A 70,973-nucleotide genomic window follows, 5' to 3' on the forward strand; every position below is an offset into this window, starting at 1 on the left:
AAGATGCAGGCATTATCTAAGTCTATTCAATGTTACCAGCATCAGGCAGGTCGAGCACGCTGTAGCTTGACGAAGTCTTTCCGGATCATGGATGGGTCCGCTGACCGGACGTGGGTGTGATGGACTCAGGTCACGACGCCGTCTATCTTGAGAGCGGTGGGGGTCGTCAGCACCACGGAGTTGGGTGTAGGGACCTTTCCATTGAGGCTCCAGGAGGTGCCTTTTGCCTGGGTGGCGCCAAGGCGCAGCCAAATGTCCTCGTGCGCCCTCTGGAGCCCTCTCAAGAAAAGAGACAATTATCTTTTTAGTGAACAAGTATCTTTACAGTCTTGGGCTCTTGAGCAGATAACAGGAACATCATCCAAGTCCCCTGATGGGGGCCTGACAGGAACAGATGTGGGGGCCTTTGGCTGGGGGGGTATAAAGTCTCCATTCTTCCTCCCTCGGCACTGCTAAGGGCAGGATCATTGAAGAGGTCTCTTCACCTGGGCAAGGCTGTGCTGAACCATCTGGGGCAAAAGTGGTTTCTGCTTTCATTTTGGCTAAAAGGTCTCTGCCCATTAGAGGGACCAGGCAATTTGGCAAATACAGGAATTCATGAACCACCTGATGGCCGCCTAACTGACATCGGCGGGGGCGGCAGAACAGTCTGCAGCTGTGGTCCCGGTAGCTCCAATAATGGTGACTTCCTGTCCTGAGAGGGGAGCTACCTTCTGAGTAGCTACCGAGTGCTCTGCCGCTGTACCAACCATAAAGTTCACAGTCTGGCCCCCGATTTTCATTTCGACCATCGGTTCATGGGGGCCCAGTTGGAAAGAGCCCAGCCTGTCCTAGTCAGAGTCAGCTGTTGCCAGTCCGAGGAGGTCTGCCTCAGGCGGCTCTGGCCAATAGCGGCTGGGTGGTTTGGATGGCCTCGCCAGCTTCTTTTGGCCTGCTCCTGCTCTGCCTGCCTCTCCACTCCTGCTACTAAACCTTACTCTGTCCCTTTTTATACATGCAGAACTGGACCCAAGGCAGCGAGTTTTGAGCAATTTTAAAATTTCTTAACATACATTTTATCATTCATGTTGCAGGGAGGGACCGGGTTAGCTCCTCCTGAATGAAAGAACTAATCAAAATAAGGCTTATTTCCTAACTTCATTTGTCCCTGGGCATGGACAACAAATGACACTAATCAGATTGACATAAACGATTTAACCTTTGTTTAGGGAGGCAAATGCAAAGCATTTACTCCAAATGTCTTTGGTTTAGGGAAAACAGGATTTTTGTTTAGTTTCCCTATTCTACTTGTCCCAGCTTACTGGTCTATCATGCATTCATCTTTCTTTTAACATTTATCTTTTTCTTTTTATTACATACACAATCTTTACAAATTTCATTCTTTTAGGTTAGCCTTCAAACCTTCTTTCTATGTCCTTCAAAAATGCATAACCATGCCTCAGACCTTCCATTAAGTATTTCTTTACCTTCCTCCATCACATCAAAGCTGTACATTCCAGTTAGTTAGAACTCTGAGCCTTAATTAATTTTTAAGGTGACATGTAAGTAATTAACATTCCTCAGATTAGCAATACATTCATCATTTTTTTTTTTTTTTTTTTTGGAGATACAAACAAAAATTTCACTAGTTAAACAATTTTAAACAACAAAGACATATACTTAAACAATAAAGACAGATAACATTCCCCATTAAAACTTTGAATCACCACAGCTAGCAATTATCAGTTTGTGAGTATACAGGCCTTGTTGACGTCATCTTGGGATAGCTGTCTGTCTCTCTGTGGTCAGCGACTTCTTGTAAACTTCAAAAATATAAGGCACAATTAACCAATAGATTCAATTCTACCCTCTAGATTTTGTATGAGGCACATTCAGATTAATAATACCTAGATGAACATTTTTTTTTTTTTTTTTTATTGTTTGACTCAGTAAATTTTAAGGTCTCAAGTTTCCAGCAGCTATGGAAAACCACACCTGAGGCTGGCAAACAGGCCTGGCCCAGCCCTTGACTTTAAAACCACCATTTTTCTCTCGGGAAAGTCAAGAGGCAAATTTGTAGCTACATAATTTCTTGAGATTCAAATCCAATTATTATTATTAAGGCATGTACTTTGGCAAATTTTGTAACAGAGGCAATCTTACTGAATTTTCTTTTGGAGGCTTGTTGCTAGAACAAGCCTGCATTGCTTCCCTGGGTAAAATTAGCTATTTTCCTTAGGAAATAATCAGTCTTGGGTTTTATTCTGTACATGTGTGAAGAGACTCTAGTTCAAAACTCTATCTAAATGTCCAAAAACAGGACAATTGCGCGCATTAGTTTTAAACCAGCTTTTCTCTTTACATGTGAACAGAAATACCAGACACATTTTAAAACTTTTCAATTACAAGAAGGACTTTTTGTCATCTAGCTGGCGCGATCTCCATGGGAAGAGCCCTGCTCCCGTCCAGAGTAGCCGCGCCGCCCCCAGCTGTCCGGCCCGTGGGCTCCGCGCGGGACCCTTCCCAGACCTTCCCCCGGACCCGACGCCGCCGGGGGCCTCGCTGCTCCGGCCTCTTGCAAGCGACTCGCCGGCCCCGCCCCCCCCGCGCTCCACACAAGCCCGGGGCCAACGCCGGCCACCGCCGGCCGCAGCCGCCGCCGCCAGGCTCCGCGAACGAGTCCGCGCCCGGCCCGAGCCCCCCAGCGCCGCCCCCCGAAGGCGCGCCGCCGCCTATGGCGCTGAGCGAGCGCAGGCCCAAGCTGCGGGGCTCGGGCTGCCTGGGCTGCCGCCGCCTCTCCCGGCCTCCGGCCTCTTCCAGGCTGCGCAGCTCGGGCTCCAGCTCCGGCCCAGCACCCGCCGCCGACCGGGCCGGAGGCCGAGCCCCCAGGTGTCAGCCGCTGCAGCCGAGCTGCCTGGGCCCGTGGCGCGGCCAGGCTCCGGGGCGAGGGCTGCGGTCACCGCGCACCGCGCTCCAGCACACTTGCCCCCTCCCCCCTCCCTCCCCGTCTTTACACTCACATACTTTCACCCGACATTCATTCAGAGTTTAAACAATCCATTCAATTCTTAACAACTTCCCAATTTCTGAGGGAGCTCTAAAGCCTCCCGCAATCTCCTTGAACTGATCAATCACAATACCCAAAGGAGCAGTCTGAGTCCATTCCACAGCGTCCATCCAGGAGGAGCAGAGGGTGGAGGGAGGGAGCAGAGGGTGGAGGAGAGAACACACACACACACCAACACACCAACACACCAACGACAAGAAACAAAGAACAAAAGACAAAGACAGACACAACGCGTTGAGACAAAAATCGAAGGATCCAAAAAGAAGGTTTTACAGAACCAATTGACCTAGCTGGCAACAGAACTACAGAACCAGAATCAGAATCCGTACCTAACTGACGGAACAGACAGGAGTCCACCAGGCGTCCCTGGTCCTCTCCAGACTCCACCAGGGCGTCCCCCGGGGTTGTGGCCTGCGACCTCCCGACACGTCTGTCTGTCGCAGTCGGGGGAGGCTCACGCCCCTCCCCGACAGCCACCCGACCAAACAGATTTGCCAGCTCTAACTAAATTTGTGTTTCCAATATCTAAGCGATCGCTATTCAGAAAGGCGCCGTCACTTACCCCAAGAAGCGTCTGTTGGAACTCAGAGGCGGCTGCAACAAATACCTCGCTGCGTGCCCGGCGACAAGTGGGGGAGAGCCTCCTGCCTTAAATAGGGGGTCCCTCTCCTCCCCGCTGGGGGAGAGCCTCCAGCCCTAAATAAGGGGTCCCTCTCACCCCCGCCGGTATCTCGGTGGAACCTCCAAATGTAAAATCCGGGGTGCAAGCCGCTGTCACAAAGAACCAAGAGACGCTTTCTATGCAAACGCAAGGGGTTTATTTAGCTTCCAACATGTTGGGGCCCACAACAACTCACTCTGAACGCGGCAGAGCAGCGGCCGTGAGCCCCGACCAAGAGTTTAAACACAGGTTATATACCTTTCAGCAAACAGGGCAAGTAACCTGGGGTCATTCCATTGGAGATCTAGTGCCGTGTCAACATACCTATCTGCTTTTGGCGGGGAGGGAATGTAGTTTGGAATTTTTCACTAATGATCTGGCTTTCTAAGTGAGTTAATGCCTGTCTGGTTTCTTATCAGGCGTTTGCTTTTTAGTTCCCTCCCGGGCTGCAGCCATCTCCCGTAACCTCCCTGGCTGCAGCTATCCCCCATAAAAGTTGTTTGTTTCATCTGCCCCTTCTGACCTTTCCTAATTACCCTGGTGCCGTTTGCTCCGTCTGTCCCTTCTGACCCTCCTGATTATATTGGCGCCTCTCATCATAAATATATGAAATTTAGAGCAATGAAAGAAGACGGCAAGAAAAAGTAAACGAAGTGAGAATGAACGTAGGCCTCTAAAAACCTTCCAACATCTAAATTAAAGGTTTTTTCGTTTCAATGCTCACAAAGCCCACTGAGACTCTGCAGGCAGCCACGTCTTCACCTCTGTCAAAGCCACACCTGCACGTTTGCACGCAGTTTAGAGGAGAGGCACAGGCCTCGTGATGCCCATCGGTGTAAGGCCTCCTGGTTTAAGAGAGGAGGGCAGAGCAGGACACCCTGAAAGCAATGGCCACGGAGATGAGAGAACCGCCAAATAGCGCTGCTGCGGAGGAGGGCGTAAGAGGACGTTGCAGCCAGCTGAGCCCAGACCAGGCAGGGCCATGTGCCTCCGGCTGAGAACTTTGCTTGGTCCTAAGGGCCATGAACAGGGAGTGAGGTTTTAGACGACATTGTCTATAACACTTCATTTGATCTGATGAAAAGGAACCCCAGGACCAACTACATCAATGATGCTAAAATGAATCACTGTCTTTCTCCCTCATGAGAAAAGGTGATGTATCCGTGCTCTTTGTATTTCCTCTGAGAGTAGGAAAACCGTGATCCATTCATAAAAAGGTTCCCTGACATTCCAGTGAATCCCTAGGCCCAGCGTTTTCTGAGGGGGGTTCCTTAAGGCCGGAGCGGGCGGGAGAGCTGGCCAAGTGGCTTGTTTCCCAGAGAAAAGCGGGAAATGGCAAAGGACAGCGTACACTGCCCCCGGGAAGCGCAGGAGCACATCACACAGGCCAGATACACAAGGTGTACGTTTACGTGGTTGCAAAAAACCCAAAGCTTCCATCTTCATAGAAAGGCAGGTTTATTTCGATAGAGACATGCTAAATATAAAGGGCTGAAATAAATGAATCATCGTTAACATAAAATAATAGAACATTTTAATAAAAATTAATATTTTATCTTGAACATTAACTTACTAGACACTGAATAACTGCACAGATTAATAAGTGTAACGCAAATAAACCCATTTTTCTGGTTCTCCGAAAGCGAAATGTTTCCTGTTGCGCACACCAAACAAGTCAGTACAAGACTAATGAGCCTTAACCGGTTTGGCTCGATGGATAGAGCATTGGCCTGCGGACTCAAGGGTCCCAGGTTCGATTCCAGTCAAGGGCATGTACCTTAGTTGCGGGCACATCCCCAGCAGGGAGTGTGCAGGAGGCAGCTGATCGATGTTTCTCTCTCATCGATGTTTCTAACTCTCTATCCCTCTCCCTTCCTCTCTGTAAAAAATCAATAAAATATATATTTTTAAAAACAGACTAATGACATCGCAATCAGCTGCTAAAATATTTGCTGCAAATATTAGTGGAGAGAAATGGTGCTCCTGCGTGTAAGGCGCATACGGGAAATGAATGCAGCATGATTATAGTAACCAGTCATTAGTGAACGCTGTAGTTCATTATTAATAATCTATACTAATAAAAGGGTAATATGCTAAGTAGACCAGATATCTTCTGCACATCCTTCTGGACAAAGCCACAGTGGCAGGGGCCAAGGCAGAAGCAGTTAGGGGCTATCAGGCCGTCAGGGGGGCAGTTAGGGAGCGATCAGGCAGGCAGGCAGGCGAGCGGTTAGGAGCCAGCGGTCCCAGATTGTGAGAGGGATGTCCAACTGCCAGTTTAGGACAGATCCCCCAGGGCCTAAACTGGCACTCAGACATCCCCTGAGGGGTCCCGGGTTGGAGAGGGTGCAGGCCCAGCTGAGGGACTCCACCTCATGCCTGAATTTCATGCACCGGGCCTCTAGTCCTATATAATAAAAGGCTAATATGCAAATAGACTAAATGGCAGAACAACGGAACAGCTGGTTGCTATGATGTGTACTGACCACCAGGGGGCATGCGCCAAACATGGCAGGCACTGGCTGCATCAGGATGGTGGAGCTGGTGAGTGGGGGGGTCAGACCAAGACAGGCCGCTGGTCGCAGTCATCTGGGCGAGCCTCTGGTGGTTACTGAAAATTCTTTGCTCCTGTGCGCCACAGTCCCTCCCAGCATGCGTGTGCACCTGCTGCTGGTCTCCAGCGCCAGCCCCGATTGCTCGGTGCCGTCATGGGGTGCGAGCAGGCAGCGACTGCCGGCCCGATTGCCCCTGAGGGCTTCTTCACCTCCCCCACTGAAAGGCGATCAGGCCTGGCAGCCGCTGGTCGCACCCGCAGTGCTGGCTGCGGGTGCGAGCAGGGCCAGCACCATCAGTGGGTGTGAGAGGTGGCTGCCGGAGCAGACTGCAGCAGATAGGGGACCTGGGCTGCAGCAGGAGGGGCTGGGCGGGGTTAAGGAGGATGGGCTGAGACCCGTCCCTGTGCCCACCGCAGCCTCATGGCCCACAGTTCCTTTCAAGGTGCACGGATTCTTTATGTATAACAGGATATTGTAAAAATTAAGTTACTAAGTTTTTATTAAAACCTTTCTACATACCATTATATTGGCTGGGCTACAAAAATATTCATTGTGGGCCACATGCGGTCCACAGGTTGCGAGTTTGACATGCTTGGCTTAAATGAATCAGACAGCATGGAGCAATCAGGAGAGAAATCGTCTTCTATGATCTCTCTGACCATTTTTAATTATTGAAGCTAAAAATATGAATGAATACTCTATTGCAGCGGTTCTCAACCTGTGGGTAGAGACCCCTTTGGGGGTTGAATTACCCTTTCACAGGGGTTGCCTAAGACCATCGGAAAACACATATTGAATATATAATTACATATTGTTTTTGTGATTAATCACAATGCTTTAATTATGTTCAATTTGTAACAATGAAAATATATCCTGCATATCAGATATTTACATTACGATTCATAACAGTAGCAAAATTACAGTTATGAAGTAGAAACAAAAATAATTTTATGGTTGGGGGTCACCACAACATGAGGAACTGTATGAAAGGTTTGCGGCATTAGGAAGATTGAGAACCACTGCTCTATTGCATAAGCATGAACCAAAGTTAACCAACCCTACCACTCCTTTATATTATACTAGTGACCCAGTGCACAAATTCCTACACATTGAAAAAAAATCTACTTATACAAAAACCATAAGTGGTGTTCATCACATACAGACGAACAGCGACCGAGCAGAAGGAAGTCAGTCCTACAGGAGTTGTCTTGGCAACGGCTTTACCCTCCCCCAGGCTGTTTCCTGGAGCTGTTTTCTGTAAAGGCAGAGTTTGAGGCAGGGACCTGCCCTGGGAGTGTGGAGGCAGATCTTTCTAAAGTGTGCCGCGCCAGCACGGGGTGAACCTGAGTGGGGCGGCTGAAAGGCTTAGAAAAGACAGACAAGAGAATGAAAGCGGGGTCTTGGTGGGACGTTGCTTCTCTGAGAGACAGCGACCACGCCCACAGCCATGCCTTTATTTTATAGCAGATGCTACCAGGCAAAGTAAGGGCGTGACCAAGATGTTTACAAACATTCTCCTGGGTTTTAATCCTACTCAACTACATGTACCTGAACTCTATCAAGCCCACATCACTCACACATGTGGGGCCACTTGTTCAGACCATAGGTTCAAGCTTACAACTACAGCTGTTGGCTATAATTGTGCTGGGAGGGCCATGCCCTCCAAGCTGGGACTTGCACATGGCAATGAGAGGACTGTGCCCTCTCATCAGTCCAAGGCTTGAACCTGTCCAAAACACTGTAGTGGCTCTCCACAATAAAGTTTTAATTCTGTTTCTTTGTTACTAATGTTGGGGCCCCACCCCATAACAACGAAACAAAGGAAAATTTCCCCATCGAATTTCTGAATAGTATTACTCCTTCAGGAATGCCATGTCATAAATTAAAATTGAAAGTGGGTGCAATCATTATGCTATTGAGAAATCTTAATAGTAAATGGGGTCTTTGTAATGGTACCAGATTTATTATCAAAAGATTACAACCTAACATTATCGAAGCTGAAGTATTAACAGGATCTGCAGAGGGAGAGGCTGTTCTGATTCCAAGAATTGATTTGTCCCCATCTGACACTGGCCTCCCATTTAAATTGATTAGATGACAGTTTCCCGTGATGCCAGCATTTGCGATGACTATTAATAAATCACAAGGACAAACTCTAGACAGAGTATGCATGTTCCTACCTGAACCCGTTTTTGCACATGGTCAGTTATATGTTGCTTTCTCTCGAGTTTGTGATGTTACAGTTAAAGTTCTAAGTACTTCATCACAAGGGAAATTAGTCAAGCACTCTGAAAGTGTTTTCACTCTTCATGTGGTGTACAGGGAGATATTAGAATAAGTTTAATCACTTTATCAGTCATTGTTTGCATCACTGTTGTTTTTATGTCATGTTTTTGTTGTTTTCATATCATGTTTTTGTCATTTTTATGTCATGCCTCTGTTGTTGTTATATCCTTTTGTTACTGTTTATTTATTAATAAATTTATATATTATTTTCATATACATTTTACTAATTTCCTTTCATCTCTCACACTTCTATTATAGAGAAAGGGCAAATAGCAATGTTAAAATATATCTGCTAATTAATTCCTTTTTAAAAAATATATTTTATTGATTTTTACAGAGAGGAAGGGAGAGGGATAGAGAGTTAAAAACATTGATGAGAGACAAACATCGATCAGCTGCCTCCTGCACACCCCCCACTGAGGATGTGCCCACAACCAAGGTACATGCCCTTGACCAGAATCGAACCTGAGACCCTTGAGTCCGAAGGCCAATGCTCTATCCACTGAGCCAAACCAGTTAGGGCAATTAATTCCCTTTTAATGTGCACAAATTTCGTGCACTGGGCTACTAGTTAATTAGAAGAGTTATTTTAATATTGCTATTCGCCCATTCTCTATAATAGAAGTATCAACCAAATTCACAATTGACAATGACAGATGGAAACATACGCATGCAACTGGCACCAGCGAGAGCTTTGTATGTACCATGCATGCGCGAGTCAACTTACCTTTTATAGATATAGAATAAACTTGCTTAATTAGACCTTACTTTCCGATGTAGCTAAACTTTTTTCCAGTCAGTGAAGCACCCCAACTTCTCTTTCAGGTAATTGTCAGCAACACAGCAATAAATATCAACACAAAGCAGGTTATATTTTGGATCACGCAGGGAGAACAAAGGGTGAAATATTTAACTGCAGCAGTGTCTGACTATATTCTGTGCAGTGAGAAAACCTGAAGTCATTTTCAAGGTCCACCATTTCTTCTCTTCAGTTGGGTCAAGTTTCTAAGCTTTCTAAATCTCCATTTTCCGGCTAATGAAAAGAAAATAGGATTCCACCAAGTCTCCTATCTACCTACTCCAGGACTTCTGTGCAGATGAAATGAGATGAGGCATGAGAAAATGCTCCACAGACATTTGGTTAAAGTGTGAAATGTTTCTACTTGGCTATGAAGCAAGTTGTCATAGTGACTGGACCAGTGGTCACTTAGCATATTAGCCTTTTATATATATAGACTAGAGGCCTGGTGCATGAAATTCATGCAGGGCAGGGGGGTCCCTCAGCCAGGCCTGCACTCTCTCCAATCCAGGAACCCTCTCACAATCCGGAACCACTGGCTCCTAACCGCTCACCTGCCTTCATGCCTGATGCCCCTAACTGCTCCCCTGCCGGCCTGATTGCCCTAATTGCTCTCCCCTCCTGGCCTGATCCCCCTGACTGCCTAACTGCTGCCTTCTCCCTTCTGCCTTCTCCTGTGGTATCTTCCCTCAAGGCCTCTGCAAAAGGGACCTCGGCGCTGGACCGGCCCTCACAGCCGCAGTGGTTTTGTCTAGAAGAATGTCCCAAAGGACGTCCGGAAGATGTCCAATCTAATTAGCATATTACCCTTTTATTAGTATAGATTGCTTGAATTTATTCATATGTTAACAGCAATGATAATTCAGACTGGAAAGGAGAATTCTCACTTGTATTTAACTATGAATTCTGACTGACTAAAGCTACAAATAGGAGGAGCAGACAACACTCTGAGGAGGCAGCCACTCACATCAGTGCTCAGTGACCTGGAAAGAGAAGATAAGAAAACGAGCTCCAGTGAACTTACATAGACTGTGAGGTGTCCTGAGGGGCCACAACGGACTGGTGGGTGAGAAAGTTCAGGGTGCAAAGCCAAGAGTCAGAGAACCAGGACCTGGATTCCAGGCCCTCCCCAGTGCTCAGAATACAGCTCCCTGCTTACAAGGGCCTCACTGTGCCCTGGGGAGTATGACCTGTAACTTCACTTATCATTCAATGGCAGCAGGACGATGAGCTGATGTCTATGAAAGGAATGTAAGTATTGAGAGGAAAGGGATTACCCAAACAAAAAATGGTCAAAGTTCATAAAAATATTACTTACACTGCTCTTCTCAGGAGTCCTGGGAGGTTGGAAAAGTCAGTTCACTGAAGCTCAGAACAAGCAATGTAAGGAGCACTTTGAGAAGAACATGGCCAGCACCTCGCTGTTGTTCTGCATGGAGCTCTAGAAACCAGAGCTTGGGAACGTGACCTGCTCTCACTGGGCTCTGTGAGGTAGAGAAGCTTGCTGCTTCCACAGGCCACTGGCGGCTTCCTCGACCTCCTGGAGGTCTGTGAACAATGCCCTGGACATTCTTACTCTTGAATGTATGATTTGCTCATTTGGATGAGCCCAATGTGACTGCATTTACCCAGCACAAATATCCAACATGTCCCTTCTCTCTCTGCAGGTTGTGAGTGTTCAGATTAACTTCAGTACACAGCATGTAACATACAATATACATTTAATAATTTGTTCCATCTACATATCCTCTTCCCATCTTCTGTTATAATTAGAATTGGAAAGTTTCTTTCAAAAGTTCTGTACAATACAATCCTACCTAGAAAAAAGGCCAACTCCATTCACTTGATGACAGACACGTACTGAGTGCCTTACTCATGCTGAGAAATGGAAAGCATCAAAAGGTGACAAACAAGGCTCCATCCCCCAGGAAGGGTGCAGCTAGGAGTGAACCAGACAGGAAGGTCCTGCTGCCCCAAGTGAGTCAATGTGAAGAGACAGGTTGAATCTTTGTGGTGGTTTACTCACATGGCCCGTGATCCGAGAGGAGCAGGCATAATACCCTGAAAGAAAACGCTCTGACATTTCATTTCAAACCAGCCCTTACCATAGGGTTAGAGGGTGGGAAAAGTCTAACACTAGTGATTCCCAGGGTCTGTTTTCTACCATCCTCCTTGCAAAGATGGGCCTGGGAACCTGCAAAGATGAGCCCAGAATGTGGTCTCCCTTGAGATAGGCCCTGCCTTTGACCTGCATTTAAAATGTATCTTTTTCTCTGAGTAATGGCCCCACCTGGGCTCATGGCCGCTTTATCTTTTCAGCCCTGCTTGTCTTTTTGCAGCACGTTCTCCAGTGCCCCAGGGTCTGCAAGAACAATCCCTTTCTACAGCTAATATAGTGAACTAGTGGCCCGGTGCACAGATTCCTGAACATTGAAAGGAAATTAGTTAGAAGGTGGCTGGCAGGGCGGGACTGGGTGAGATGGGATGGACACACCCTGGAGCCAACCTCCTGCGGTCCCTCCCTGGCTGGCACACCTGGGGTGGCACCGCAGCTCAAAGGGTGTCTACGATCACCGCAGCTCAGTGGTAAAACAGATTCGGGGCTGACAGTGCCCCAGCAACAACATAACCCATGGCCAAAGGTGGAATTGCATGGCCCTGTGAGGAATCGGGCTCCCTCCTCTCTGGTTCCGGGTACGTCACCTGAGAACCACGGCTGTCAAGTCACTGCAATTCAGCAACTCCTGCATTGAGTGTCTTCCCCCAGGTGGTCAGTGCGCATCATGGCTACTGCTGGTCAGATGGTTGCTTAGCCTTTTATATACATAAATAGCTTATTAAACAACTGAGATTCTATTCTTATAGCTGCCCTTCCCCTAACGGCTAGAACTGTAGCATGGGCCCAAGCGAACTGTATTTCAAACAAACTGGTGATACCGGAACTGAGAGCAAGAATTGTTCCTGGGGTCTCATCTCCCAGGAGGGAGATTCACATGGGTTGCCCCCAAGCCTTCTGCTCTCCCCTTATGTCAGCTAACGCTGCTCCCTGTGGTGCCTCTCACCGATTGGTTCCTGGCCTTTTAGAAACATTTTATCACTTGTGAGAAAATGTTTGTCACTTGTAAGAAAAACATCCTTGTTTCAAAACACCCTGTGTTTCTGCTACCCATCATGTTTTCCTGCCTTCCTGTTGCCTGCAAAACACATTTTCGATTTGTTTCAGCCCATTCATCCTCTCCCACCTCCCCTCTCCACCCAATTCTGCTCTAACTCCTTTCACTCTGGTGCTCACTTCATGGGCTAAGAGCTGCACTGGGTCATAGAGACGCGGGAGTTTTGGACTGGAACATGCAGTGTCCCTCTGGGCAGGATGGTTCCTGGGTTCTTTGTCCTTTGGAGTCCATCAATGAATCCACGAAAGGAAGGTGGTATAGCAAAGGTGGAAATGTATTGAAGAACAAATGCAGACTCCCATGAGGGAGGGGGAAGACTCTCACAGTACAGACTCCTGGGTGGGGAGGGGAAGACTCTCACAGCACAGACTCCCCTGTGGGGAGGGGAAGACTCTCACAGCACAGACTCCCCTGTGGGGAGGGGAAGACTCTCACAGCACAGATTCCCCTGTGGGGAGGGGAGACTCTCACAGCACAGACTCCCACGTGGGGAGGGGAAGACTCGCACAGCACAGACTCCCACGTGGGGAGGGGAAGACTCTCACAGCACAGACTCCCACGTGGGGAGGGGAAGACTCTCACCGCACAGACTCCCCTGTGGGGAGGGGAAGACTCTCACAGCACAGACTCCCCTGTGGGGAAGGATAGACTCTCACAGCACAGATTCCCCTGTGGGGAGGGGAGACTCTCACAGCACAGACTCCCACGTGGGGAGGGGAAGACTCGCACAGCACAGACTCCCACGTGGGGAGGGGAAGACTCGCACAGCACAGACTCCCACGTGGGGAGGAGAAGACTCTCACAGCACAGACTCCCATGAGGGAGGGGGAAGACTCTCACAACACAGATTCCCACGTGGGGAGGGGATAGACTCTCACAGCACAGACTCCCGCGTGGGGAGGGGAAGACTTGCACAGCACAGACTCCCACGTGGGGAGGGGAAGACTCGCACAGCACAGACTCCCACGTGGGGAGGGGAAGACTCGCACAGCACAGACTCCCACGTGGGGAGGAGAAGACTCTCACAGCACAGACTCCCATGAGGGAGGGGGAGACTCTCACAGCACAGACTCCCCTGTGGGGAGGAGAAGACTCTCACAGCACAGACTCCCGCATGGGGAGGGGATAGACTCTCACAGCACAGACTCCCACGTGGGGAGGGGAAAAACTCTCACAGCACAGACTCCCGCGTGGGGAGCGGAAGACTGCACAGCACAGCCTCCCACGTGGGGAGGGGATAGACTCTCACAGCACAGACTCCCACGTGGGGAGGGGAAGACTCTCATAGCACAGACTCCCCTGTGGGGAAGGATAGACTCTCACAGCACAGACTCTCCTGTGGGGAGGGGAAGACTCTCACAGCACAGACTCCCACGTGGGGAGGGGAAGACTCTCACAGCACAGACTCCCCTGTGGGGAGGGGAAGACTCTCACAGCACAGACTCCCGCATGGGGAGGGGAAGACTCGCATAGCACAGACTCCTGCGTGTGGAGGGGAAGAATCTCACAGACTCCCGCGTGGGAAGGGGAAGACTCGCACAGCACAGACTCCCACGTGGGGAGGGGAAGACTTTCACAGCACAGACTCCCGCGTGGGGAGGGGAAGACTCTCACAGCACAGACTCCCACGTGGGGGGGGTGGGGGGGAAGACTCTCACAGCACAGACTCCCGAGTGGGGAGGGGAAGAGTTCCACTGACCTCCTTTTCCCTGCGGCCTATAAAGGCTGCAGATCCTGGTGCTTTGATGCCCCCTCCCCCCCATTGGTCACTATAGTAACTTCTGAGCTCAAAGGTCGAACCTCACAGGGGACACCTGAGGTCCTGCCCCCTCCTTCCTTATTGTTTTCCTATTCCCTCTGGACTTCCTTCTCCTCCTTCTGGATGGGAGGCTTCCTACTCTGTAGTTTGTAAATATAGACCTTCCCGTTCCCAGCTCCTCATTCTATGGAAATGCCCCTGATGCAGCTTTTCAGCTCCCCATTCTATGGAAATTTACCTGCTGCTACTTTGCAGCTGTGTATTTTTGTTACTGTCCCCTTAACTTCTAAAAGTTCTGAAAGTTCCTAAACCTGTCTGTTTTAAGCCTAAAAATCCTCGTTTCAATATTTTCAATAGAGAAGAAAAAGCCCCATGGGATGGAGCCACAGAAACAGGAGGAAACGGGGGACGTGACCCGGGCATCTCCCTGCAGCCCGGCCCTGGCCACTAGTGCTGCACCCGGTCCACCTGGCAGGTCCTCTCCCCATCACCGCAGTGCAGGCGGCCTCCCTAACCAGTTACAGGCCACCTTGAAACAAACCCGCTTGAACTGAGCAAGTCCATGTATACCCAGCTTTTTATACAATATCGTCTCTTCCTTATGATTCTCTTAACCCTTCGTACGCCATAAGCATCTACAGACGCAGTGGGGATGGTTTCTGTTTTGGATGCGTGGCAGTTACCTGGTTAATAACATGTTCTCTCTAACTCATTTTTTAAAAAATATATTTTATTAATTTTTTTTTGTTTTTTACAGAGAGGAAGGGAGAGAGATAGAGAGTTAGAAACATCAATGAGAGAGAAACATCGATCAGCTGCCTCCTGCACACCCCCTACTGGGGATGTGCCCGCAACCAAGGTACATGCCCTTGACCCGAATCCACCTGGGACCTTTCAGTCCGAAGGCCGACGCTCTATCCACTGAGCCAAACCGGTTACGACTCTAACTCACTTTATTGGAAGAGCACAGTCTGTAACATGTAACACACAAATGCGTGCCACTTGACTGTTTGTTATTGGTAAGGCTCCGGTCACCAGCAGGCGACTGGAAGTTGGTTTGGGGGGGATCAGAAGTCAACGCAGGTGTTTGACTGCGAGGGGGTTGGCGCCCCTGACCTTGCGTTGTTTAAGGGTCAACTGTGTTTCTAAAACCTCACAAGGTCACTTCCTTCAGAGGTTCGAGAAGGCCCAGCGACCCTTCAAGACCCAGGGGAGTAATTCTTCAACAGCAAAGCCCAAGGGGGGGGGGGGAGGCATAGGGACATTCAGGAGAGAGGGGAGCAGGTCTCTCTCTTATCCCCCTCCCCCCACCTCTAGGGCCAAGTGCTAGGTCTCTTTCTATAACAGTCACTAGTTAATTCTAAACGAATAAAACATGTCACTCATGCTCTTATAAAGTTAAGAAGCTGTGGCTAATAGCTTGAATTAGAGAAAAAGTCCAAAATAAGAGGAAAAATGTATTTTACTTTGAAGCATCCATTTTTCCCTCCAAGCGGTAGGCTGCTCCAGGTTCTCAGGCAGATTCCCTAGAAGCAGAAACTGAGGTAAGGACTCCTGGCACCTCGATGACAGAGGCAGGAGGAAGCATGACCAAGGGCGGGAGGATCACACGGGAGTGTTGTTCAGGGAAACAGCTGGGTGCGGAGGTGGGGTGGGGGCGGGGGCCGCAGAGGCTGTTCTGCCTGGAGCCTGCGGCCCAGTGTGGGGAGCGATGGGGCCTGTTTCACTCCCGGGCGGGCACCCTCAGCAGAGGGGCAGGAGGCTGGGGGCTGAGCCTGAGCTGCGGCACCTGCAGCCGCTGGGCTGGGCCTGCATCCACCAGGAAGCACCCGCAGGGCTTGGGCCGCATCGCACCTGCCAAGACTAGGCGTTTCCAGAGAAACAAAAGGTAAGAAAAACCCGCCAACAGAGAAGGAAAAGTTCATGAGTAAACAGGAAAAGAAACCGGAGGGACGCTCCAAGCTGCCCGGGTCTTAATTCCACCCACAGCAAAGCTTGTGCAGGAGGTGGGCGCTCTGAGACAGGGGTCGGGTTGGGGGGTCAGGTTGGGGGGCAGACCAGCTTGGCGGCTCACGTGGTGTCGCCCGAGATCACAAAGGTGGACGCCCTCACCTTTCCACCATGCGCTGCCTGAACCCTGAGCTGACCGTGATCACCGCGGATTGCAGGAGGCCCTCTCACCTGCAGGAAACCGACCATTGTCCTCCTCCTCCGGTCTCCCACTCAGCCCTCCCTCCGCTCGGGAGAGTCACTCCCGTCTCCTGTGGACACAGCCCCCAGCGCGGTACCTGCACTCACTTCCCAGGACGCACAGCTCCACAGGGAGTTCACGGTCCACATGCGAGGAGCTCGTACCATATTATTGTGATTCAGTAAAAGTTCCAAAGGCACCATGTATAGCAACGGATCCCTACACCCAAAGGACGGCTAATGAGAAGTCCCCAGGGTTGGTCAGAACCCAGGCTGGGCCCAGGAGTCAAGGCAAAAAGAGAAATCGTTTTCACTAACTTTTGAACAAAGGAATTCCAGTCCATTGAGAGAAGTAAAGCTTTTAGGTTCATTTTTGTCTTGCTTTTTCCCCTAATTCTTTTATATTTTGGGAAATCCTCACCCAAGGATATTTTCTGCCCTTGATTTTTAGAGGGTGGAAGGCAGGTGAGAGACAGAGGGAAACACTGACGTGAGAGACACTTCGATTGGTTGCCTCCTGCACTTGCCCTGACCGGGCCGAGGATCGAGCCTGCAATGGAGGAAAGTGCCCTTGGCTGGAGCTGAACCCGAGACCCCTCGGCCTGAGGCCGATGCTCTAACCCCGAGTGAAACGGGCGGGGCCATGTCTGCCTGGTTTGTGTTGCTGTTATCTCGGATGGAACTCTCAGAGGCCACACACAGGCACTAAGAGAACCTTCCTGCCTGTTTTCCGCCTTCTCACTAGTAGCTTTAGGGGCCATTCTCACAACAGACTGACAACTTCTTTCTGTATTTTTGCTTCAAAGCCCAGGAGAGAACCTGACCAGCCTCACCCAGCTGCTCTCTCTCCAGCCGTCTAGTGGGAGAGGTGCATAGTTCCAGGGCTGGGGAGAGGGGCAGAGAGGGTCCAGGCCCTTTCCCATGGCATCTGGGCCTGTCACCCCCCCAGAACATCACGTGTTCACCACCCACTGAAGCTTCAGTGGCCAGAGCTTTCTTGGGGCCTTAGCCAGTCTCCCCTCCCTGCAGGTTGGGGATGGGCCTGAAAAAGTTCCCACCCTCTAGCCATGCGCTTCTTCCGGGTGTGGCCAGCCCGCTCCGCTGGGAGACTATCCCAGGGCCCCCTGGCCCCCTCATTAGCATCTGCCCAGGTGTGGTGGGGAGGGACTCCTCATGAATAAGCAAGGGCGCTCCAACCACAGGCACTTCCAAAGGTTAGGAGCTCTGTGCCAGGAAGAGAAACAGGAGCAGAGCGATATCACAGGACGACAGGGAAGTTGGCTGGTGACCAATCGCACTTAGCATTTGAAGGGACAATGGAGAGGAACCGGCCTATGGAGAGCTGGTCAGCCAGGAGGAGGGGGCCCCGAGGGAGGAGGAAAGCGGCTCCCCCAGGAGCCAGGCTGCTCCGGAAACGAGCCCACAGCTGCCTCTGGCGTGAGCCCCAAGGAGGAAGCAGGTGGGGCGAGTCCTAAGGCAACCCCCCCCCCCCCCCCCCCCGCCTCCCCGCCCCGTCACTCCCTTTGCTTTTGAGACAACCTGTTTAAGAGCCATGAAGAGACGCCTGTTGGTAGGAACACTACACGCTCCAGCAGGAAGGAACCTCCTCTCATGAGCCAGTTTGTTTTATTCTTTAAACCCAGAGCGGAGCCTGTCGGTTTCTGGGCCGGGAGGGTCCCATCCGGGACCTCGTGGGTCACAGCCACAGGCCTGCCCTCCGGCCGCCAGGAAGTGGCTCGCTGCTGCCATCTGTCACCCCTGCACTCGGCGTAGACCTCCCAGGAGAGACAGCTAAAGGGTCTGCGCCTTATCCCATGAGCACAGGTGACACGTGAGAGCTGGCCCTGACCCTTGTTGCACTGATGCCGAGGGCAGGGCCAGCAGCACCCAGCGCTCGGATTGGCGGGGCCCGGGGTGCCGCAGTCGGGGGAGGGCCCCAGCGCTCGGATTGGCGGGGCCCGGGGTGCCGCAGTCGGGGGAGGGCCCCAGCGCTCGGATTGGCGGGGCCCGGGGTGCCGCAGTCGGGGGAGGGCCCCAGCGCTCGGATTGGCGGGGCCCGGGGTGCCGCAGTCGGGGGAGGGCCCCAGCGCTCGGATTGGCGGGGCCCGGGGTGCCGCAGTCGGGGGAGGGCCCCAGCGCTCGGATTGGCGGGGCCCGGGGTGCCGCAGTCGGGGGAGGACCCCAGCGCTCGGATTGGCGGGGCCCGGGGTGCCGCAGTCGGGGGAGGACCCCAGCGCTCGGATTGGCGGGGCCCGGGGTGCCGCAGTCGGGGGAGGGCCCCAGCGCTCGGATTGGCGGGGCCCGGGGTGCCGCAGTCGGGGGAGGGCCGAGGCCAGGAAGCGCCTGAGTGCGAAGTCCCAAACCACAGGCCGGCTCGGGGCGGGGCCACCAGGTAGCGGCTTTTCCCTGCCCCGCGCAGGCTCCCAGGAGGCTGCGGTCAGAGGCTGCCTGTAGGGTGTCCGACCACAGCTCTGCGCTGACTGAGAGCCCGCAGTCTGTGGGAATAGCACTCGACTCCCGACACCAGTGGCCTTGAGCAGAATGGAGCTGAAATGGGATGGGACAGAGCGCATGACTGTGGACTATGTGAAGGGAATCCTGCAACCCACGCCCACCTGCGACAGCTGGGACTTCCAGGCCAGGCCCGAGGACCTGCTCATCGGCACCTACCCTGAAGCAGGTGGGGCGGGCAGGGAGCAGGGGAGGGGGCGGGAAATGCCTTAATAGTGAAATAAAGAGATGACCGGGTTTCAGAGGAGGCTGCTGGCTGGGCAGAGTGAGGCCACAGCAAATCGCCGTGGAAACTGAAACTAAAATGACCTACAAGTTTTAAGCGTTTAATTCTTCCAGCGACGCACATTTCGTTTTACTTCCTCAGAAGAGCGTGAATAAAACAGCAAAGAACAAAAGGGCTCTAGACTTGGTGACTGATTCGTTCCCCAGGCAGGCCTTCCTGTGGGCCTGGTACAAAGCCGCTCTGTGTGGGTGAGCAGGAAAGGGACCCAGGCTGATTTGGGGACGAGTAGGGGAGCTGTGGTTCTGCACTGCTGACCCGCTCAGCAGCCCTCAAATCTGCAGGTCAGGAGCGGAGAGCTGTTCTTCCTAAGTGTCCCAGTTATGCCCCAATTAATTAATGATCTGTCTAGATTTAGTGGGACATACGCAGGTGACCAGGGGTCAGCAATAACGGCCTATCCCCTGGTACTTCAAACCTAGACAGTTGAGCCGAGCCGGAACACATGAACACACAGACAGAATTAGTATGCAATCACAGCTATTCCTAGTGGGTCCTAGGCTCCAGCAAATGCACCGGGCGATGTGCACCAAAAGACGGACGATGAAGACAGAGACAGACGGGCGGCCGCAGTTGGGTCAGGCTCACACAGCACAGCAGTCAATCAGGGGCTCGTCTCACGGAGTGACGTGGAGTCCGCCTCTCATCAGGCAGGAGATGTCCACTGAAGAAAATCTGGTCTTATACAGCCAGTAGTAAACAACTTGTGTCTTATCCGTGTGGGCCAGACGGTGTGCCTTATGCTAGGAGCAGGGTGTTTACACTTTAAGGGCTTAGGGCATTCACATCAAGATAGTGGGGCGTTCACCACATTTTGGAAGTTACAGAGTATTGGGGTCTTCACACAGCAAACATTTCACACAGTAATTATTTCCACACATTAGAGGGGTTTCCTTATGACCATAACATTATTATAACATTCCACCTGGTGGTCCCCGAGGGACATATGGGGAGGGGGACCACAGGGAGCCAAAAATTAATTTTATTTTTTCTGCAGCGTAGGAATCTAATGAAGAGGGAGAGGAGGTAGATAATGGCTAAGACAAATAAAATGGTTTTAGCTGTTTGCCAAGCAGAGGTGACAGAGTTCCATCCTTTTTGGATGTAATAGAGGGGGTTAAAGAGATTCCAGTGTGGGGTGCAAGGTACAGTCCTCCAGAGAGAAGCGATGGTGGTCCTGAAGTCGCAGTGTTTGTCAAGGTCGGCCAGGTCTGCAGCTGTGTTGAGGGTCATGCTGTTGGGTGTCAGGAGTAGGTGGTCGATGGCTTTCAATGTTGCTCCAAGTTTCTTGATGGTGTCATCAGAGTGTTTCTGGAGTTCTTTTAACTTAGAAATGGTGTTATTAATGGAAACGGGTTGGTGTAATGCTTCAGGGAGATAGAGAATTGGATAGGTACAGAGGGATGAAAATATAGGGAAGTTCTTTCAATAAAGGAGGGTGTCATTAAGATATGTAATATTCATAGGGTGAGAAAGAAGGGTGCAGTTATTAGAAGAATCAAGAGGAAGGTCAGAATTAGAGGTATAATCATAATATGTAATATTCACAAAGCAGGTAAGGAAATAAAAATGGCCGAAGTTATATATAAGGGGTTCTGGGGTATGGGGGTTCATGGGGACTGAGAAGAGGGACAGTTGAAGTGGGTTGGCAGCAATGTAGATATTAGGTGTGAATTCAACAAGGGAGTTTCGGGGGGAGAAGTAAGGTTCAGCATAAAGTAGGTCAGAATCGGGTTTAGCCCAGGTACCGTCAAGTAAGAGTGCAGGGAGATTTAGGGCAGAATATCCGACCAGGTGTTCGCCACCTATTGTAGGAAGAATAGTTAGTTGGCAAGAGAATAAATCGCAGCCAACAGGTTTAGAGAAATCAACCATAGCGGTTGAATCACTCCAGGTTGGGTTGAAGCCATGTCCCAGAAGCATAGGGTATGAATGTCTTTAAGAGCACAGTGAGGAAGTTTTGGGTTTGTTGGCAGGAATAAAGTAGTTGGAAGTCTGAGAACCTGGTATTGAGATCCTGAAGGTCTACGTGAAGCTGGCGGATGTTGTCATCCATGGTTTTTGCTCCGGCTGAGAGTAGTTTCAGTTGCTGTTGGGTTTGGATTGCTAATTCATAGGCTGAGTGGAAATTTCTAGATATAAGGTGTAAGCGTTCATTATATCTAGAGTTTTGAAGTTTGGTGTATTTTTGTAGGTCTAAAGATATTTCGGCAATTTTGACAGTGTTAGCTAAAGAGACCGTGAGAGAAAGAGCTGCAACAGCGAGTCCAAGTTGAAGCAAGTGTCTGCGGTTGGTTTGTCCAATAGATGGCAGTGATGGAAGGTTAACTTGGAGTTTATTTCTGAGGGGTGCGCATTGGGGAATGGTAGTAGTTACTAGAAAATCTTGTTTTGTAAAAATAATAGTTGTAGAGTGGATTATAGGTCTGTAGATAATTCTCATTGGGTTGTTTGTTTGGGTTATAATTGGTGGTGGTGGAGATGTAGAAGGTTGAGGGTAGGTGATGCCATAAGAGAATAGTGGTTGGTAGTGGTATGTTCTAAGGCATACTGTGCTGTTATAACATCCTCTATGAATAACGCAAGGTTGAAGAGGGTTTTTTGTAAAGCAATCCGCAAAAGAGAGTTGTGTGTAATACAGTGTGGTTTGTAATGGGTGAGTAAGAGTGTAGGTATAATTTGTTCCATGCACCATCCATATAGTGGAGCATGTATTGTTGGTATCTTTGTGATAGGGTTCCTGAAAGTCTGTGTGTGTTTGTTGGATTAATGTTTGCTCCAAAATTGTAGAACCATACAATAGGTTTCAGACCATATGAGATGTTATATATAAGGTTTACAAGGTCGTCCTGAATATTTAAACATGAATGGTGTCTTAGGTCAGGATTAGAGATGATATTAGGTCTGATTACAGTTTTAGGGTATTGATAAATGTATGTGGTGGAGTCGCTGGGTGAATTGGCGGTGTCTACGCTATTGCCAGTAGTGAATTTGAAAGGAATAGAAAAGTTAGTCCAGGAGGTAATAGGGAATGGGCCATAAGAATATGGATTTGTGTGAAGAGAATTGAAGGAAGAAGCATAGGTTTGATGTGTCTGGAGTAGGTAGGGTAGTTTGAATCCCACGAATTGGAGGTGAGAGACACAGCCACCTGTAAGGCTATACATGGGCGTAGTCCTTTTAAGTAGGAAGACTGGGAATTTGTAGTTTCCTTTCGACCATGAAACATTTGCCCATGTGTAAGGGTCTCCATCAAGGGTGTAGTAGAGAGTGTTTCTGAGGGTATTGTAGATATTTCTGTGTGTTATATTAGGAAGTTTCACAATGGGGAGTTTAGGGTATGTTGCATGAAAGTTGGGAGATAGGGGTATGTTAGTGAGATTTGCAAGAATGCATGCTCTGTGTCTGGTTGCTGTAGTGTTACAGAGGTGAGATCCATTAAAGGAGTAAACAGGTTTGTCTTCAAGTGATGTGTGTGTGTTGGATATGACTCCTGGGAAATGTGGTGTTGTGAAGTTTGTTTTCCAAAATCCCCAAAATTCGGGTTGGGATACTTTCCATTTAACGGATTCGTGTTGTCTGACAGTGTGTGCCTGGAGAAGCCATAAGACTTGAGGAGAGACTTTCTCCATGGCATTGAAGCAATTGAGAACCGTAAGAAGTTCAATGTATGCTCCAAGAACTAAATCAGAGTCATCATTTTTTTCTGTTTAAAGAAATTTTCTATGTTGGACTGGGTGTCATTCGGGATAAATGCAATGAAGCATATGCGAGCTATTTTACCAAGTTTAGGATTGTTATTAATTTGGAGTAAAGGATTGTTGAAATTTTTAAATACAAGTGGTGAGATCTGTAAGAACTTGTGGAATATGTATGGCCAGAAATTTTAGTCTGAGGTTAAAAAATCCTGAGGGGTTATGACGTCCTCTAGTGGTGTTGTAAGAGGTGATATAAGTGTTGGTGACATGAGTCAATGCAGAAGTTGCTGAAGATTGGAAAGTTAGGAAAGCCTATGAGGTAGTATTGATAATATGTAATACTGTTTTCTGTGATTATATGAGTCATATTAAAATGTTCCATTTCATTGAATCCTAGTGGGAGAGTTGGGTTTAGTAGGTGGTGAAAAGAATGGATGTCTGTTAAAGATAGGTATTCCTGTAGGTGTTGTTGTAGGTGTAGATGTTGTAATTGTGTCATTTGTGTATTCATCATAACCCAAATTCTCATAATCCTCAAAATTGTCTCCCTCTTCACCCATGTACCAGAAATGCATTAGTCTTTCCATAAAGGGAATGACATTGAGATTTGCTCTTTGTATACATGAGTAACAAAGGGATCTATGTTTTGGATGGGTTGAGAATAAGAGGATTTGTTAATGGTTTTATATGTTGTAGTTGATGGTTCACAATGCTGTGTGTCTGATTGATATTGATCTAGTGGTGAGTGCATCTTGAAACCATTGAAGTGGTGTGCAGTTTTTCAGTTGGGTGTAGTAATGAGCTCTAAGAGTCGTTTGCTCAGAATTTAGTGCAAGGGTTTGGCAAGAGTGTGCAGGAAGGTATGCAGGGCAGAGTTTATAGGTGCTATGGTAGTAGATCGAGGTATTAAAATCAAAGTGTCCTATAGAGTATGAGAATAAGGAAGTATTATTTGTCACTATGTGTACAGTTGGGTACACATAGTGTTTTCCCGATTTTTTTCAGTTTAGGTATATGGGTAGGATGTGTAAGAAAGATAAGTGAAGGGATTGTTGTTGTGGTAGTAGAGGGAGCAGTGGTAGGGTTCGAGATAGAAGTAGTGATTATAGAAGTATGGGTTGTGGCATTGGAGGTATCAATAGTAGTGGTAGCATTAGCAGAGGTGGCAGTAATAAGGGAGAGCATAACGACTAGCGGTAACAGAAAATATCTGATTGCATGTCTCCCTGTTCTAAATCCTGAATGATGTCTTGTGCTAAAGTGCATGGTGATTTCTTCCTGAGTGATACTGGGTATGCATTCCCATATTGGCAGCGTGAGGGGAAATGGTGGGGATTGATAGTGGAGCATAAGAAGCAATGAAGGAGGTTGCTAATGAGAGTAGTTGGGATAGGATCTGGGTCTCTATTAGGAGAGTAGATGGCTGCCTCCACCAAGCGAGTGTAGTGCTGTAAGAGGTGGAGGTAATTAATAGTAATTTGCTCTGGGAGATATTCAGCAAATGCTTGAATATCTGCCGAAACCAGTTTGGCTCAGTGGATAGAGCGTAGGCCTGCGGACTGAAAGGTCCCAGGTTCGATTCCGGTCAAGGGCATGTACCTGGGTTGTGGGCACATCCCCAGTAGGGGGTGTGCAGGAGGCAGCTGATCGATGTTTCTCTCATTGATGTTTCTAACTCTCTATCTCTCTCCCTTCCTCTCTGTAAAAAATCAATAAAATATATTTTAAAAAATGCTTGAATATCATCCAGCAGGTTATGGAGACTTTGTCTCACTGGGCCTGTGAGGCTAGTCTGTAGGTTTGCTGGGTTTTCAGAATAAGAGTTGGGTATCCAGCAGTACCAAGAATCATTACATATCAGGGGGTGAAGTCGTATGCGATAATTGTCAAGAGCAATACCAGGGTAAGGAGGAATTGTTGGGTATGGGGCTCGTTCTGAAGGAGGGTTAATTGGAAGTGGGGTAGAGAGAACAGTAGGGTAAGTGGGGGATTGGTTTGGTGTGGATTGTGGGGGTACTGGGACTGCTGAGATTTCTTCTAGAAATTCATCTAGTTGTTCTGGGTTTCCAGTGCCTGATCACTGAAAAAGAGAGGGGTACTATTTGTTTAGGATGCAGAGGGTATAGTTATAAAGAGTGGAGCAGGGGTTTTTTAAGGTCTCTAGGGTCGCATGGACGGTGATGGCGGGCTCGGTGGTGGTGGTGTTGTCACATGAACGATACGGACACCACATCCAATGGAGTGTCAGTGGGGTTGCTAAGAGTGCTATAAGGAGGAGGAATCCAAAGAGGGAGATGCAGACAGTCTTTAAGCACATCGTTAAGGAGGCATTTGAGGGTCAACACTAGAACTAGTGTGGGAAGGATTGAGAAGGGGAGTGAGAGGAGTGTGTAGAGATCAATATGGAAGTTTTTGGGTGAGCAGTTGGGTCATGCCAGAGGGTAGAGTTCTGTAGTTTGGTTTGTTGTAGGTGTCCTAGACTGTTTACAGTCCAGAAGAGCGATGATCCAGAGGGGGCGATTATTTCCTGTGGGGATAAGGAGCCAGCCTTAGCGGATTTGGTTAAGATTTTATAGGGTAATTTTTTGGTGATATTGAGGGGTGGTTCATGATCTGCAATGGAATTATTTACAACTAGAGGCCTGGTGCACAAAAATTTGTGCACTGCGGGGGGGGGGGTGTCCCTCAGCCCGGCCTGTGCCCTCTTGCAGTCTGGGACCCCTCAGGAGATAACGACCTGCTGGCTTAGGCCTGCTCCTGGGTGGTAGAGGGCAGGCCCAATCCCTAGGTGCAGCCCCTGGTCAGGCTCAGAGCAGGGCTGATTGGGGAGTTGGGGCGCCACCCCCTGTCATGCACAGAGCAGAGCGGATTGGGAGGTTGCGATGCCACCCTCAGTCACGCTCAGGGTGGGGCCGATTAGGGGGTTGGGGCAACGCCCCCTGTCACACTCAAGGCAGGGTCGATGAGGAGGTTGCGGCGCCACCCCCTGTCACGCACAGAGCAGGGCCAATCAGGGGGTTGGGGCGCCGCCACTGTCACACTCAGGGCAGGGCCGATGGGGAGGTTATGGCTCTACCCTGTCACACACAGAGCAGGGCAGATAGGGAGGTTGTGGCCCCGTCCCCTGTCACACACAGAGCGGCATGGCGATCAGGGGGTTTGGGCGCTGCCCCCTGTCACACTGATCCGGTGCCAGGAGGCCTCGAGGCTCCACTGATCCCGGTGCTAGGAGGCATATTACCCTTTTACTATATAGGATAGAGGCCTGGAGGCCAGCTGGTTTGCCCTGAAGGGTGTCCTGGATCAGGGTGGGGGTCCCCACTGGGGTGCCTGGCCAGTCTGGGTGAGGGGCTGAGGGCTGCTTTCAGGCTGGCGGTTGTTGACTGAAGCTCCCAACCACTCCTTTTTTTTCTCTTTTTTTTTTATTTTATTCTGGTCCAGCTTTAGCTCTGGCTCTAGCTCTGAGGCTCCCTATCTGGTTTGTTTGCCGTTCTATAATCGAAACAATGTATAACTTCAGCTCTGAGATCCCGGCAGGCTGAAAGCTGGTTTCTGGGGTTTTGTTTAGCTTCTTATTTGCAACATAGTACATAGTTGCTTAGAGTTGCAACTCAGAGGCCGGCAAGTCAGGCGGGGAACGTTGGAGTCTGCAGTCACTGGAGCAAGCAAGCCTCATGTTCGCTTCCAGCTGCCTGGCTGCCGGCCGCCATCTTGGCTGACAGTTAATTTGCATATACTCACTGATTAGCCAATGGGAAAGGTAGCGGTCGTACGCTAATTACCATGTTTCTCTTTTATTAGTGTAGATGTGTGGTTGGAGTAATTCTTCTATTGGGGAAAGTCTATTTGCCTTAGGTGTGGACTTTAGTTGTAGACATGCTTTGTCTAGTAATTCTTGTAGTGTCTTGAATGACCTGTCCATGAGTAGTGTTTGCCGTTTGTGTTTGAGGAGGCCATTGTGTCTATGTGTCCAGCTGCTTGTGGGTTATAAGGCAGGTGGAAATTCCAATCGATGGCTAAGTCTTGTGCTTCTTGTTGGACTGATGATGCTGTGAAGTGTGTGCCTTGGTCTGATTGAAAGATTTGCAGTGGTCCATAGAATGAGAACCATGTTGAGAGTGCTTGAATAGTGGTTTTTGCATTTGGATGTCTTGAGGCATAAGCATAAAGTATTCCAGTTGCTGTATCAACAATAGTGCATGCATATTTGTCTGCAAAGGGTACCTGAAGTGGTCCAATAAAATCAATTTGTAAGGCTTGATTAGGCAAGCCTAATCAAGTCTTAGGCACAAATGCATTAGTCAGTCTGGGTGTTATAAGAGATTTAAACGTGTGAGTGCCTTTGCATTGTTCACAGGAATTGATTGCTTGCTTGATGAGTTTAATGGGTGCCTTTAGGTTCCTCTTAGCAGGGGTCCTCAAACTACAGCCCACGGGCCACATGCAATACAAATACTGTATTTGTTCCCGTTTTGTTTTTTTGCTTCAAAATAAGATATGTGCAGTGTGCATAGGAATTTGTTCATAGTTTTTTTTAAACTATAGTCCGGCCCTCCAACAATCTGAGGGACAGTGAACTGGACCCCTGTTTAAAAAGTTTGAGGACCCCTGCATCTTAAGGAACCAAGGGGCAAGAGAAGAATGTCTGAGGTATCCTAATGTTGTACGTATCTGTTGTATAGATTGTGGTGCAAAGGTGAGTTCTGACATAGATGGGAGCAATTTGTATTTGCCATTTTCTTTCCTAAATTTAAGTTTAGGAAGAAGGGTGATGGACTAGTCATTATTTTCATTTCTTACTAATTTTAGATTAATTGTTAATGATTTTGATTTGTCCACGATAGTGATGTTGTCTTCAGGTGTGATGCCTTCTGCTAATGTATCTGCTATTGGGTTGTGGAGCATGTGGGTGTTTTGTCTGTGGCGTGAGTGTTGACATGAGTCATTGTATATTTTATTTTATTTTAAACTTAAAGAATGTTTATTGAAAGATACACAAAGGGAGTCAAAGACATTTGGAAGAAGATACATGCATCACATATAACAGGCAAAGGGCCACCCACCCAATGGGCAAAAACATGGCCAATAAACATGAAAATATGCTATGCTTTGCTAGTAATTGAACAAATGAACATGTAAACCCCATGAGAAAACATTTTATACCAACCAGACTGGCAATCGAAAACAATATTGTAATAGCAATGATTAGCAAAGGGTATAGAACACCAATGTATTTCTGGTGACAATGTAAACTGGTATAATTCTCTTTAGAGCAGTCGGCCTGGTGGTCAAATCCCTCTAGTGTTAACTACAACAATTAAGGCTTGGCTAGAACAAGACTGCGCACAGAGACCACAAGGGGGTGCACCAAGAAAGCATAAAAGATGCGGAGACAAAAAAACATGACAGAAATGGAGGATATGGAGCTAAGAATCGCAATTTTGAGGGCTTGCCATAAATTTGTGCAGAGCCTCACGAAAACTAATGAGACCCTTGATGCTACGATAAAGAAATTAGAAAGTAAGCATACACGGACTGAAATAAAGAATATTATACCCAATAGCAGACCAGAGGAGCACAAGAATCAAAACAAAGATTCGACAAAAAACACCCAATTGGAAAAGCAAAATGAAAAAAGAATCCGAAAGTGTGAAGATAGTGTAAGGAGCCTCTGGGACAGCTTTAAGCGGACTAATATCAGAGTCATTGGAGTGCCAGAAGATGAGAGACAGCAAGATATTGAAAACGTATTTCAAGAAATAATGGCAGAAAACTTCCCCCACCTGGAGAAAGAAATGGACTTACAGGTCCAAGAAGCGCAGAGAACCCCAAACAAAAGGAATCCAAAGAGGACCACACCAAGACACATCATCATTAAAATGCCAAGAGCAAAAGACAAAGAGAAAATCTTAAAAGCAGCAAGAGAAAGAGACTCAATTACCTACAAGGGAATACCCATATGACTGTCAGCTGATTTCTCAACAGAAACTTTGCAGGCCAGAAGGGAATGGCAAGAAATATTCAAAGTGCTGAATACCAAGAACCTACAACCAAGATTACTTTATCCAGCAAAGCTATCATTCAGAATTGAAGGTCAGATAAAGAGCTTCACAGATAAGGAAAAACTAAAGGAGTTCATCACCGCCAAACCAGTATTATATGAAATGCTGAAAGGTATCCTTTAAGAAGAGGAAGAAGAAGAAAAAGGTAAAGATACAAATTATGAACAACAAATATGCATCTATCAACAAATGAATCTAAGAATCAAGTGAATAAATAACCTGATGTACAGAATGAACTGGTGACTATAATGAATCAGGGACATAGAAAGGGAATGGACTGACTATTCTTGGGGGAAAAGGGGTGTGGGAGATGCGGGAAGTGACTGGACAAAAATCATGCACCTATGGATGAACTCAGTGGGTGGGGAGTGAGGGTGGAGGGTGGGGTGGGAGCTGGAAGGAGGGGAGTTATGGGGGGAAAAAAGAGGAACAAATGTAATAATCTGAACAATAAAGATTTTAAAAAAAATATTAAAAAAAAATTCTCTTTAGAAACCAAATTCAGTTTACCATTATTTAATAACTTTGAAGGTATATCCAATGAACCAGCAATTCCACACCAAGAAATACACCCTGGAAAAATTGTTGCATAGGTGTACTTAGGGAAATATACAAAAGAGCTCCTAGCAGCATTATTTCTAATAGCAAAATAAATAGAAATAACCCAGATGCTAATCAATACCTAAATGGATTAATTAATACCAGTTACACAGAACCACACAAGTGAGTCTCAGAAATATAATGTTGAACAAAAAAAAGTGCCTTGTAAAAGAATGCATGAAAATGATTCCTTTTATATTATGAGAAAAAAAAAAAACCATGCAAAATTGTTCAAGATGTTTTTGGGACAAAGCCTAGGTGATAAATCTATGAAGAAATACAAAGGAATAATAAACAAAAAGCTCTCAATGGGGGTTATCTCTGAGAGGGGTGGGGGGGGCGGGGATTTAAGGGATAGTCCTGTTGCCCATCATAAATGTAAGGTCTGGGGCTGGGAAAATAGGGCCTTTCCTGATCCCACCAGCTGAGTTGAACAAAACAACCCAGAACTGCCGAGCCACATCCTGCTGGACAATAGCTGCCATCCTGGGACCCACCAGAGCATCCTGTTGTGCTGATGGCCAATAAATAACCACCGGAGACTTCTCAAGATGGCCAGGGTGCAGCTGTACAACTTCCCGCTCATCAATCACCCGCCACAAGCTACCTCAGATAAACCTGATTGGTCCAACAGCAGCATAAAAAATCTCTGCCAGGCATAGGCGGGTGTGACTCCCCCGGCCTGCACCCCCAGACCGTGGGACCTCGCCCAAGAGCTTCCAATAAATGCGATATTTTGCTCTTACCCTGCTTGTCTTGGTCAATTTATTGACTTTGGTCAGATTAAATCTTAAATCTCAGATTAAACCTTACATTAAACCTAACAATAAACTGGGAGGTGAGTTCATAGGTGTTCATTTTATCATAAGTCTTTATGCCTTAGATTCATTTTCCTTTTTCTTTTTTTTAAAATTAAATCTTTATTGTTCAGATTATTACAGTTGTTCCTCTTTTTTCCCCCCATAGCTCTCCTCCACCCAGGTCCCACCCCACCCTCTGCCCTTAACCCTCCCACTGTCCTCATCCATAGGTGTACGATTTTTGTCCAGTTTCTTCCTGCACCCCCACACCCCTTTCCCCCCAAGAATTATCAGTCCACTCCCTTTCCATGCCCCTGGTTCTATTATATTCACCAGTTTACTCTGTTCATCAGATTTTTTATTCACTTGATTTTTAGATTCACTTGTTGATAGATATGTATTTGCTGTACATAATTTTTATCTTTACCTTTTTCTTCTTACTCTTCTTAAAGGATACCTTTCAGCATTTCATATAATGCTGGTTTGGTGGTGATGAACTCCTTTAGCTTTTTCTTATCTGTGAAGCTCTTTATCTGACCTTCAATTCTGAATGATAGCTTTGCTGGATAAAGTAATCTTGGTTGTGGGTTCTTGCTATTCATCACTTTGAATATTTCTTGCCACTCTCTTCTGGCCTGCATAGTTTCTGTTGAGAAATCAGCTGACAGTCATATGGGTACTCCCTTGTGGGTAACTGACTTTCTTTCTCTTGCTGCTTTTAAGATTCTCCCTTTGTCTTTTGCTCTTGGCATTTTAATGATGATGTGTCTTGGTGTGGTCCTCTTTGGATTCCTTTTGTTTGGGGTTCTCTGCACTTCCTGGACCTGTAAGTCTATTTCTTTCACCAGGTAGAGGAAGTTTTCTGTCATTATTTCTTCAAATAGGTTTTCAATATCTTGCCCTCTTTCTTCTTCTGGCACCCCTATAATTCAGATGTTGGTACACTTGAAGTCCCAGAGGCTCCTTACACTATCTTCATATTTTTCGATTCTTTTTTCTTTTTTTTTTTAAATTAAATCTTTATTGTTCAGATTACATTTGTTCCCCCCCCCCCCATAACTCCCCTCCTCCCAGTTCCCGCCCCACCCTCCGCCCTCACTCCTCACCCACTGTCCTCATCCATTGGCGCATGATTTTTGTCCAGTTTCTTCCTGCACCCCCACACCCCTTTCCCCCCAAGAATTATCAGTCCACTCCCTTTCCATGCCACTGGTTCTATTATATTCACCAGTTTACTCTGTTCATCAGATTTTTTATTCACTTGATTTTTAGATTCACTTGTTGATAGATATGTATTTGCTGTACATAATTTTTACCTTTACCTTTTTCTTCTTCCTCTTCTTAAAGGATACCTTTCAGCATTTCATATAATGCTGGTTTGGTGGTGATGAACTCCTTTAGCTTTTTCTTATCTGTGAAGCTCTTTATCTGACCTTCAATTCTGAATGATAGCTTTGCTGGATAAAGTAATCTTGGTTGTGGGTTCTTGCTATTCATCACTTTGAATATTTCTTGCCACTCTCTTCTGGCCTGCGTAGTTTCTGTTGAGAAATCAGCTGACAGTCATATGGGTATTCCCTTGTAGGTAACTGAGTCTCTTTCTCTTGCTGCTTTTAAGATTCTCTCTTTGTCTTTTGCTCTTGGCATTTTAATTATGATGTGTCTTGGTGTGGTCCTCTTTGGATTCCTTTTGTTTGGGGTTCTCTGCACTTCTTGGACCTGTAAGTCCATTTCTTTCACCAGGTGGGGGAAGTTTTCTGCCATTATTTCTTCAAATAGGTTTTCAATATCTTGCTGTCTCTCATCTTCTGGCACCCCAATAATTCTGACATTAGTGTGCTTGAAGCTGTCCCAGAGGCTCCTTACACTATCTTCATATTTTCGGATTCTTTTTTCATTTTGCTTTTCCGGTTGGGTGTTTTTTGCTTCTTCGAATTTCAAATCTTTGGCTTGATTCTTGCACTCCTCTGGTCTGCTATTGGGTATAATATTCTTTATTTCAGTCCTTGTATGCTTAATTTCTAGTATCTTTATCGTAGCATCGAGGGTCTCATTAGTTTTTGTGAGGCTCTCCACAAGTTTATTGCAAGCCCTCAAAATTGCGTTTTTTAGCTCCATATCCTCCATTTCTGTCATGTTTTTTTGTCTCCGCATTTTTTATGCTTTCTTGGTGCACCCTCTTGTGGTCTTTGTGCGCAGTCTTGTTCTAGTTAAGCCTTGATTTTTTTAGTTAATACTGAGGGATTTGACCACCAGGCTGACTGGCTGTGAGAATCAGCTGTGTGGAAAACTTCTGTCCTCTGGGGAGGTGCTAATCTAGCCTTTGCCTGAGGCAATCCGGCAAATGGCTCTGTGCAGGGCTTGGGCGGGGCGGGATCAACAGGGCGGGTGGAGGGAGCAGTTATGGCTGCTCTCAGTCCCTTCCCAGAGGCTCTGCTTCTCAGAACCCCGGCAGCCGCTGCAAACCTCGGAGAGAAAGCTGCCCTCAGATTCCAACTGATGCTGGACAATCCCGCTTCTCCCGTCTGAGTCTGAGTCCCTAGAGATTTGCCCAGATCTGGAGCTCAGAGTCTGAGACTCCCTCCCAACTGAAAACGACAACGGCGCCCTCAGCCACCAGCCCGCTTTGCGCGCGCACCTCGGTACCTTTGTATTTTCCACACTGCGCCTCCTCTGAGCCTCGGTTTGCTGTTGTCTTTCCTTCTAGTTGAAGAGTCTCTCCTCAGCCAGCTTTCCTGTGGTTCTGGGTGATGTCTGTTCCGTCTTTTAGTTGTATTTTTGAAGTGGTTGTTTGCGGCGGCAGTCTCCGGTGTTTACCTATGCCGCCATCTTGGTTCTCCTGGATTCTTTTTTGTTTTTGCTTTTCCGGTTGGGTATTTTAAATCTTTGACTTGATTCTTGGGATCCTCTTGTCTGCTGTTGGATCTCTGTATATTATTCTTTATTTCAGTCAGTGTATGCTTAATTTCTAGTTGGTCTTTTTTCATATCCTCCAGGGTCTCACTAAATTTATCAGTGGTTTCCAGAAAATTCTTGAAAAACCTTATAAACATGGTTTTGAACTCTATATCCAACCATTTGCTTTCCTCCATTTCTGCCATTTTTGACCTGTTTCTTTGTCTCTGCATTTTTTATGCTTCCCTGAGTTGGTAGAGTGGCTTTGTGTGCTAGGTGTCCTATAGGGTCCAGTGGCTCAGTTTCCCCAATTACCTGAGGTGGACACTCTTGGTGCACCCCTTTGTGGGCTGTGTGCACAGTCTTGTTGTAGTTAAGCCTTGATTGTTGTAGTTATCACTGGGAGGAATTGACCTCCAGGCCAATGGCTGTGAGAATCAACTGTGTCTGCAGTGGGAGAACTTCTGTGCTGAAGACACCCTTCTGGGGCAAGACTTGCTTCAGTGGGGCTTTGGTGCTCACTGAGTCTGCCCCCTGAGTGTGTCCCTTATGGATCTGAGGAGTTGTAATCTGGATGGTCCCACTCTGACCACTGGGTACACTGGGTCTTGGATCTAAGGAGTTGCTAATTTAGCCTCTTCCTGAGGCTACCCAGCAGGAGCTACAAAGAAATCTGCAGATTCCCCTTTCTTTCTTGGGGTTTGGAGGTGCCCAGATGAGGCCCAGCTGTGAAGCAATGTAAGCCGCTGTGGGGCCTGGGGACTTCTCTTGGAATTTCTGGGTCTGTCTGGCCCAGTTGCAATTTGTTAGGTAATTTTCAGATTGCGAAGAGCCAGGGCATTCCTATGCAAAAGCCTCTGCTGCAGCCTGGGTGGGGTGGGGTCTCAGGGAATCAGCAGGGCAGGGCAAGCAGCTATGGCTGATCCTCAGCCCTGCCCTAAGGGGCCCCACGTCTCAGTGTCCTGGTAATCGCTGCAAGCACCTTTGAGAGAAAGCAGCCCTTGAGTTCAGAGTTCTGCCTTTGCCAGACAGTCCAGTTTCTCCCCGTATGAGTCTGGGTCCCCAGAGACTTCCCGCAGTCGGGAGCTTGAGACTCCCTCCCGATTAAAAAAGACAGCAGCATCCTCAGGTGCCAGCCCCTTTCCGAGCGCTCAAGCCTCTGTACCTCTGCACTCCACCTCCGCAGCTCCTCTGAGTCTCGGTATGCTTTTCTCTTTCCTTCTAGTTGTAGAATTTCCACTCAGCCAGCCTTCCTGTAGTTCTGGATGATGTCTGTTTTGTCTTTTCATTGTACTTTTGAAGTTGTTGTGGGAGGCAGCAATTTCTGGTGTTTACCTATGCCGCCATTTTGGTTTCTCGTGTCATGTATATTTTAATTTGCTTGGAGAGGCCGTAGAGTTTTATCCAATAGTCTTGTGACCATAAAGGTTTGCGATTAATTAACCAGCCTTTTGACCATTCAGTGATTCCTTTACAGACTGCCCATGAGTCGGAAAAGATGTAAATTTTGAGCTTATGATTGTCAATTGAGTCCTTAAAGGCTAAATATGTAGCTATGAGTTCAGCATGTTAAGCAGATTTGGACCTACCAGTCGTCGTTAGCACTTGTGATGTCGCTGGATTGAAGGCTGCTGCTCTCCATTCGCACCGGTCACCGGTTACGGAAACTGATCTGTCTGTAAACCAGGCGTTGTTAAGTTCAGGGCTATATTGTGGCCCTTTCACACTGATCGGATTGGGTGGTCTTACAAACTTGTTGGCACGGGTAGGTGGTTCCACCTCAAGTTTATTGACCTCCTTGGTGAGGAGGGCTGGTTCACTGGAGCCAGAGGTTTCTCGTGTGTTAATGTACCACTTCCCCGAGAGAACCTTTTCATCCATTTGGGAACCTGCCAATTCTTCAGCTGACATTTTGAGCCATGCCTTAAGGGGCAATGTGCTGTGCATGGTTATTGAGTTAAGTCCAGTCAGGGGCTCCATGTGCAAAATGCCACATATAGTGTCCAGGTTAGTTTCTGAAAATGAGAGAATTTGTGGTAAGAGTCAGGGAATCTCTGAGTCCAGAATCCTACAGGCATTAGTTTTTCGTCTTCTGTTCCTCTTTTGTCTAGTCCCCAGCTAGTTTCATGTTCTGCCATGAAACTAATGCCTAGTATTATTTTGTCTCCTGGTCTGATACTTTGTAGGGATTGAAAGTGGTGTATGTAATCCTTTAATTGTTTAAATGCTTATTCCTGTTCTTGGGTTCATATGAAAGATACTGCTTTCCTGGTGACTTTGTATATGGGTTTTGCAATGTCTGCCAGATATGGTATGTGTTGTCTCCAGAACATGAAAAGTCCCATTAATTGTTGTGTTTCTTTTTTGTTGGTTGGGCCTTTTAGGTTTAGCAATTTCTCTATTACTTTGTTCAGTATGTTTCCGCCTGCAGAACTCCAGTGGATGCCTAAAAATGTTGTTTTGGTGTCTGGGGGCTGGATTTTGTCAGGATTAATTATCCAGCCTAGTGATCTCAAATGAGATACTAGTGCGTCTAAGTCAGTTTGAAGGGTATCCTTGTCATTGTTATAGAGTAAGATGTCTTCTATGTATTGTATAATTGTAGATTTACATTTGGTGGGGTCGATATTATTGGCAAGTAAATTGTGTGCAACTGTAGGTGAATTTTTGTATCCTTGTGGAAGTCTTTTGAATTGCAATTGCTTACCTTGCCATGTAGATGTGGTAATAGGTCTGGATTCCTTAGCTATTGGGATGGTGGAAAACATGTCTGATAGGTCAATTGCTGCCATGCGTTTTGGGTTGGCTTTTTGGGTCATATTGATTACATCTTGTGCGTCAGGCAGGCAGCCATCTCTCTTTGGTGAGGCCTTATTCAGGTTGCGATAGTCTATTGTGATCCTGTAGGTGCCGTTAGGCTTTTTTACAGGCCAGATTGAGCTGTTATAAATGTGTGACCTGCCTGGTTCTATTTTAGCCTCTTCCAGAAGTTTTTTAAGTGCTTTGGTTCCATCATCATGTCCTCCTTTTAGAGGGCTTTGAGGTGTGAATGAATGTGTATTTGGTTCTGGTAATGTTAATGGAGGTATTTGTAGTGCTGTTAAGAATGTCTGTATGTTATGTAATGTAGGTTTATGTATGATGTGACTAAAGAGTTGTGGGATTAAGTCCATACCTATAATGTTTTGAATTTCTGGTGCTATCAAAAAGGTTGCTGGGATTTTCTTTCCTTTATATGCGTCCAGGAGTGGGTGCTGTTCAGATTACGTTGCCCATTACTCCTTCTGTGACTACTTTGTTGTGTGTTACTGTGCCTTTTAGTAAAGAGACTTGTGTTCCTGTATCTACTAAAAATGAGTGGTTTTGAAAATGACTTCCATGTAGTGATACTTGTAGTGTTATGTATGGTCTATTGTCATGTTCCATGAGAAATGTTTCTGTAATATTTATGTTGGGGAGGGTTCCAAGGGGTAGGGGTGGGTAAATTTGTTTGTGCCCCCTACTGCTGAACTTGCTGTGGTCGGTGGGAGCCCTACCAGTTTCCCTGATTTGATTTGAGTTTTGTTTAAAGGGGTTAGTGCCTTGTCCATTTTGGAAGGGGTTGGGATTTCGTTTAAAGTTTCGATTTCTAAATAAGTTATTGTTTCCAAAAGGGTAATTTTGTCTGAATGGGTTTTGTGGCTGGGTGGGTTGATTATTCCTGAATAGATTATTATTTCTAAATGGATTACTATTGTCTCTGACTGAGTTGTTATTATTACTTCTGAATGGATTATTGTTCTTGAAGAACGGATTGTTCCTTCTCCAGTAATTAGCTTGTCCTTGTCTGTACTGGTCATTCTGCCTGTTTTGATTGGTTTGGCGTGTTTGTAAGGGCTTTGGAGGTCCCCTATACTGTTGCATGGGGAATGGATATTTCTTTGATTCCTCTGCCGTGAAGGCGAATTTCTTTTCTGCTAACAGGTCTTGGTGCAGTTGGATTTTCTTTTTAATATCCTCTGCAGTGCTGGACCCTGCGATAAGGTTCTGAGGCTGCATTTTGTAGCCATCTGGGCGTTTCTTATTAGTACCTTGACTATCCCTTCTACCTCTGAATTTTCCCATGGTGGTTTAGAGAGGCTTGTTAGAATCACCCATTTCCTTAACTGGGTCTGTAATTGTGTAAGAGACCCCAATGTTCTGACAACTGTCCTGAAGACAGGTCCACTGCTGGGAATGCTCTTCTCCACACATCTCCTATCCAGCTCCATAATGATCTTACTGTATTTGAATGTTGTTCTGTAATTTCCTTTAGTGCTGTTTTTAATTTGGCTAATTGTATTGCATCTGTTACTACTGTGAGTTCATCTGCACTTAACATAGATGTGTCGCCTCCAAGTTCATACTATGTCCGTTAATTCTCCTTTAATCAATCGTTTTCTGAGTTCTGCTAATTCCTGCCTTGAAAAGGAGGTGCATTCTACTGATTGCTTCATTTTCCAATCTGATTACCTTCTTTTTTACTACTACTGGCTTGCTGGAGTATTTTGCAACGACCTTCTGTGCTAGTGATCTTCCCTTGTCAGTGTCCTCCTGCAGGTGATGGATTGTCTGTAGTAATATTCTTACTACCTCCTGTGGCCTTCTTTCTATTATTGCAGTGGTTCTCAACCTTCTGGCCCTTTAAATACAATTCCTCAAGTTGTGACCCCCAAGCCTTAAAATTATTTTTGTTGCTACTTCATAACTGTAATTTTGCTACTATTATGAATCATAATGTAAATATCTGATATGCAGGATGGTCTTAGGCAACCCCTGTGAAAGTCGTTCAACGGCGAAAGGGGTCGCGACCCACAGGTTGAGAACCACTGTATTATTGGACTCAGATTGTTAGGATCTACTATGTTTTTGCTGAGGCCTGGGGCTGTCTGGATTTTATATTTGGCCCTCAGGGCGTCCTCTACAGTCTCCATTTGCTTTCTGATGGTATGTTAGGCTCAGCAGGGTTGTTTCTTTTGAAAGCTTGTTGAAGAAGTCTTTAACCTTCTGCATGGTGTTGAGTGAGGCGGAGTCTTGGTGCGTACCCACCAAACCGACAGAATCCTTGTGTATGCGGTGTGTTCCTATTGCAGTACGTGGTTTCTAGATGGAGCGTTGTTAGTTTTCTTAGAAAATTAGGGAGAGTTTTAACTAGTTTCTTCAAAATTCTGTTCATAAGTTCTGCTCTGCTGTAAATTTATTCTTCAAAAAAAATTCATTTTCCTTTTACTTTCAGTTTCCTTTCATTTAAATCTCTTAATTTGAAGGGGAGTATTGATTTTGGACTGAACCTGGTTACGCTCCGGTGTCGAGTCTCCGGATTGGGAACAGGTTGGTTGCTGTAATCCACCAACTCGGCTCCACTAGGACAGAGAGGCTGCTGCGACCCTCAGGCCTCAGCCAGTCGGGAGTCAGACTCTCCTGGGCAGGCCCTGGCGGTGGACGACCACTGACCCGTGTCCTTAGAGACTAGTTCGCTTTCAGTTGGTGCCAGATTAATCCCCTTTACACTCGGTGGCTGTTTCCTTAATACTCTGACTGAAACTTGAGTGTTTTTTTGTTGTTGTTGTTTTGTTTTTTTGAGCAGTGGTTCTCAACCATCTGGCCCTTTATTTTATTTATTTCTTTTAATTTTGTTTTATTGCTTAAAGTATTACAAAGATTATTACATATGTCTCCTTTTTTTTCCCTGCTTGACATTCCCCCTGCCTCCCCTACCCCCCAGTGTCTTGTGTCCATTGGTTATGCTTATATGTATGCATACTAAGTCCTTCGGTTGATCTCTTACCCCCCCTTCCACCCCCCAACCCTCCCCAATCTTCCCGCTGTAGTTTGACAGTCTGTTCGATGCTGCTCTGCCTCTGTATCTATTTTTGTTCATCAGTTTATAATGGTCTTTATTATCCATAAATGAGTGAGATCATGTGGTATTTTTCTTTCATTGCCTGGCTTATTTCACTAAGCATAATGCTCTCCAGTTCCATCCATGCTGTTGCAAATGGGTAAGAGTTCCTTCTTTTTTTACAGCAGCATAGTATTCCATTGTGTAGATGTACCACAGTTTTCTAATCCATTCATCTGCTGATGGGCACTTGGGCTGTTTCTAGATCTTCGCTATGGTAAATTGTGCTGCTATGAACATAGGGGTACATATAGCCTTTCTGATTGGTGTTTCTGGTTTCTTGGGATATATTCCTAGAAGTGGGATCACTGGGTCAAATCACTGGGAGTTCCATTTTTAACTTTTTGAGGAAATTCCATATTGTCTTCCACAGTGGCTGCACCAGTCTGCATTCCCACCAGCAGTGCACGAGTGTTCCTTTTTCTCCACATCCTCTCCAGCACTTGTTGTTTGTTGATGTGTTGATGATAGCCATTCTGACAGGTGTGAGATGGTACCTCATTGTTGTTTTGATTTGCATTTCTCTGATGATTAGTGACTTTGAGCATGTTTTCATATGTCTCTTGCCTTTCTGAATGTCCTCTTTTGAAAAATGTCTATTTAGGTCCTTTGCCCATTTTTTGATTGGGCTTTTTATCTTCCTTTTGTTAAGTTGTGTGAGTGCCCTATATATGTTGGAGATTAAACCCTTATCGGTGATAACATTGGCAAATACGTTCTCCAATGCAGTGGACTTTCTTGTTGTTTTGTTGATGGTTTCTTTTGCTGAGTAGAAGCTTTTTATTTTGATGTAGTCTCATTTGTTTTATCTTTAGTTTCCAATGCCCTAGGAGCTGTATCAGTGAAGAAATTGCTTCGGCGTATGTATGAGATTTTGTTGCGTTTGGATTCCTCTAATATTTTTATGGTTTCCCATCTTACATTTAAGTCCTTTATTCATTTTGAGTTTATTTTTGTGTATGGTGTAAGTTGGTGGTCTAGTTCCATCTTTTTGCATGTATCTGTCCAATTTTCCCAACACCATTTATTGAAGAGACTGTCTTGACTCCATTGTATGTTCTTGCCTCCTTTGTCAAATATTAATTGAGCATATTGGTTCTGGTCGATTTCTGGGTTCTCTATTCTATTCCATTGATCTATATGTCTGTTCTTGTGCCAGTACCAGGCAGTTTTGAAAACAGTGGCTTTGTAATACAGTTTGATATCTGGTATTGAGATCCCACCTACTTTGTTCTTCTTTCTCAAGATCGCTGTAGCTATTCGGGGTCTTTTTTTATTCCAGATGAATTTTTGGAGAGTTCATTCTAGGTCTGTGAAATATGCCCATTGGTATTTTAATGGGTAGTGCGTTGAATTTATAGATTGCTTTGGGTAGTATGGACATTTTGATGATGTTGATTCTACCAATCCATGAACATGGTATGTTCTTCCATCTGTTTATGTGTTCCTCTACCTCTTTTTTCAATGTCCTGTAGTTTTCCGCATATAAGTCTGTTACCTCCTTAGTTAAGTTTATTCCTAGGTATCTTAATTTTTTTGATGATATGGTAAATGGGATTGCTTTTTTAGTCTAACTTTCTGTAAGTTCACTATTGGTGTATAGAAATGCCATAGATTTCTTGGCATTAATTTTGTATCCTGCTACATTGCCGAATTCATTTATTAAGTCTAATAGTTTTTTTATGGAGTCTTTTGGGTTTTCTATGTACAATATCATGTCATCTGAGAATAAGGACAGTTTTATTTCTTCTTTTTCAATTTGGATGCCTTTTATTTCTTCTTCTTGTCTAATTGCAATGGCTAGTACTTCCAGTACTATGTCAAACAGGAATGGTGAGAGTGGGCATTCCTGTCTTGTTCCTGTTCTTAAGGGAAATGGTTTTAGTTTTTGCCCATTGAGTATGATGTTGGCTGTGGGCTTGTCATCTATGGCTTTTATTATGTTGAGGTATGATCCTTCTATTCCCACCTTGCTGAGAGTTTTTATCAAAAATGGGTGTTGGATTTTGTCAAATGTTTTTTCTGCATCAATTGAAATGACTATGTGGTCTTTTTCTCTCAATTTGTTTATGTGATGTATCACGTTTATTGATTTGCGGATATTGTACCATCCTTGCACCCCTGGGGTAAATCCTACTTGGTCATAGTGTATGATCTTTCTGATGTACTGCTGGATCCGATTTGCTAGGATTTTGTTGAGGATTTTTGGCATCTATGTTCATGAGGGATATTGGCCTGTAATTCTCTTTCATTGTGTTGTCTTTATCTGGTTTTGGTGTTAGGGTGATGCTGGCTTCATAGAATGAGCTTGGAAGTGTTCCTTCCTCTTGAATTTTTTGGAATAGTCTGAGGAGGATAGGTTTTAGTTCTTCCTTGAATGTTTGGTAAAACTCCCCTGTGAAGCAGTCTGGCCCTGGGCTTTTGTTTGCTGGAAGCTTTTTGATGACTGCTTCAATTTCTTCCATAGCTATTGGCCTATTGAGATTTTTAGATTCTTCCTGATTGAGTTTTGGAAGGTTGTATTTTTCTAGGAATATGTCCATTTCCTCCAGGTTGTCTAGTTTGTTGGAGTAGAGTTCTTCATAGTATTTTTTAACAATAATTTGTATTTCTGTGGGGTCTGTTGTTATTTCACCTCTATCATTTCTGATTTTGTTTATTTGGGTCCTCTCTCTTTGCTTCTTGGTGAGCCTGGCTAGAGGTTCATCAAACTTGTTTATCCTTTCAAAGAACCAGCTCTTGGTTTCATTGATCTTATGTATTGTTTTTTTGGTCTCTAGGTCATTTATTTCTGCTCTGATCTTTATTATCTCCTTCCTTCTGCTCACTCTGGGCTTTTCTTGTTGCTCTCTTTCTAGTTCTTTGAGTTGTAGAGTTAGATGATTTACTACCATTTTTTCTTGTTTTTTGAGGTAGGCCTGTAGAGCTATAAACTTCCCTCTGAGGACTGCTTTCATTGTGCCCCATAGGTTTTGGATTGTTGTGTTTTCATTGTCATTAGTTTCCAGGATGTTTTTAATTTCTTCTTTGATCTCATTGGTAACTTGAGTGTTTTTGACAATTTTAAATAATTATCCGCCTGCGCTGCAGAGAAATTTGTTTTGGAATCCTGCTGGCTACGCCAATTATCCCAATTATGCCCCAATTAATTAGTTATCTGTCTAGATTTAGTGGGACATATGCAGATGACCAGGGGTCAACAATAACGGCCTATCCCTGGTACTTCAAACCTAGACAGTTGAGCCAAACCAGAACACATGAACACACAAGACAGAATTAGTATGCAATCACACAGGGTTTATTTACTTATTCCTAGTGGGTCCTAGGCTCCAGCAAAGGCCACCAGGCAATGCACACCGAAAGACGGACGACAAAGATGGAGACAGACAGGTGGCCACAGTTGGGTCAGGCTCATACAGCACAGCAGTCAGTCAGGGGCTCGTCTCACGGAGTGAAAGTCCACGGAGTCTCATGTGGAGTCCACCTCTCATCAGGCAGGAAACGTTCACTGAAGAAAAATCTGGTGCTTATATAGCCAGTAGTAAACAACTTGTGTCTTATCAGTGTGGGCCAGACTGTGTGTCTTATGCTAGGAGCAGGGTGTTTACACTTTAAGGGCTTAGGACATTCACATGAAGATAGTGGGGCATTCACCACATTTTGGAAGTTACAGAGTATTGGGGTCTTCACACAGCTAACATTTCACACATTAATTATTTCCACACCTTAGAGGGGCTTTCTTATGACCATAACATATTATAACACTAAGGAACAGTGCAGCTCAGTCAACAGGACAGCAGCCCAGTGAACAGCTGTGGCAGGAAACAATGAACTGCACATAAGTCTACTTCACATTGGAGCTTTTTCATAAAAATCATACTATGGTAAAACAAAGTATAAAGAATGACGTTTTCTTAATTCCATCACAAACCTGGCTTCACAATGCACACAGATGTCTAACAAACACTTGGCCATCTTTAAGGATACAGTATCCTAATGGTCTCCTCATTTCTACCTCCCTGTGGAACAAGGGACCATGTGGACTCAGGAGATGGTGGACTTAATACAAAATGAAGGTGATGTTGACCCAACTCAACGAGCACCTACTCACATGAGTTTTCCTTTCATCGAATGGATAATCCCGTCCATAGGATCGGGTGAGTGTGGAATAACTTCACTTGATTATACTCCTAAATGCAGACTCAGAATGCTGACTATCAAATAGCCTCCCAAAACTCTAGACTTACACAAGTATATCAATATACTTGTGACTTTGTCTTTTTAAAAAACTGTATCTGGCCCATGCTGTTCTCCAGCCATCTCTTCTAATGGAGTCACTGTTCATATGGAAGGAAGTTAAATGTTGATCCTCTAATTAGACATTAATTGTACTCCACAAGGAGGAGCCTAAGTGATTTTCTGGTCAACAGGTTGGGATTTGGGTTCTTATTTATTTGGTTTGCTGTTTGTTATGGTTAGACATTGTTCAAGCCAGAACATTAATTCTTCGGTTGGACACATCCTCGTGGGTCAGACCACAGAGCTGCCTGACATTGTCCAGTTGGCCCTCAGGTGGTGACAGTGAAAGCAGCATATTGTGAAGCACAGTGAACAATAGTGGGAAATGATTAGAATCATTTTACAGGCTTGGAACAAGCTAATGCGATGCCCTCACCACGGACCCTGAAAACACACCTTCCCTTCTAACTGCTGCCTCCGTCTTTCCTGGAGAAAAACTGTCAGGTAAAGAGCAACAGGAGTTCTGAGTGACACTCTGGTCTTCAATCTACTTCCTCGGAAAGCTCTTCACTTATTAAAGGAAAACCCTTCACCTCTTCCCAACAACCGCGTGCACGCGGCTCTGAGCCTTTCACCTCCCAACACCCACATCCGGGATCCTCATCCGAAAGACGGACAGACGGACGGATGGATGGATGGATGGACAGACAGAGCTTGTGGGCACTAACCAGCGAGCAGCGGCCTCACGGGCTATTTCTCTCCCCCCTCTCCCCGCAGATAATCTATGTGGCAAGAAACCCCAAGGACAACCTGGTGTCTTACTATCATTTCCACAGGATGAATAAAGCGCTTCTGGCCCCTGGGACCTGGGAGGAGTATTTTGAGAGCTTTCTGACTGGGAAAGGTATGAGCATTCAGCTCTGAACCCCTTTCTAAGCCTCCAACACCATCAAAAGGGTCATTTCCTGAGGACCCATGGGACCTGCCTTCTTGGATGTGAGGGGATCACCACCTGACACTGGGAGCTCTCTCCTTGGTGGAGTGTCAGCTGGTGAGTGGGACTCACCCTGTTCCCCGTCCCATTCGCCTGGCCCTGTTCCCATCCCATTCCCCTGTCCCTGTCCCTGTCCCCATCCCATTCCCCTGGCCCTGTCCCCATCCCATTCCCCTGTCCCCCATCCCATTCCCCTGGCTCTATCCCATTCCACTGGCCCTGTTCCCATCCCATTCCCCTGTCCCTGTCCCTGTCCCCATCCCATTCCCCTGGCCCTGTTCCCCGTCCCATTCCCCTGTCCCCGTCCCATTCCCCTGGCCCTGTTCCCCGTCCCATTCCCCTGTCCCCATCCCATTCCCCTGTCCCTGTCCCCATCCCATTCCTCTGGCCCTGCTCCCCGTCCCATTCCAATGGCCTCCATCCTATTTCCCTGGCCCCATCCCCACCTTGTCTTGCAGTGTGCTGGGGCTCTGGGAAGCCAGAGACCAACACCACATCCTCTACCTCTTCTAAGAGGACCTGAAGATGGTGAGGGGCGGCACGTTCCTATTTGACCATGAAATATTACATCATAGCGTAGCGGCTGCATCAGGGAACAGGGAACAGAGAACGGCTGCATTTCACTGGCCACAGCTGTCCCTGTGCGCAATGCACTGGGCTGTCCTGGCTCCTGCATCACGTCTCCCGCAGCCCCCGGCTGCTGGTCTCTCGCCTCGCCTTCCAGCACATGTATTTTAAATTCTGCTTAGGAGGGAAACGTTTTTATAACACATTTTTTCCATTGAGGAACATCAATTTCAAGAAACAGTTTAAGAAATGATGGTATAATGGGAAAATACTAATGATTTAGAGTCAGAATTATTGAATTCAAATTCTAGCTTTACTGCCAGATATAAAATATTGAGAGTGAAAAAACACAGAATCGTTTTCTATGTTTTGAATCGAGATAATTGAGGTGTAATATAGTGTTAGTTTCAGGTATACAACAGGATGACTTGATATTTGTACACCTTGCAAAATGAGCACCACAATAAGTCTACTTAACATCTGCACCAAATATAGTTATAATTATTCCTTATAGTGCAGCTCCTCTCAGGTATGCAACGCAGTATCATTAACCACAGTTGCCTGCTACACATACACTCCAGGACTGACTGAGCGGACAGCTGGGCGTCTGTCCCTCTGACCCCTCACCCACTCCGCGCAGCCCCGTCCTGCCCCTGCACCCCCAGTCTGTTCCCCACGTCTATGAGTTCTTCTTTTGTTTTAAATTGCACTCTATGGTTTTTCAAAATAAATAACTTATTACATTTCTAATATTCTAATACACAGGCAGTCTAACCTCAGAGTCCCTAAACCCTTTTACATGTTCTGTGGTCTTATTCTGGAATATTCCCTGAACGTAGTCACACAAAGCTCAGTTTTCCGCACTCTTGCTGATTCCTACTCTGTAGGCCAATTAAATTAAGCACTTTCTGTTGTCATTAATCTTCACCCAAGTGTATGTTTTTTCCCATTGGCTTTCTGAGAGGGTGGGAGGGAGGGGGAGAGAGAGAAACATAGATGTGAGAGACACATGGATTAGCTGCTTTCCCCACGTGGCTTGACTGGGGCCGGGGATCCAGCCTGCAATTGAGGTACGTGCCCCTGAGCAGAATCGAACCTGTGGCCCTTCAGATCACAGGCAGGGGCTCTAACCACTGAGCCCCCAGCCTGGGCAAATTAAACATCCAAACTTTTAAAGCAGAAGCTCATCATAAAGCAAAAGATACAGTCTTGGGGTAAACTCCTCCACTTGCCCTCCCCCCACTCCTTCTAGAAACAGGTACGTCCCACGGCCACAATCTCCCAGGGCTCTGCCTCCCTCTGACGAGAGAACACTGCTCCCTAGGCACTGAGACACCTACGCACCGGTCAGACGGGCTGGGCCTGGAGTCGTCAGCCATGAGCGCCTCTCAGTCGCCTCCTGAGTGCAACAGGTCCTCTCCATCCTCTGCCGCACAGCACTGTCTGGGCGCGTTTCTGTCAAAGTCAGAGCCAGCAGCAGCCTCCCCCGTCAGGCCTCCATTGCCTGCCCCGTGCCTCTGTGGTATCTTCATTCTCATCACCAGGCTACAGACTCTCCCTGCTGCACACGTGGCCGACCAAGACCCTCCAGGAACGGCCCGAGCAGGACATTTGGAAATAAATTTAGGGCAGCATTCCCACACACTGCATCATACTCAGCGGTGCTTCCATCTCAGAACAGGAAAAGCTTAATAATTATGGTCAATTTTTCTTTTTCTTTTTTTTTAAATTTTTTAAAAATTGGTTTCAGAGAGGAAGGGAGAAGGAGAGAGAGAGAAACATCAATGATGAGAGAGAATCATTGATTGGCTGCCTCCTGCATGCCCCCAACTGGGGATCAAGCCCGCAACCTGGCCATATGCCCTTGACTGGAATCAAACCTGGGCCCTTCAGTCCTCAGGCTAACACTGTATCCATTGAGCCAAACCGGCTAGGGCATGGTTAATTTTTTAAAAAATAAATCTTTATTCTTCAGATTATTACAGATGTCCATCTTTTTTCCGCCCATAGCTCCCCTCCACTTGGTTCCCACCCCACCCAATGCCCTTACCTCCAGCCACTGTCCTCACCCATAGGTGTAAGATTTTTGTCCAATCTCTTCCCGCACCTCCCACACCCCCTTCCCCCTGAGAATTGTCAGTCCACTCCCTTCCTATGCCCCTGCTTCTATTATATTCACCAGTTTACTCTGTTCATCAGGTTTTTTATTCACTTAATTTTTAGATTCACTTGTTGATAGATATGTATTTTTTTAAATTTTGTTTTATTGCTTAAAGTATTACAAAGAGTATTACATAGGTCTCCTCCCCCCACCCCCCCTTGAGAGTCCCCTGGTCTCCCCTACCCCCCAGTGTCTTGTGTCCATTGGTTATGCTTATATGCATGCATACAAGTCCTTCGGTTGATCTCTTACCCGCCCCCCCCAGATATGTATTTGTTGTTTATAATTTTTATCTTTACCTTTTTCTTCTTCCTCTTCTTAAAGAATACCCTTCAGCATTTTATAAATCCTGGTTTGGTGGTGATGAACTTCTTTAGCTTTTTCTTGTCTGTGAAGCTCTTTATCTGATCTTCAATTCTACATGATAGCTTTGCTGGGTAGAGTAATCTTGGTTGTAGGTCCTTCCTATTCATCACTTTGAATATTTCTTGCCACTCCCTTCTGGTCTGCATGGTTTCTGTTGAGAAATCAGCTGACAGTCGTATGGGTACTCCCTTGTAGGTAACTGACTGTTTTTCTCTTGCTGCTTTTAAGATTCTCTCTTTGTCTTTTGCCCTTGGCATTTTAATTATGATGTGTCTTGGTGTGGTCCTCTTTGAATTCCTCTAATTTGGAGTTCTCTTTGCTTCCTGGACTTGTAAGTCTATTTCTTTCATCAGGTAGGGGAAGTTTTCTGTTATTATTTCTTCTAATAGGCTTTCAATATCTTTTTTAAAAAAATATATACTTTATTGATTTTTTACAGAGAGGGAGGGAGAGGAATAGAGAGTTAGAAACATCGATGAGAGAGAAACATCAATCAGCTGCCTCCTGCACACCCCCCACTGGGGATGTGCCAACAACCAAGGTATATGTCCTTGACCGGAATCAAACCTGGGACCATTGAGTCTGCAGGCTGACGCTCTATCCACTGAGCCAAATCGGTCAGGGCAAGCTTTCAATATTTTGCTCTCTCTCTTCTTCTGGCACTCCCATAATTTGGATGTTAGTATGTCTGAAGTTGTCCCAGAGGCTCCTTACACTATCTTCATATTTTTGGATTCTTTTTTCTTTTCTGGATGGGTGTTTTTTGCTTCCTCGTATTTCAAATCTTTGACTTGATTCTTGCGACCCTCTAGTCTGCTGTTGGATCTCTGTATAATATTCTTTATTTCAGTCAGTGTATGCTTAATTTCTGACTGGTCCTTTTCCATTTTTTTTTTTTTTTTTTTTGGCATTCTCACTAAGATTCTTAAAGGTCTCACTAAGTTCCTCCTCGGAAGTTTGTAGAAGATTCTTGAGTAACCTTATAACTGGTTTTGAACTCAAAATCCAGTAATTTGCTTTCCTCCATTTCTTTAATTTGTGACATGTTTGTCTCCGCATTTTAGTTGCTTCCCTGTGTTGATAGTGGCTTTGTGTGGTAGGTGTCCTATTGGGCCCAGTGGCTCAGCCTCCCCAATCACCTGAGGTGGACACCCTTAGTGCACCCCTTTGTGGGCTGGGTGCACAGTCTTGTTGTAGTTAAGCCTTGATTGCTGTTGGTATGACCTCCAGGCCAATTGACTGCAAGGACCCACTGTGTCTATAGTGGAAGAACTGCTGTGCTGGAGACACCCTTATGGGGCAGGACTTGCTTCAATGGGTCTTTGGTGCTCACTGAGTCTGCCTCTTGAGTGTGTCACTTATGGTATCTGACCACTGGGTACACACACTGCCTCCTGGATCTCCAAGGAGGTGCAAATTCAACCAATGTGTGAGTCCACCTAGCAGGAGCTACCGTGAGATCTGCATATTTCTCCTCTTTGATTGGGGTTTGGAAATTTTGGAGCTCTCTGACCCAGCTGCAGTTTGTTAGGTTAGGCTGCAAAAGGACAGGCAATTCATTTGCATCGCTGCACACAGCTTGGGTGGGGTTATAAATTGGGTGGGGCGGGGTCTCAGAGAATCACCAGGGTGGGTCAAACAGCGATGCCTGTCCGTCAGCCATCTCCAGGTCCCCACGTCGCCGAGTCCCCGAGTCCCGTGCCCCCACAGTAACAATGATCCCTGTGAGCAGTTCTTCAAGAAAGCCACCCTCGCTTTCCGACCCGATGCCAGACCCTCCAGTTTCTCCCCGTAGGAGTCTGGGTCCCCAGAGTCTCGCCGGAAATGAGCTCAGTGCAGTCCGGAGCTTATATCTCTCTTCCAGTTGAAAAAAACCGCATACCCAGGTGCATCCTGGTTTGCACGCCTCCGTACCTCTGCTCTTGGCGCCTCCGCACCTCCTACCCAGCCTCAGTGCGCTTTTTTCTTTTCTTCTAGTTGTAGAACTTCCACTCAGCCAGCTTTCCCGTGATTCTGGATGATAGCCCTTTTGTCTTTTAGTTGTAGTTTTAATGTGGTTATGGGGGGCGGCAGGTACAGGTATATACCTTATGCTGCCATCTTGGTTGTCTATGGTTAATTTTTAAAAATCTGTGTCACTGTATTAAAATGAGTCATTTCTGGAAAGTTGAGCATTTGGGAGGCAGTATTGTTTTTTATTTTATGTTATTTATCACCATTATTAATTTAATGCAATATTTTTTAAACTGTTTTATATCAAATCTTCACTTTTCTTTTCACTCTGATCACAGAACCCAAAGCATGAAATCTGGAAGCTGGGAGAATTTATTGGGAAAAAGCTAGATGACAGCATCCTGGGTAAAATTGTCCATCACACTTCGTTTGATGTTATGAAGCAAAATCCCATGGCGAACTACTCGGCAGTCCCCTCGGAGGTCATGGACTGCTCGGTGTCTCCGTTCATGAGGAAAGGTGGTTCTCTCTGTGCGTCACGACCTTGAAAGAACTGTCGAGGACCCCAGAGCCTGTGGGGAGGTTTCTGTGGATAAGACAAGGTCCATAATAAATGATACTGGGGAAGGAGTATTTAAGAGACCACAGACGAAATGAAACCAATGTGTAGCCACAACTAGAGAGTACGGTTTAGTGCCTAAACCCACCGCCTTATCTCACTCCCCTCCAGAGTTCTCAATAATAAGGTGGAAATACACTTAGGTCCGATGGAGCAAAGCATCCATGGTATAGATGGCTCTATGCTATCTGACATGCAAGAGGACGGGGAAAGACAGGAGAGCCCCCAGGCCTGCGGTTTTAACGTGGTGTCCCCCCCTTTTACCCCCGCCATAATGTGGCTCAGGGGCAGCAGGCTCTCCTGGCCTCACAATCAGACAGATGTCCTCTTCCCTTCAGATGGAAAGGGATGGGCTGGCAGGAAGAATGCCGAGCCCAGCCCTGCCCTCCTGCAGGGTGAGTGGACACCGCATACAAGAGCAGGACAGAGGGCACACAGTCCTCCAGTAGCTCTGACTTCCACGTCTTTTCAGGGGCAGTTGGAGACTGGAAGAATCACTTCACCGTGGCTCAGAATGAGAGGTTTGACTAAGACTATCAGCGGAGAATGGCTGGGACAAGTCTAATTTTCCACTTCCAGTTCTAGAGAGAGAAAGTGTTCAGTTTATTACCCAACTCACTGGGCAGCAACCCATAGCAGCTTCCTTCCCAGACCACACAGCATTGGGCCCAGGTTCTCAGACCAGTTGTTTGTCATGTTAGCTTTTGTTCACTCGACAAAGAAAAGATTAGAGTTAGCAGTGAGGGGGGAGGTGGGGAGTGGGAACTGTGGGGAGAAGGTTCAATAAACTACTAGTTACAAACATGGCATTGGTACTAATGATCATTCTGCTAAAGCTTACAGATCATGTGCTTGTTAACATTAACAATGCTCCAGTCCTCACATAAAAACACACTCGAGTTTTCAGATTAAGTCTTGGTTAAAGGTAGCATCTTTTTATTGATTGATTTTAGAAGGGGCGGGGGGGTTGAGATAAACATCAATTTGCTGTTCTACTTATGTATCCATTGGTCGCTTCTTGCATGTGCCCTGACTGGGGATCAAACCTGCAACCTTTGCGTAATGAAGACACTCCTTCTCTCTTCCCTGCACATGGGCAGCGTGCCCAGCCCCTGCGCCTCCTGCTCCTGAAGAGACTCCTGTCCCTCTGACTCCTCTACACTTGGTATAATATGCCTTTTTATTAATATTAAAGCATATTGTGCTGTCACTGGTCTGTCTATGTTGTCTTTCCTGTGCTTGTTTAAACTTCCTCTGTGTATTTTTCTCCAAGATAGGGACGACATACCTCATTGCACACTAAACAGCATGCACCCTGCACAGAAATAAGGAACTGGAAGAACATATCACTCAAGAAAATTCTAAAAAGCTAACTGTTTATATCCTAAGGAGCCCTAAAATGGCTCCTCTGTAGCTAGCTGTGCAGCACCGCGGGAGTAACCACACGTGGCTGTGTGATCAGCATTTACACTCCAGCTCCTCACTCTCACCAGCCAGGTTTCCAGGGCTCAAGAGCATGTAACTGGGCCTATCATTTGGACAGCGTGTTTTTTAAATATATACTTTATTGATTTTTTTACAGAGAGGAAGGAGAGGGGATAGAGAGTTAGAAACATCGATGAGAGAGAGAAACATTGATCAGCTGCCTCCTGCACACCCCCTACCGAGTATGTGCCCACAACCAAGGTACATGCCCCCTTGACTGGAATCAAACCTGGGACCCTTCAGTCTGCAGGTCGACACTCTATCCACTGAGCCAACTGGTTAGGGCCACCATTTCTTCTTTTCAGTAGGGTCAAGTTTCTAAGCTTTCTAAATCTCCATTTTCTGGTTAATGAAAAGAAAATAGGATTCCACTGAGTCTCCTATCTACTTACTCCAAGACTTCTATGAGGATCAAAAGAGATGAGGCATGGGAAAACACTTCACAGATATTTGGTTGGAGTGTGAAAAGTTTCCATCTGTGTTCCTGGAACTCCAAGGAGGCTAGTCACTAGGGACAGGAAGCTGGGCGTTGCTACCTGACATCATTACTTGGCGGCCACAGCCACCGTTTCCAGGATGGGCTGGGCTATGGGCTGCATTTTGCGCCACGGGGTCTTGGCAGCTTCGACTGTGATTTGGTGGGGTGTCGCTCTGGGGTGGTGGTGGGCCCTGTGTCCCACTTGGGGGAAGCCACGCGTTGCTTTCTGGGTGCCAGGTACATGGTGTCATTTCTCTGTGCACGTCATGGCAGCTCCTGCATTGAGCATCTGCCCCCTGGTGGTCAGTGTGGGTCATATTGACCGGTTGGAAGGTGGGAAGGACACTTAGCATATTAGCCTTTTATATAGATAGACTAGAGGCCCGGTGCATGAATTTGTGCATGGGTGGGGTCCCTCAGCCTGGCTGGCGATTGAAGTCCTGGGGTGGGGGGGACCTGCTGGCCAGTGGCAGCAACCCCGGAAAGTTGGCCAGCCGGCCCCCCAATCATGGCCTATGGGGGGGCAGTGCCGGCCGGCAGGGGTGGGTGCCGGAAGTTGTCTGTGGGAGCGCACTGACCACCAGAGGGCAGCTCCTGCATTGAGCGTCTGGCCCCTGGTGATCAGTGCGCGTCATAGCGACTGGTCGACCAGTCATTCCAGTCATTCGGTTGTAACGGTCACTTAGCTTTTATATATATATAGACTAGAGGTCTGGTGCACAAGAATTTGTGCACTCGGGGGAGGGGGTGTCCCGCAGCCTGGCCTGCGCCCATTCACAGTCCAGGACCCCTTGGGGGATGTCCACCTGTCAACTTAGGCCCACTCCCCAGGGGATCAGGCCTAAGCTTTCAGTCAGACATCCTTCTGGCAGCCAGGGAGCCCTTGGGGGATGTCCAACTAAAGGCTTAGGCCCCCAAGGGATCGGGTCTAAATCGTTAGTTGGACATTCTTAGTGCTGCCACAAAGGTGGGAGAGGCTCCTGCCACTACCACTGCGCTGGCCAGCCATGAGCCAGCTTCTGGCTGAGTGGCACTCCCCATATGGAAGTGCACTGACCACCAGGGGGCAGCTCCTGCATTGAGCATCTGCCCACTGGTGGCCAGTGCGCATCATAGCAACCGGCCATTCTGCCGTTCAGTCAATGTGCATATTAGCCTTTTATTATTATATAGGATGTCCCTATTTCCCCCTTTTTGCCCTCTTTACCCAGCTCTTGTCCCCCACTTCTCTCTGGCCATCACCATACTGTTGTCTGTGTCCATGGGTTGTGCATATATTTTCTTTGGCTAATCCCTTCTTTAAATTCACTTCTTTAAATTTTTATTTTCAGATAAGTGCTTATAACTGCCCTATTATATATTTTCTATTATATCATTTAGAATTAAGATATTTTTTAATTGAACCCTTGTGAATTTTAGCACGATTTAATAAATTATGCTAGAACCAATTAGGAGATTTTTCATGTAATGCAGATACATTTCAATTAATATTTTATTAATTTTTAATTTTTTAATATTTTAATTTGAAATAATCGCATACATGTAAAAAAAACCTATAAAATACTACAGCATATTATATGTACCCTTCACCCAATTTCTTAGGTGTTAATAATTTAAACATAACCATTATACAACTAACAAAATTTGGAATATATTTTTCTTATAATCTCTTTAATGTTACTTAATCCATTTACTTTGTTTTTGTTAATCTTCACCCAAGGATATTTTTCCATTGAATTTTAGAGAGAGTGAAGGGGAAGGGAGAGACACATTGATTGGTTGCATCCTGCATATGCTCTGATAGGGACTGGGGATCCAGCCAGCAACTAAGGTACATGCCCTTGACTGGAATTGAACCTGGGACCCTTCAGTCCATGGGCTAATGCTCTATCCATTGAGCAAAACAGGCTGCAGCTTAATTCATTTACTTTTAATCTATATGTGTCTTTATATTTAAAGTGAGTTTTTTTTTAATTCACCCTCATAATCTGTCTTTTAATTGGTGCATTTATGCCACTGACTTTCAGAGTGCTTACTGATAGAGTTACTACCATATCGGGCGGCTTCTGGGGCTGACCTGCTCTGGATGGCGGTGCGCTGTCCCGCCCTGCCTGCAGTATGCAAATTAGCCGCCATTTTTGTTGGTGGTTAATTTGCATATTGTGCCAATTAGCCAATGGAAGGCATAGGGAAGGTGTGGTTGATTACCATGTTTGGCTATTATTAGATAGGATTATTGGATTATTTCCCAGACGAAGGACTGTAACCCTCCTTTCACCCCCTGTGTGTCCCAGGTGCTCCCTGGAAATGCGGCCTTATGGCCTGGACTGGGCCGGCTGCACTTCCTCCTGGGTCTGCAGCAAAGGCCCAGGCCTGGTGGGTGGGAGTCATTGAGGCGCCTGCTAATTACAAACAACTCGACAGTGTTTCTGGAGCTCCTGGTTGAAGTTTTCAAACTCCTGGAGGGAGGGAGGGGGAAAGAGAGGGAGGGAGGGAAGAGGAAGTAGAGGGAGGGAGGAGGAGGGAGGGAGGGGGAGGGAGGGAGGGAGGGAGGGAGGGGGGAAAGAGGGAGGGGAAAGGAGAGGGAGGGAACAGGAGGGAGGGAGGGGGAAAGAGGGAAGGAGGAAGACGGAGGGAGGGGGAAGGAGGCAGGGGAAAGGAGACGGAGGGAGGAGAAGGGAGAGGGGGAAGGAGAGGGAGGGAGGAAGACGGAGGGAGTGGGAGGCTCTGGATATGGAACTTTGATATTTAGATGTTTGAATGTGAAAAAGTTGATTCTCATTGTTCTCATCATGATGTCACCGCAAACACGGAGTTGTCTCAGACATGTTATGTCTGATACATGTGATTGATGGTTAAGGCTGCGCTCGCTGCCAGCAGCCCTATAACTCTGGCAAACCTCTCATGTGTTCCCTGTTATGCCCAGAGTTCGGGGTCCCCAATAATTCACCACCAGGGAGCCTCTTCCGATGCAAAAGCAAAGAGTCGTTTATTCAAACCCAGGTTTGGCTCCCGGTCTCTGTCCGACGCAGCGGTGAAAGGAGAGAGCGTGTCCCGGGAGAACAAAGGTTATATAGGGCAAGTTATTTGGGTGGGCTTTAGGGGTGACGTGAGTTACAGAGATTGGTCATTTAGGTCAGAAAGGTTAGGGAGTGAGGTGACCAACACATTCTGAAGGTTAGAGCCGTCCTCCTCTACAGCCTTATTAGGACCTGAGCTGCATTTCTGGAGCTTCATTGGTCCATTCAGGTAGTGATTGGGGGAGTTAGGACAATACCAGCATTCTTGCAGTCACTCTCAGAAAAGCGGGGGGGCTTGGGCTGAGGGCCCAGCCTTTGCAAGACAAGATAGAGGAGAGGGAGGAGAGTGTGTCTCTGCTCTGTCCTTGAAAAGGGAGGAGGGCATGTTCCTGCTTTGTTCTTTCATTCCCCTCAGGCTGTCCCAGGGCCTTGAGCCAGGACCGTGGGCAGACCTCCACACCTGGGAGCATGTCCACAGCAAACCCACCAGCAGCAGCACAGACGTGGGGAAGGCAGGGCACCGTGGGGGGAGGGGGCCCTGTGGGGTGAGTGCTTGGGTCCAATCCCAGCAGGTCCAGGGGTCCCCAAAGGTGTGGACGGAGTCGGCGAAGAAGGAATGACATGGAGACTGGGTTCAGTTCATCAGCATAGCGAGGTTCTCCCTCCAGGATCTCCAGCCAAGTTTTGTCCAGCGAAGTTCTGGCCAGAATGTCCAGCGAAGTTCTGGTTAGGTTCTCCAGCCAGGTTCTGTCTTGGATCTCCAGCCAGGTTCTGTCTAGGTTCTCCAGCCAAGTTCTAGCCAGGTTCGGTCGTCAGGTTCTGTCCAGGTCCTCCTGCCATGTTCTGCCTCTAGGTTCTCTAGCCAAGTTCTGTAGCCATGTTCTGTCCAGGATCTTTTGCCATGTTCTCTTGCTATGTTCTGTCTCTAGGTTCTGTCTCTAGGTTCTTCAGCCAGGTTCTCTCGCTAGGTTCTGTGTTCTGTTGTCTTGTTACATCTGTATTTATACCAGTTGATTTTAATCCTTTCAACTTCCATTCCAAAGGTTAGGGTGTTTCTTATCTCCATTCCAGGGAGTAAAGATTATGTAGCTTAAGCGTGATTGTTCGTAGTTAAAGTGATTAACTACCCGCCTGGCACTTAGTTAAGGGGTTTTATTCCCTCCTTAACTTCAGGGGAAAATCCTTAGCTGGGGAAACAACCTTTCTTGGAGAGGTGACCTTGGTTAAAACACATAGCGCCAAGAAGGGGAGCAAACATATTAAGAACAGTATGCCATATACGCCAGGTCCCTTGAAACATATGTTGTGCAGATGTTTTTTCTCTGCAGCGACTGTGTCAAGCAGCAAGGATGGACCAGCTCCCGGCAGGTGAGAGCTGTGGACTGAGGGCAGGTGCCCCTGTGCAGCCCCCGAGGGACATCCAGGGCAGCGCCTACCACTTTCCCAGGGAGCCTGCCCGGGAGGCCAGGGGCCAGGGCTGGTGCGGGCGAGGGCTGCACCCCAGGGAGCAGGGCCGGGGAGCCTGCGATCGGAAAGGAGAGGCCGCTGCTCGGACGCAGGCCTGTCCTGCAGTAGCGGGGTTGGGGGGGTAGAGGGCGGCGGGGGGGCCTGCTGCCAGCAGCCACTTCCAGGCTCTGTGGCCACTGCAGTGCGATGGCCAAAGGCAGACCTCCGCCGGGGCCTTGTGTGCCGGGGAGGGGGCGGCCCGCGGGGCTCCCCTGCTCACACCTGGTGTGTCCCTGCCCGTGCAGGGCGAGCATCCCTCCTGGCGACCCGCCTCCGCCCGGTCCCACCGCCCAGACCCCATCTCCCTCCAGGTCCCGGGCGCCCAGGAAAAGCGCATCAGACCCACAGACGCTCAGCTGAAGCGCTAAACACTGGGAACCCCAGAGGCAGAGCCGCGCTCTGGGAGCAGAGGGCACAGGCCCCCGCAGGACCACGTGACAGCAGGGGGGGGCGAGCTGAGGGGGGCTGGGGAAAGACGGCTTAGGAGGGGCGGGGTGAGGAGGGGCCCCAGGCGGAGGGAGGGACAGGGGCGATGGCAGGAGCGGCTCAGAGCAGAGGAGAGGGAGTGGCAGAGGCCACACCCCGTGCGCGGCCTGTGCAGCAGCAGAGAACCCGGGACAGGCCCGCAATCCACGCAGGACGGCGCCTCGGCCTTGCTCCTCCCTCTGCTCTCTCTCGCCCTCCCTCCTGGTCACGCTTTTTATTTGTTGTTTAATGTCCGGCTGCGGGGCTTGGGGAGACTCTATCAGTGGTTCTCAACCTCCCTAATGCCGGGGCCCTTTAATACAGTGACCCCCAACCATAAAATTATTTTTGTTGCTACTTCATCACTGTAATGTTGCTACTGTTATGAATCCTAATGTAAATATCTGATCTGCTGTATGTGTTTTCTGATGGTCGTGACCCACAGGTTGAGAACCGCTGCGTGGATGCAGACCTTCATAGGCATGGGGGGGGGGGGGCTGCCTTCGAGTGAACCCCCACCCCCACCCACAGTCCCACTGGCTGCCTCCCAAGGCGCCAGTCCCAACTGAGGCCAGGAAGGCAAGCCCGCACCCCCTTCCTGCAGCTGCCCCCCCAGGGCAGGGCCCCTCTGAGCCGAGACTCCTGGTCAAGGCGGGAGGCTCCCCCCGAGTCGCTATTCGGTCCGTGGTGGGGCGGGAATCTTGTCCCCAGACCTGCGTCCTGCCCTGCCCACCCCTGCTCTCCAGGTCCTGGCTGTGGGGGACCCTGTGGTCAGGTGACCCTGCCTTTCCTTCCTGTGGGACATCCGTTGGCCCTGTCTTAACCGTGGCTGTAGTTTTCCACAACCTTTCACAGGGGGACACGGTCATAGACTAAGAGGTGTGCCAGGGAGTCCCCCACGTTCGGGATACAGTCCTGCCTGCCCCACTGCGGAGCAGCAGCCCGACCCCCACCCGAGACCTGTTGTTCCAGCCAATAGCGCCATCCTCCCCGTCAGAGCGGCTCAGCGGTGCCAGGAGCCCCACTAGCCAGGGGCCCAATTCCACGGCCGGTTCATTGCGACGCAGGACAATGTGACTCGTCCCCACGGGGACAGGGAGGTCATGGCCGTGCGACTCGTCCCCACGGGGACAGGTGAGTCCGGCACCTCCACGCCTGCAGAGGCCGCTGCAGAGACATAAAGAAGGAGGTACTTGCGGTTTGGGCAGGAGAGTGATGGGCGCTCCCCCGGACCTGTGCATCCCGGCAATGCAGGAGCGGCCCCGCATCCTGGCTGCTGGCTTGTGGTCCGCGCTCCATCCTGGAGGCAGCACCCGCTTCCCGCCTCCCAGCTGCACGCGGCTGAGCGGCGAGGATGCAGGCGCTGGTCTAGGGAGCCCGCTGTTTCTCTGATGAAGCCGGGACTCCATGGCTTGAGCCCCTGGGGCAGCGCCCTCGCTGGGAAGCGAGCTGTCTGAGTGCAGCGCTGAGGAGCCCCCTGGGAGCTCTGAGCGGTGGTGCTGGTACCTGAGCTGTGGGCAGGGCGGCCCCCAGTCCAGAATCAGTGCCTGTCCCTGGGAGGAGTGGCTGCCCCTTCAAGACAGTGAGTGTCGGCTGCGTTCAGTCTCCACGGTGACCCACGGCTCCCTCGCAGGTGGAAGGGCCATCCTCGGGGTCAGCTGACCTCAGTGTGGCTCTCTGCCCTGGGAGGGAAGACCATGATTAAGCCCGTGCACAGCTGCCATTGTGCTAGGGGCAGGGACCATGGGGGAGAAAAATTGCTAATTATCTCGCTAGAAAAGCAATATGTTATGATTAAACCCAGCCAGGTGTGACCTTGCTCATAAATTTTATGTAAACTTTTTACCCTGCCAGTACCAGGAACGGCTAATGAACCGCTTTGCAGTTTGTTTTTCCTTTTTTAAAAAAATACTTTGAAGTATTTACAGATAAAAGGTCTTGCTGTACTCTCCGACGGCACTGCAAGCTGTGAGGCTCTTATGGGAGGGACACAGGTGGTAGTCAGCTGGCCAGCTTAATAAAGGCTCTTAAAATTTAAATTGAGTCGGTGGTCTATCTCGCTGAGCTAACCCATAACACCACCATGTCCCGGTGGCCCCTGTGCAGCCCCCCGGGAGGGAGACTGAAGGGAGGGTCCGGCCTCCCCCACAGGCGGCCTTGGTGGTGGGTGGCTGAGACTTCCTGTGCCACAGAGCCCTCTAGTGGGCGTGCCGTGCAGATGCACCCACAGCCAGGCCTGTGGCTTTTCCTGCTCTGCCAGCGGGTCCCAGGGAACCTCCCACCCCAGGAGCTCAGAAGGGTGGACAGGGGGAGGCTGCAGAGGGGAGCGGCCCATTGGAGTGTGAGGCGTGAATTCACGCAGCTCAGTGCCTTTCACTCATGCCCGGCTGGCCTTCCATTTAACACCTTCTCATTTCATCATGAAATGCACTGCTGACCTCCAATTCTCACCCTCAGGTAACAGCCACTTCGAAACGTTCATTCGGCTGCAAAGTGAGAGCACTTGCCCAGCTGTCAGTCTCCCAGGACCGAACCCCCAGGCAAACTGCTTTCCAGACCAGCCCGTGGCTGAACCCCCAGGCAAACTGCTTTCCAGACCAAGTCCGTGGCTGAACCCCCAGGCAAACTGCTTTCCAGACCAGCCTGTGGTGTGGTGGGGAGGGGCTGTCCTCCCGCAGTTCTCCCGCTCACCAGGGGCTCCCACATCTCCATCAGCGTCAGCGCAGCACTGCCCTGGGCTGGCTTGGCGACAGAGCCCCGCATCAGGGCAGCTGGCCATGCAGACCATCTGTTTAAGGGCTACCTGGTTGGAGCAGCACAGCCAAACCCCAACGTGCAAAGAGACTCGCCACTCATTTAAATGTACCCTTGAGTCAGGAATCAGAAATCTTAAGTTTTTTAAAGGAATTTGTGGAAATTTTATAGCATTTAACAAGGTGCCTGGAGCTGAAGACACATATTATTCCTCTCCCTGACCATGTTAAGGTGCCATGACATCGTGAATTGGTTGTCGGGTTCCCAGGGAGGGAGGGGCTGCGGGCTCCCCCAGGGGCTGGGGCTGGGCTCCTCCTGGGAAGCTGCCAGCAGAGGCTGGCCCTTAGGAGGCAGGTCGGTCTCCTCTTCCAGTTGCCATGAGGGCCCGAGGTCGGTGATGTCACCTGCGCTCCGCGCCTGGAAGAGTGTTGGAAGATTTGTTTTCTTTCTTCAAGGCCTGATCTTCCCCTTCCTTCTAGGGATCTTAAAATGAAGGCCCCAGAACATCATTGTCTTCAAAAGTGGGTGATGGCGTTTCTCATAGAAACAGCTGACTTGGGGAGGCCCCTGCAGACCGGCTTGGGAGACTTGCTTTCCCTCTGCCGCTCAGACTGGGCTGGGAATGGTCTGAGGGAGCATCAGCCCCCCCCAGGAGGGAACGCCCTGAAGTCGCCAGAGGCCGCCTCTGTCCCAGGGCCAGCGCTGCCCGCGGTTCCCAGGAGGCCGAGGCTGCGCCCACAACTGGCCCAGCGCCAAGTGTGGCGATGTGACAGGTCACCTGGGCTTTTGTAAAAAAGAAAAAGCAGGAACAAAGCCTTTGGTGTTTATAATTATGTGTCAGATCTCATGTATCTCAGAAATAGTCATTGCTGGGAACCCTATTTCTTGCAACTCTTTTTAAATGAACATTTTCTTAAAAAATAAACACCAGCTGTTGGGATGGCAAACATCTGTTTTCCTCACTATACTTTAAGGAGCTGTAAACTTTTCACTATTTATTCTCAGAAAACTATATAAAAAGGCATATGGCACTTTCAAAAATATTGTAAACAAATCAATGGAAAAATGCTAACTAAGCTTGATAGGAAAAAAATCTTAGTATTTATCCTATTTAGAAGAAATAGGCAATGACTTTTACAAAACAAACACTGTCTTTATTAAAGCAATAAATGAAAGATGTCAATTTACTGCCATTTTGGGTTAATACTTTTCCAGTTAGAATAATTTTTCTGTCTGACAGTGGAAATCAGCTAATCTCATTCCTGCAAAAGGCTCCCTTAAATGTTGTCTTGGGAACAAACACATAAGCACACACACAGACAAGCTGACCTCCGCCAACCAGTAAAAAACACACCAAGATGTTTTTCTGACCAGAATCCTCTCCCATTTATCACTTCTTATCAAGTCAACCTCAGAGAAATTAGGGGAAATGTTAGTCCCTAATGCAGGGTGTCCCCAAAAGATGCCCACACACTGACCAGCCGAGAGCTCAGTTCTGAAAGGACACATGTGTTCACAGACGCTGCATCTATAGTCACTCAGGCCCTGACTGGTTTGGCTCAGTGGATAGAGCGTCGGCCTGCGTACTGAAGGGTCCCGGGTTTGATTCTGGTCAAGGGCATATATACCTTGGTTGTGGGCACATCCCCAGTAGGGAGTGTGCAGGAGGCAGCTGATCGATGTTTCTCTCTCATCGATGTTTCTAACCCTCTATCCCTTTCCCTTACTCTCTGTAAAAAATCAATAAAACATGTTTATAGTCACTCAGTGCGTGCGTGCCCTTCCGGGACGCCCTGCATTGTGCTGGATGATGTAGTGTTTAGTGCTGGTGTGAACCTTACAGATATGAACCAAGGAGGGCCCGGCGTGCCTTCGCACCGTACTGTACAATTTACTTTTGCCGTAATTCAAAGAATGGCAGGCAATGCGACCGTTTCATCTGTCAGAGCGTCTGTCGGTGAATATTTGATTTTCTCCGCAGTGAGAGCCCGCGCTGTGACAGATGCTGCTCCGTGTCCCTTCTAGGCGGAGAGGGAGCTTTGTGAGACTGTCGCTGGGGGTGGGGGCTGTCCCTGGGGCCTGGGCCCACGGGGTTGGAGGAGGCCTGGTCGGTGCTGCCGCTGGACACCGGGTCCGTGGGCTTTGCTTCCTAGACTGTCCGGGCTCGGTGACACTGCAGTGACCTGAGGAGGGGACACGGAGGCCGAGCAGGTCTCCTAAGAGCTGCACGCACGGCTCCAGAGGAGAGACTGTGCTGGGACGTGGGGCGGGCGCCCAGGGTGAAGGGTGGGTGGTGCCCAGGCAGAGCTGTGTCTCCGCCTCTGGAACTCCTGGGTGTGGAAACTGCCTCAGAATCTCGCCTCCAGGCTGGACCAAGGACCTTTGTGTGAGCTCAGCACCAGCTCAGGTGCTGGACTCGGCTCATGAGCCCGGCCCCCCAGCCCCGGCCGGCCCTGATAGTCCTGCCAACGACACTCGATGTGGAGAGAGAGACCAGCTGGGACCATACACCCTGAAGGCGCCGTCTCCTCTAGAGAGAGAGAGAGAGCACCTCTGTCCTCAACTCGTGCGGGACTCAGCCCCCGGCCTGCAGGCGCCTGCGGGTTAGTGATCTGATCGGGTGGCTCTCCCACAGGATTCACGGGAACCCCGGCTGTGCCGCCGGGGACCTGGGATGGGACTGAGGTGAGGCAACTGGGGCCTAAGCACTGAGGCATCTGATTCCTCGGCAGAGAAGCCTGTGCCAGGGAAAGGGCAGGCGTGTGCCAGGAGCCCGTCCTCCGGGGCGGGGGTGGGGGGGAACTGGGGGGTGAGGGGAGGGGTTAACAGCAAGAGCCCGGGGCCCTTTCTCCAGTGACTGGGCAGAAGCGTCCAGAAGGGAGCGGGAGGCGCCGGCAGACGAGTCCCCCCCACCCCCCCCCTCCGCCATGAGACCTGGTTAGTCTCACTCGGGGGCGCAGACACCCCCAGCGGCCCCCGCCTCATCGGGCACCTCAGAACAGTCCACTGGACAGACAGGCCCCTCCCGAGAAAGGGAAAGGGGCGCAGGAGCGCCCTAAAGGGCTTGTCCGTATCCTCCGCCTGCAGCGCCCGCTCTCCTGTGATCACCGCCCCCCGCGCCCGTGCTGCTCAGTGTGACGCGGAGGCGCTGTGGCCTCGCCAGGACCCTGTTCCCACGGACGCGCTGTGGTCCTGCTCGCAGACCAGCTGCCGCGTGGACACTGCCTTTGGACAGCGTCTTTCACCAGGCGCTCTCCTGCTGCCAATTCCCACCCAGAGGGACCGCCCGCCCTCTGCGCCCCCAGGACGCCCCGCGGGGGACCCGTGCGCGCCCCCAGGACGCCCCTGGCTCCCAGACTCCCCACCCCGCGCTCCAGGACGCCCCTGGCTCCCAGACTCCCCACCCCGCGCTCCAGGACGCCCCGGCTCCCGGACGCCCCACCCCGCGCTCCAGGACGCCCCGGCTCCCAGACTCCCCACCCCGCGCTCCAGGACGCCCCGCGCTCCAGGACGCCCCGGCTCCCGGACGCCCCGCCCCGCGCTCCAGGACGCCCCGGCTCCCGGACGCCCTGCCCCGCGCCCCCAGGACGCCCCTGGCTCCCGGACGCCCAGCCCCGCGCCCCCAGGACGCCCCTGGCTCCCGGACGCCCCGCCCCGCGCCCCCAGGACGCCCCCGGCTCTCGGGCTCCCCGCCCCGCGCGGGCCGCAGCCTCGCGGCCTGTTTCCTCCGCCCCTGAGGGCGCGCCTGCTCCGGGAGCCCCAGGCCTCCCTCCGGGCCGCTGACCCTCTTCGCTCCCAGATTCTTCAGGACTTTGTTCCAGGAAATCACCGCGTCAGCCTCCCGGACGCCCTGCCGGAGACTGCCGCTCGGGCCAACACTCACGATCCCCCAGAGCCGCGGCAGCAGCGGGAGCAGCTCCCAGGCCCTGTGGCTTGATGGGTTTTCTATCCCAAAGTAACTTCCATGGCAGCCACGTCCTGGGCGCTGCTGACCCATCACATGCGGGCAGGTGTCGTGGTGACTCGGAATGAAGCCGCTGCGGAAGTTTGCGCAGGTTGTTGTGTGGACGTGAGCTTCACAGCAGCTGGTGCGCTAGTGAGGAGCGTGACTTCTGGGTCAGAGGGCTCGGTCCCAGCCCCAGGGCCAAGCTCCCAGCCCCCCTGGAGCTCCGAGGGCCAGAGGGCGGGCAGCGGTGCGCGGGCGTCTGGGCAGAGGCTTCCTCCCTCTGCTTTCTGGAGGCAGCGTCCCCGTGTCGGCCCACCTGGCAGAGCAGGAGAAGGCGGTTCCTGATGATTCAGTCCGCGCGGAGGAGACTAGACAGGAGAGTGAAAGGAAGCACCGGGGGGACACAGGCACCCACAGGAGAGGGCAGCAGCCCGGAAGGTGGTCCGTCACAGGGGAGAACAGTTTTAACAATCTCGCCCTCCGACCCAGAAGTCACGCTCCTCACTAGCGCACCAGCTGCTGTGAAGTTCACGTCCACACAACCTGCGCGAACGTCTGCAGCGGCTTCATTCCGAATCACCAAGACACCTGCCCGCACGTGATGGATCAGCAGAGCGTGGGCGTGGCTGCCATGGAACGTTCTTCTGGGATAGAAAACCCATCAAGCCACAAAAAACATGGATACTAAGTGAAATAGGCCAGTCTAAAAAGTCTGTACATTATTCTCATCAATTACGTGGCAACATGGAGAAGGCAGAACTATGGAAATGTTACAGCGATCAGTGTTGCCCAAGGGTGGAGGGTGGGAGGGCTGAGTACGCAGTGCACACGGGGATTTAGGGCAGCAAACTGCTCTGAAGGAGACAGCACTGGTGGAGATGGGACCCTCCCCGGGGTCTGCAGGGCGTGGGGGGCTCCCTGCCGGTGAGATGGCAGCCTGATCACAGTAGCTGCCTGGCCAACAGCAACAGGCACCCCGGCCTCAAGGTGTTAGGACCTAGGGGAGAGCCCAGCCGGCCTAACTCAGTGGTTGAGCATTGACCTATGAATCGGGAAGTCAGGGTTTGACGTCGGGTCAGGGTACATGCCTGTTGCGGGCTCGATTCCCAGTGTGGGGCGTTCAGGAGGCAGCTGATAGTGATTCTCTCTCATTGTTAATGTTTCTCTCTCCCTCTCCCTTCCTCTTTGAAATCAATACAAAATGTATTAAAAAGGAACCAGGGGTGAGATTCAAGAAGACTGCAGGGTACCCTGAGGCTGCTGCCCTCACTCCCAGCCAGGACCTGCATTTACAACTAAAACATTGTGCAGGCAACTTTAAAAGCAAAGCAGCAGGATACAAAGTTAACATCCACACATTGATGGCATTTTTATCTCCCAGGAATAAACTCTCAGAAAGAGAAACCAGTAGAACAATTTCATTTACCATGGCAACAGCAACAAGATGCCTAGGAATAAAGTGAACCCAGGAGGTAAAAGGCCTGGAGACTAGAACATTGAAAAAGAGACAGTGAAAGATACAAACAAGTGGAAGCATACACCTAGTTCACGTTTGGAAGAATCAACTTCATTAAAATGTCCATACTACCCAAGGCAATCTACAGATTCAGTGCAATTCCTATTAAAATACCATTGCATATTCCACAGATCTAGAACAAATATTCCTAAAACTTATATGGAACTGGAAAAGACCTTGAATAGCTGCAGCAATCTTGAGAAAGAACAAAACTGAAGTGATCACAATACCTGATAGCAAACTATATTACAAAGCCACTGTAATCAAAACAGCCTGGCCGAAACCGGTTTGGCTCAATGGATAGAGCGTCAGCCTGCAGACTGAAAGATCCCAGGTTCGATTCCGGTCAAGGGCATGTACCTGGGTTGCGGGCACATCCCCAGTAGGAGAGGTGCAGGAGGCAGCTGGTTGATGTTTCTCTCTCATCGATGTTTCTAACTCTCTATCTCTCTCCCTTCCTCTCTTTAAAAAATCAATAAAATATATTAAAAAAAAACACACAACAACAACAGCCTGGTACTGGCACCAGAACAGGCATATAGAACAATGGAACACAGCAGAGACCACAGAATTCAATCAAAGTCATTACGGTCAATTAATATTTGACAAAGAAGCCAAGAGCATACAATGGAGTCAAGACAGTCTCTTCAATAAATGGTGTTGGGAAAATTGGACATGCAAAAAAATGAAACTAGACCACCAACTAACACCATACACAAAAATAAACTCAAAATGGATAAAAGACTTAAATGTAAGTCACAAAACCATAAAAATCCAGAAGAAAATATAGGCAGTGATATCTCAGATATCACATGCAACAGAATTTTTGCCGATACATCTCCTAGGGCAGTGGTCAGCAAACTCATTAGTCAACAGAGCCACATATCAACAGTACAACGATTGAAATTTCTTTTGAGAGCCAAATTTTTTAAACTATATAGGTAGGTACATTGTTGTTAACTTAATTAGGGCACTCCTAAGCTGGCCTTTGCTAAAAACGTCCTCTTCCAACTCTCCCATCCACACTCTTCTATCTGAAACAAGTATACAAGGCGAGTGTGGATGGGAACATTGGAAGGGGTCGACCTCAGCGAAAGTACCTCAATCAGATTGAGGACGTTTTTCGCAAAGGCCAGTTTAGGAGTGCCCTAATTAAGTTAATAACAATGTACCTACCCCACAGACTCCGTCCCAGCCCCTCCCCCACCGGGCACCGCGTTCCCTGTCCTTTTAGTCTGAACCCCCGCTCTCCCCGCATCCCACTCCCATGGGACACCCCCTTCCAGAGCGCAGGCCTGATGGGCCGGGGCAGAGGGGGCAGGAAGGGCAGGGGGGGCAGGAGGGGCAGGTGGGCAGGGGGGGGGCAGGAGGGGCAGGGGGGCTGGAGGGGCAGGGGGGCAGGCGGGGCAGGCGGGGGCAGGAGGGGCAGGTGGGCAGGGGGGCAGGAAGGGCAGGGGGGCAGGAGGGGCAGGTGGGCAGGGGGGGCAGGAGGGGCAGGGGGGCTGGAGGGGCAGGAGGGGCAGGGGGGCAGGGGGAGCAGGAGGGGGCAGTCGGGCTGCGGTGCTGCTGGGGGTTCCTTCCTCTGTGCTCTCCGGGGCCTGGGGCGCTGCATCCAGTGCAATGGCTGCGCGGCCGCTGTAAGGACCAAGGAGCCAGTGCTGAGCTCAGGGGAGCTCCTGAAAGGACAGAACAGGACTGATAGCTGTGTCCTTAACCCCTCTTCCAAGAAAAAGCCACAGAATGTATCAGTTACTCAGCCTGCCCTTATCTCGGCCAATGGGAAAGTGGGGAAAACTAGCCCAAGGCCAAGAGTATGCTAGCCACCCCCCTGTCTTTGTGTAACCAGACCCTAGCTGCACCCTGCCCTTGCGTCACTAGACCCCCGGCCCTCACTCAACCAACCGGAATCAACCAAATCAGTGGTCAGAGTGTGCCCCCACCCCCCAACCCCAAGCCCTATAAATCTTTGTTCTCTTGGAACTCGGGGCTCTCTTTTGCATCCAGTAATGGAGGCGGGGTCGGGGGGGGGGGTTGGGGGGTGGGGTGGAGAGGGGGGAGACCAAGTCCCGGGCTTGAATAAAAGACCCTTTGCTTTTGCATCGGAAAAGGCTCCCTGGTGGTGGATTATTGGGGACCCCGAACTCTGGGCATAACATTTTGGGGGCGCGTCCGGGATCCCCAAAATCTATGAGGGACCCCAATCCGGGGAGTCTGCCTGACCGCAGTAAGTGTCTGTGTGTTGTCTATTCTGTCCTGTGTGAGCTCACTTTTGAAATCTGTAATGCCCAAAACGGCCTCAGTGGACACACAGGGGGACCACGGGTGGGAGGAGTCAGGGGAGGCCCCAATCCCCCATCTGGAGGGGTGCAGAAACCCCTCAATCTGAGTTGGCGCATGGCCATCGTCTAATCTGTAGTTTTGCTTCCGCGGAGTTGGAAGGTTGTTTTGGTTTTGCTTCCATAGAGTTGGAAGACTGTATTTGTCTGTGTGTGTGTGTTTTTTCTTTCTGTTTTCTGTGGACTTACTGGACGGACGTTATGGGACAGACTCAAACTACTCCTTTAAGCATTATAGTCATTTTAAAATCAAGAGCTGGGCCAAACCTGCTTGCCAGCCTCAGGTGTGGTTTTCCAGAACTGCTGGGAACTTGGGACCTTGAAGGTTACTGAATTCGAATGATAAAAAACTTATGTCTTGCATTTTTGAAGTTTATTCTTAAAAATGTTACTGCTTAAGAAATGCTGAATATTTGACTTGCCAGCTAAAAGTTTAAGGTTTGGATTGAATTGGGAAAAACTGTGTGTTGTGGTAGCTAAATGCCTTTGTTGAATGAATGTCTGGTGAAAGTGTGTGAGTGTGGAGGGAGGGGGCCTGCCCTCTCCTCTCCTTTGTGTGGCTTCACAACTTTGGTCAGGCGGGCATCTGAGAGAGGATCTGTGAAAACGGGTCACCCCCTCCCTTGTCTGTCTCTCGTCACCGATCATCATGGGTTCGGGACAAAGTTTGTTTGTGTGGGACTAGCCAATTTACTACAGAGAAGGGGGACTGGACCTGGTCTGTGTAAAGCGAAAGCTACTCTGTGCTATCTGTTTGTACACATAAGGAAAAACCCTGCTTTAAGGGGAAGACAGTAGAGAACTTTTAATTGCTTTACTCTGAGGTATAATCTTGCTGCATCAGGTTAAAATTTTAAAAATCTAGGATTAATTTAAAGGTGTAAGATTGCAACCCAAAGAAGTTTAACAAAGGCTGGCTAGATTCCAAGATTGCTTAGTTCTGAGATTGCTTATAAAAAAAGCAAGAGAAAAGTCTTTTCAAGTTACCTATTTGCTTAGCAAATTAACAAAGTAGCAAATTTCAAAGAACTTGTTATTCATGGTTTTCTTATCTCTGGTGGACAGCTCCGCAGGACAGACTGTATTTTGTTTAACTTGCTGTTTTCAATTGTTTATTAGAATCCTCATAGGGGCTTTCCCTTCCTCCCTCATCCGGATTCTGAAAGCATCTGTAACTGGATTTCAGATAGTCTCCAGGCTTTCTGTCTGCAAGAAACCTCCCTATGCACACCCATTGTCTTCCCAGGCCGACTCTGTGAGGAAAAGCAATCGGGCCTGGGCTGAGAGAAGGGGGGCGGAGGTGTTGGCAGTTGTTAAGTTGCTGGCTGCAAACCTAACATCGATGAGAGAGAAACATCGATCAGCTGCCTCCTGCACATCTCCCACTGGGGATGTGCTCACAACCCAGGTACATGCCATTGACCGGAATCGAACCTGGGACCTTTCAGTCCGCAGGCCGACGATCTATCCACTGAGCCAAACCGGTTTCGGCTGTTCTTAGTTTTATCATTAAAGGATTAAGGTTTCTAAGAATAAAATTCTAATACATTAAAAAAAACAACTAAACTCCCGCTAGAAAAGCAGAGGAGGAACAAGGCTAAAGTCCGCAGCCGCCCTGGTGATTTAGAACTGTTTTGCTAGGCAGACTCAACCCCTGAGAGCCAGGTCAAAGAAGGGGGCGCTGAATGCCTGAGCTGCTCGCAAGGCCCGGAAGCCCCTGGTGGAGAAGCGGCCCACGGATCAACGAGAGCCTAGAGGAGCTGCAGCAGCTGCTGGAGGGCAACGAGGTGAGGCTGGCGGGCCGGTGCCCAGGGGATGCTGAGCGAGCAGATGGGGGTCAGGGCATTGCCTGGCCTCACCTCCCTCCCCCACCTGGCGCCCCAGTCAGCACAGGTGCAGGCTAAGCTGGAGAATGCCGAGGTGCTGGAGCTGACGGTGCAGCGCGTGCTGCAGGAGTGCTGCGGGGCAGGGCTTGCGGGCGCAAGCAGCTGCAGGCAGAAGCCAGCAAGCGCTTCACTGCCGGCTACATCCAGTGAACCCCCTACTTGAGTCCATACTGAAAGGGCGAGGGCTAGGCCCTCCACCTTGCCCCAGGGTAAGTGCTCCATCTTACCTTGGCCACGTGCTTGGCAAGGAGCTTCTTCCCGGAAGTCTAAGCCTCTGCTAGCCACACCCAGGAACAAGACACAGACTTGTGCCTGGCCAATTGGCAGAGCACAGTCCTTTCTCCTCCCCTTACTCCAACTCCACCTATATAACCTGTCTCCACACAGAGTTATCTCTCTCTCTGCTTCCTGCTGCTGTGTCGGCAAGGTAGGGGAGCCGAGCTAGCTCGAATAAAGACTCTTATGCTTTTGCATCGGACATGGCTGGCTCCCTGATGTGGTTTCTTGGGGATCCTGAAATCTGGGCATAACATTTGGGGGCTCGTCCGGGATTCCCAAGACCATCCAGGGACCCCCAGTTCGAAGAGTCTGACTGGCCGCGGTAAGTGTCTGTGTGTTGTGTATTCTGTTCTGTGTGATATATGTTATCTCTAAGGGACTCATCCTGTATCTGGAGGAATGGCTTCTAGATGGTACTCACCATCAAAACTCGGACTGGATAAGGGTTCGAATCTGGCCTATCTTTTAAAAAAGGTAGAAGAGAAGCATTCCTAGGCAGTTTTCTACTGCCTCTGTTCAGGGACTTGTTCTGTATCTGTTCTGTGTGAGCTCACTTCTGAAATCTGTAATCGCCCGCAATGATCTAAGTGGACGCACAGGGGGATCAAGGGCGGGAGGAGTCGGGGGACGCCTCGACCCTCCATCTGGAGGGGTGTAGTTTTGCTTCCGCGGAGTCAGAAGGTCTGTAGGAACCCCCTCAATCTGAGAATCTGAGACGAGGCGGGTCGCTCCCGCCGGTTTGGCCTAAGGCCATCGTCTAGTTGCTTCCATGGAGTTGGAAGGCTGTTCTTTGGGGCCCTCTGTTTGTCTGTGTCTGTGTTTTTGTTTTCTGTGGACTTACTGGACGGATGTTATGGGACGGACTCAGACTGCTCCTTTGGGTATTGTGATTGATCATTTCAAGGAGATTGGGGGAGGCTGTAGAGCTCCCTCAGGAGTTGGAAAGTTGTTATTGTTTAAACTCTGAGTGAATGTCTGGTGAAAGTGTGTGAGTGTGGAGGGAGGGGGCCTACCCTCTCCCCTCCTTTGTGTGGCTCCACGACTTCGGTCAGGTGGGCATCTGAGTGAGGATCTGTGAAAACAGGTCACCCCCTCCCCAAGTAAATGCGTCTGGGATTCTGTGCATGTGTAGAGAGAAAAGCTGGCTTAAAACTAATGCGCGCAC

General features: G+C 48.7%; 1 protein-coding gene across 3 annotated transcripts; it reads left to right on the forward strand.

Annotated features, from left to right (window-relative positions):
- Positions 1 to 18,810: 18,810 nt before the first annotated feature.
- LOC139015406 (sulfotransferase 1C4-like) lies at positions 18,811 to 51,347 on the forward strand. 3 transcript variants are annotated; one of them, XM_070423229.1, is made up of 5 exons: positions 18,811 to 19,149; positions 43,270 to 43,395; positions 44,255 to 44,381; positions 49,857 to 50,037; positions 50,610 to 51,347. In XM_070423229.1, the coding sequence occupies exons 1-3, from the start codon at positions 19,011 to 19,013 to the stop codon at positions 44,320 to 44,322; spliced, it is 333 nt and encodes a 110-aa protein (XP_070279330.1). In that variant the 5' UTR covers positions 18,811 to 19,010; the 3' UTR covers positions 44,323 to 44,381; positions 49,857 to 50,037; positions 50,610 to 51,347. The 3 variants fall into 3 exon arrangements, with proteins under 3 accessions (XP_070279330.1, XP_070279329.1, XP_070279328.1); XM_070423228.1 differs by having other exon boundaries at positions 44,255 to 44,528; positions 49,857 to 51,347; XM_070423227.1 differs by having other exon boundaries at positions 49,857 to 51,347.
- The last annotated feature ends 19,626 nt before the right edge of the window (positions 51,348 to 70,973 follow it).

Source organism: Myotis yumanensis, unplaced genomic scaffold (assembly GCF_028538775.1).
Source record: "Myotis yumanensis isolate MYYU_CA2020_CCGP unplaced genomic scaffold, mMyoYum1.0.hap1 SCAF_8, whole genome shotgun sequence".
Taxonomy (NCBI): domain Eukaryota; kingdom Metazoa; phylum Chordata; class Mammalia; order Chiroptera; family Vespertilionidae; genus Myotis; species Myotis yumanensis.

Coding starts and splice junctions, on each gene's coding strand:
- LOC139015406 (XM_070423228.1), top strand. CDS start 19,011: ATGGAGCTGAAATGGGATGGGACAGAGCGCATGACTGTGGACTATGTG. Junction 19,150..43,269: donor CGGCACCTACCCTGAAGCAG/GTGGGGCGGGCA, acceptor CTGTGGAACAAG/GGACCATGTGGACTCAGGAG. Junction 43,396..44,254: donor AATCCCGTCCATAGGATCGG/GTGAGTGTGGAA, acceptor CTCTCCCCGCAG/ATAATCTATGTGGCAAGAAA.